The 72,089-nt window shown below is 41.7% G+C and overlaps 3 protein-coding genes across 3 annotated transcripts in view; 2 read left to right on the top strand and 1 right to left on the bottom strand.

Moving 5' to 3' along the window:
- The window catches only part of WDHD1 (WD repeat and HMG-box DNA binding protein 1), a 69,311-nt gene extending 50,928 nt beyond the window's left edge, over positions 1 to 18,383 (bottom strand). The window contains exons 1-4 of the mRNA XM_056133863.1: positions 18,303 to 18,383; positions 6,184 to 6,295; positions 2,438 to 2,589; positions 755 to 866 (exon numbers count right to left, since the gene is read on the bottom strand). Coding sequence (XP_055989838.1) covers positions 755 to 866; positions 2,438 to 2,589; positions 6,184 to 6,295; positions 18,303 to 18,379 — 453 coding nt within the window. The 5' untranslated portion in view covers positions 18,380 to 18,383. The remainder of the gene's footprint in view (positions 1 to 754; positions 867 to 2,437; positions 2,590 to 6,183; positions 6,296 to 18,302) is intronic.
- A 429-nt stretch (positions 18,384 to 18,812) lies between these two features.
- On the top strand, positions 18,813 to 30,198 carry SOCS4 (suppressor of cytokine signaling 4). The gene is made up of 2 exons (XM_056133146.1): positions 18,813 to 19,080; positions 25,790 to 30,198. Exon 2 carries the CDS (start codon positions 25,882 to 25,884, stop codon positions 27,202 to 27,204), a length of 1,323 nt encoding a protein of 440 aa, XP_055989121.1. The 5' UTR covers positions 18,813 to 19,080; positions 25,790 to 25,881; the 3' UTR covers positions 27,205 to 30,198.
- A 3,437-nt stretch (positions 30,199 to 33,635) lies between these two features.
- MAPK1IP1L (mitogen-activated protein kinase 1 interacting protein 1 like) lies at positions 33,636 to 49,368 on the top strand. The gene is made up of 4 exons (XM_056133147.1): positions 33,636 to 33,796; positions 41,872 to 41,893; positions 42,532 to 43,230; positions 44,727 to 49,368. The coding sequence occupies exons 2-4, from the start codon at positions 41,876 to 41,878 to the stop codon at positions 44,736 to 44,738; spliced, it is 729 nt and encodes a 242-aa protein (XP_055989122.1). The 5' UTR covers positions 33,636 to 33,796; positions 41,872 to 41,875; the 3' UTR covers positions 44,739 to 49,368.
- Positions 49,369 to 72,089: the final 22,721 nt, after the last annotated feature.

The following is a 72,089-nucleotide window of genomic DNA, read 5'->3' as shown; positions in this document are numbered from 1 at the left end:
AAAAACTAACCTGGCCTGAGGACTGTAGTCTGGGATTATATAGTGAGATGTCCCCAGGAAGAGCCACTCTTGTGTTCACACATGCACTTGTAGCACTGTCCTCCCATTGTTCAGAAATTTGCTCGAGTGGGCATCAGTAACAATCTCCATTGTGAGACTTGTTGTTACTGTTTTTGGCATAATGAATATATCACGGTTAGCTTGCCAGGCTTTGCTGTGTGAGCAGGATACTCTCGGTAGCTTGTCCGGCTCTCCAAGAAGGATGGAGGAATTGAACCCGGGTCGGCCGTGTGCAAGGCAAACGTCCTACCTGCTGTGCTATCGCTCCAGCCAGTGTTCATAAAAAATGGCTAGAAATATTAGTTTTCAATATGGTTGTTCAAATGGATTGCTAGCTGAGGAAAGGAAAAAGCAATGAGCCTTTGGATGGAATCCCGCCCTTGAGCAGATCTCCTACCAATTTAGAGTGCTGAATCCCCAGATGAAATTTTGTTCTTGAGTTAATCTCCTAGAAGAACTTCCCCTAAAGGAGGGGTTTTACATCATTTATTGTTATGATAATGCTCAACCCCCACCTATGTGTACCCCTACCCTTTATGATTTCTATATAATTAATGCTGTGAGGAGGGGAAAAAGGGTCACTGATTACCAACCAACATGTGACCTGTTCCTCTAGCTGGGGGAACAATTCTCAGCCACTGAAACAACACAACCCTCATCCACACTTTTTGAACTCACTGGGGGAGTATATTACCAGAAAAATGTCTTTAGGATCAAAGGAAAGACTTAAAACAGGAGCATCATGTCCTCGAAATGTTTTCTGTTGACTGCAATCCATCACATCCACAACTTTGACAAGAAAATCACTACAAATAAAAGTAGCAAATTGTAAATGCCTATACAAAAGTCTCTCCTAAAAGCTATTTCTCAAATATTTCTGAATTATACTATAACACATGCTATGACTTTTAAATAGCAGTTTGTGAAATCTGGCAACAAAATTATCTATAAAGATGCTAAAAACACGAATCAAGATTTCACATGGGTCAAAGATAGTACAGGGATAACAGTCTTGCATTGTATGAGGCCAACCCTGGCACCGCATGATCCTGAGCACAGAATTAGGAGTCAGCCTGGAACACCATAGAATGTGGCAAAAAAAATATTTTTTCACATTATGCTAATATCAAATACTGCCTACATGATTAAAGTTAAAGTTTCACTATCTGCTAATATAAGTATAGCCCAAACCATTTTATATGTTGTTATGTTGTATGGCAGGGGTACTGAACGCTGCTGCTGCAGACTTACACTGAAAGCAATGTCATGGGTTGCACTTAGTGATGCCACAGTACCAAACCCTGGACCTCACACATGCAAGGCTCTATCACAGTCACATTTCTGAATCTCCACAGGCATGTTTTTAACTTTTTTTTGCCAGAGCCAGCAGTGCTCAGAGATTACTCCTGGCTCTAAGCTCAGGGGTCACTCATGACAGAGCATAGGGGACAAAATGGGGTGCCAGGGATCAAAACTGGGTCAGCAGCATGCAAGGTAAATGCCTTATCTTTCTTTCCAGCACCTGCCTCCACAAGCATTTTCTAAAGTAATATGCATTTCACCCCAACTAACAACTTAACTTTTTTCCCCTCTGGCAAATAGATATCAAATATCAAATGTAACAGAAAAAGCATTTTTTTTTTCTTTCTCCTGGCAAATAATCCTCAAGGAAAACAGCAAAAAAATAAGAAAATTAAAAACAAACAAACAAAACCTTGTTGTATAGCCTAGGTTCTACTTGAAAAATCTGGGGGGAAGATTTTTTTTCTTATATTATCTTTCCGAACCTTTTTCATCATTATTAAAACAGACTTTTTTTGGGTAAATACAGTAATATATTTCAATTCACAAAGAAAGACAAATGTATACTGAAAATATCTACCAGGGCTATAGAGTTAGAAAAGTAGCTAGGGCCTTTGCCTTCCACACAAATGACCCAGATTCAATCTCCAAAATTCCATATAATTTCCTGCCTCCTGCCAAGAGTGATCTCTGAGCACAGAGCCATGAGTAGTCCTGAATATTGCCAGGTGTGGACTAAAACAAACAAACAAAATAAATAAAACCCTCAGTGGAGGGTTGGAGAGATAGTGCAAAAGCTAAGGTGCTTGCCTTGCATGCTGCCAACTCTAGTTTGAATCTCTGGCACTACATATGATTCCCTGAGTACAGAGCCAGAACAGCACCTGAACACCATTAGGCATGGCCTGATACTTCCCCAACCACCATAAAGGACCTCTATTAGAAAAAAGACATGAATAAAAATTGAGACCTCCCTCCACAAAGAAGGGAGTCCTGAAAATGTAACCCTAAAAGCAATAAATTAGGTCATTCTGTCCTAACATTATTTCCATTTTGGGTACATAAAGAGTCCTACCTAGATCCAGCAGCGATTTTTGTACCATCTCCGTTATAGACAACATGATTTGCGTTTGTGGTGAAGCGAGTCAATAAGCCATCTGGAATTCCTTCAGGAAATGTGTGTACTTGAATAGTATTGTTAGATACTGCAGTAACCAATTTTCCATTCTAAATGAAAAAATAAAGACAAAAAGCATTAGCAAAACTAAGTCCAAATCAATTGGGAGTCATTCCACAGTTTAAAATCCTACAAAAAAGAAAAAATCTTTATAAATGTAGTTCATGTCAAGAGAATATCATATTTAAGGCTATTATCGATGTATAATTTTTCTGAACTGCCTATTAGAAAAAAGTTGTATCTGCTATCTTAAAACTGTTGTTCTGGGTGACAGAGATAGTTGGTTTGTTTTTTTTTTGTTTGTTTGTTTGTTTTTGCTTTTTGGGTCACACCATTGATGCTCAGGGGTTACTCTTGGCTCAGGCACTCAGGAATTACTCCTGGCAGTGCTTGGGGAACCCTATGGGAAGCTGGAAATCAAACCCAGGTCTACTGCATGCAAGGCAAATGCCCTAACCACCGTGCTATCGCTCCAGCCCCTTCAACAGAGATAGCTTGATGAGCTAAAGCTTATACTTCCCAGATGGTAAATAAAGACTCAACCTTGAACTTCACACAATTTCCTAAGCACCACAAGGAACAAGAAACCTTAGTGCACAGAGCTGAGATGAGAGTAGTCCCTGAGAACTGTCAAGTGTCCCCCCAAAACCAAAAACAAACAACAAAAGCATAAGTCCCACTTTACCTGCCAAATTTTGGGCATTTGAATTTTCTTTAACTTCTGGTGAGAAAAAGACTTAAATATTTTTATGTATTCCTAAATGCTATAAAGATGAAGTAACTATAAATAATCTGAAAGAAGAGCATATCTGAAGGCACGAACACAATACCCAGACAATATTGTTGCTCTGTTCCTACGATAAAAACATCAGATGTCATTTTTGGAGTAAAATCTAAATGCAAACTCCATGGCTCCTTTTAAAAAGCACAAAATAAACTGAAGATTTTAAGATCTGGAAAACGATCAGTAGGGGACATTATTTTGCAAAGCTTTTAGCTAAGAACCATAAAAGGTCATGGATTGCCCCTAACACATTAATTTTATTACTCCTACAGGAAGAATTAAGCCCCAAGGGACTAAATTAGTCTACCAATCTCAGACAAGCTTTCATAAATCATATGGTCAATTTATTAACTTAGATTAAAACAGTTAACTTTCAAAGAAACAAACCGGTCAAGTTTTTTTTTCTATGAAAACACTATCTATAGCAGTCTCAGTCATAATCATATACACTGGACTCACAACCTATCTACAGTATCCACTTCCAATTAGAAAAGAACTTAGCGGGCAGAGCGATGGTACAGTGGTAAGATACTTGCCCTGCATGTGGCCAACTGGGCTTGATTCTAGCCACTACAAAAGATAACGTGAACACTGCTAGGACTGATCCCCAAGTAGTCAGGAGTACAGCCAGGTGTGGCCTAAAAAATATACCCCAGTAAAGGAAAAAAATAAAATAAAAAGAACTTGGTGATATCAATGACATGTTACCATACAGCAAAATCTGTGTTAACAAATGTAAGAGACAGAGAGCTAAACACTGCTAACCCAGGTTTAATCCCGGGCACCAGAGTACCACTAAGTACTGGCTCCAACTCCTCTCTTTCCAAATAATAACAGTATAGATGATTTGAATCTGAATAGTAATAAACACATTTTCAAATTCCATTACTAGAAAATTGTTGAGAAGTGCTATGTCCTAATTATAACCAATACTTAACATGACAAGCCTCATAAAGTAAAATTATAATGTTAAAACAATAATTTGAAAAGAAGTTATTTTTCAGTGATGCATATCTGAAGTGACCAGAAGTTAACCCTGAACATAGAGGCAGGAGTAAGCCCTGTGGCACTATTGGGTGAGGCTCAACATCCCTCTCCTCCCATCAAAGGGTCTAAATCCAATTATCAGTATCCTTTTAGCAAAAAAAAGAGAGGTTTGAGATACAAAGACACAAAGAAGGTGATATGAAGATGAAGGCAGAGTAAAGTGATGTTACTACAAACCAAGGAATGTTGAGATTACTGGCAACTACCAAAAGCTAGGACAGACATGAAACAAATTCTCCCTCAGAACCTAAGAAGAAATCAACCCTGCCAACACCTTTATCACAAATGTTCTGCAACTCTCAAATTTAAGACAATTTATTGTTTTAAATTTGTGATAAGTTGCTATAGTAATCCTAGAAAACTATGATCACTGTTTTTATAAACTTTTCATAATCAAGAGTAGTACATGCTTGTTGTAGGAAAAAAGTATGAAATTGTTTATAAACCAACTCTGACACTAATCTGAATTAGCACATACCCCATACATTAAGAAGCTTAGTCCTAATAAGTGCCCCTCACTTTTAGAAACCACTTTTAAATACAATTACTTGAGTGGGGAAAACCCACACATTAAGTTTTAGAAGACTGTGAATGCATGTTGTTGAATTAAAATAAAAAAGTGTTTTTCTTATACAAATATTTTCTCAAGCACTCATAATTACTGAGGACTAGCAAGCAGTATTCTTCACTTCTGCCAATAATTAGAGGGGGAAAAATCAGAGGTGTTAAAGATAATAGAAGGGGTAAAGTGATTACTCTGCATGAGGCTGACCTGGGTTCCATCTCTGACAACCCATGTAGTCCCCAAAGCCCCACAAGGTATGATTCCTGAGCACAGTCAATGATACAAAAACCAAAAAAAGAAAAAAAGGAAAAGAAAAAAAAAAGATTCCCTTCCTTCATGAGATTTTACTTATATTTAACACGTTATTCATTTACAGTCTTTCTTCTGGATAGCATTTTCCAATAAAAATTATCTTGGAAAATATATCTAGGTAGAGACAGTACAGCAGATAGCACGTGGCAAGCCTAAATAGGATCCCTAGCACCCCTATGTCCACTGAGCATCACCACGAATGATCCCTGAGCAGACAGAAGTCCTGAGCACCATTGAATGTGGCCTTAAGCCCAATACATACATACATACATACATACATAAATACATACATATACACACACACACAAAGTATCATCCTTTTTACCTTAATCGACTTTGAAAAATATAATTTCTTTTCTTTTCATTTGCTTTTGGGGTCACACCTGGTAGTACTCAGGGCTTACTCCTAGCTTTGTGCTCAGGGATCACTCCTGGTGGGGCTTGGAGAACCATATGTGATGCCAGGGATTGAACCCAGGTCAAGGTCAGTCACATGAAAGGCAAATGCCCTATCTACTATACTACTGCTGCAGCCCCTAAAAAATAATTTCTATGTAAAGTTTTTTTTCACCCAAGTAATTGTACACTCAACTTAAAATTCATCATAAGTAAGAGGCGTGGTGATTTTTACATATTTCCTACATTCTTCTCAAAACAGGACTTCATTCTCTAAATAACTAACATGTCACTTCCAAATTTGCCTTACATAAAATAATAGAGGGGCCAAGTTAATATAACTGTGGTACAGTCTTGCACATCTAAGACTATGGGTTTGGATCCACAGCACCAAAACAAAACACTTCTGGATTTATTATGTAGTTCTTATGTTTCATGAAACAAAAAGTACATTTGTATTACAAATTTTCCATAAAATTTTTATCCAAGCAAACCACAGCACTGTCATTTCACATCACTTGATGTAACTGTTTTAAATACCTTCAAAGCACATGAATATGCCTTTTCTCCAACATTAATGGACTTAGGATCATCATCATCCAAGTCTTCCCAAATCCTCACATCACCATCACTTCCACATGTTACAATGTAACTGTGAAGGAAACACAAGCAGTGAAAAATCACACATTTTTAGCAATTTTTTTGTTACTTTATCTTTAAAAATAAAGTAAAATCAAGTTTTAGCCAATACTTTCTCAATAACGGTAAGGTAAAAGGTAAAGGCCCTCCCGCTGATCGTCGATTTGCTCGAGCGGGCCCAGTAACGTCTCCATTGGAGACTTTGTTGTTACTGTGTCTGGCATATCGAATACTCTCGGTAGCTTGCCGGGCTCTCCGAGAGGGGCGGAGGAATCGAACTCGGGTCGGCCATGTTGGCTGCGTGTAAGGCGAACGCCCTACCCACTGTGCTATCGCTCCAGCTCTCAATAACAAAAATCTCAAAAGTAAGGACTACTACCCTTCTTTTTCTTTACAATCAAGAGTTATTCCAATGTTCTCTACACTTCTTCCTTGGCATAAAATATTTTAGTTTTGTAATAAAATAAGAAGGAAGTGTAAAATCACTGTAACTGCAAGGTACACCTTGCTCACCATTGTGTCTCTAGCACAAAGTCTGACATGTATGTATGCTGAACCAATTAATGGAAGGATGAAAAGAACTCCATTAACAAAAGTTGATTATTCAAATGGATAACTATATGTCTCAATCCTGTTTAAAACATCTCATCCTGCAAGTGCTTTTTTTTCATTATAGTTTATCTACACACATAATCAAGTAAAACACCAACATATGATAAACAGCATAGAAGCTATAAAAAGAATTATGGCTACTAGAAGAAAAATATTAATGCCCAGAAAGTTAGAAGTAGTGTTTACACTGGGGAATCAAAGGTCAAGTAAAACTAGACACACAAGGTTTTGTTTTTATTAAAACAGGGGTGGGGCAGATCCATATCACTGTCACTGTCCTCCCGCTGTTCATCGATTTGCTTGTGTGGGTCCAGTAACATTGTGAGTCTTGTTACTGTGTTTGGCATATCAAATACGTCACGGGTAACTTGCCAAGCTTTGCCATGCGGGCGAGATACTCTTGGTAGCTTGCCGGGCTCTCCAAGAGGGGCAGAAAAATCGAACTCGGGTTGGCCATGTCAGCTGCATGCAAGACAAATGCCCTATCCACTGTGCTATCTCTCCAGCCCACAGCTCCACATAGGGGGGAAAAAATGAGCCAAATATGAAGTTAAATAAAGGAAAAAGGGAATTTATCTGGTAAACAGTCCAAGAAATGGAGGAATAATATATGGAATGAGGTTATCCTATTTAGAATGATCTTAATATCATAATAAAGGGTTTGGGCTCCCTCCAACAGGCATATACTATAAAAAAAGGACTGTAAGGCCAGTTTGCTAAAGATAACACTGACTCTTGCATTATCCAACTTGGCATTTGTCCTGAATTTTTCACTTTCAAGTATATTAGTTTTAGTAGCATCAAAATTGAATGGGGCACATTTGACACTTCCAGTTTGTTATGATCTTGTTTAGTGTGTTCATTCAATGAGTAGGTTCTCATTTTCAGTACCTAAGTAAATTTGAAATCAACAAGATAATTCACTTCTCCCCTTCATCTCTTTCTTGATATAATAAAACTAAAATCTCCTTTCAAGGACAACAGTTGTCAAACTGGTAAAGTTCAAAAATCAAAAGTCAAAAATAAACCCTTTCACAGAGCTATTTCAATCTCTTGTAGTGATGAGGATTTCACATTGCCCTTCAACTGCCCTGCAGGCACTGAGAGTGTTCCCAGCAACACTGGAACTTGGAAGCCTCTGCAAGCACAACAAAATAAATGTGATCTCTGGCACACCACCACCAATTGTGTGTTAGCTCTTGATGGGTCTGCAACTACCAACAAGTTCCACAAACAAGTATACAAGTACTGTAACCAAGTGTGTGCAACATCCAGTGATAACAAGAAAGGAAGGGGGACTAAATAAAAACAAAATATATTAAAATTTAAGTATACAATTAAAAAAAATTTTTGGTGCTGGGGACCAAACCCAAGGCATCACACATTAAGCATGTACTCTATCACTAAGTCTTATCCCTCTACCCCTGAATCACATTCCCAATTGTAAAGATAAAATTATTAATTTTTGCCTTAATTAGGCAAACTTTGTAGACCATGCAGCTCTGTGATAAAAATAATATTCCAGGCCCTGAGCAATACTACAGCAGGTAGGACACTTTCCTTGCAACCTGGGTTCAATCCTTGGGAACCCATATGGTCTCAATATCCTAAGCATAGAGCCAGGAGTGAGCCCTTAGCACAACCAGATGTGGCCCTCAAACCAAAAATAAATAGAAGGAAAAGGGAAAAAAGTTTCTACTAAATTAAGAAAGCTATAAAAGACAAATGTACTTGAAATTATAATTCATAACTTGTCCATACAAGTTGCTAGAGCAATTAAAATAGACACCATAGTGCCAGATTTTAAAATAATTTTATTTATACCTAGAGCAGCTGGACGAATTTTTTTCCTGATGTTTAATGCACAAAAATACTTTAACATTGCAGGAGGTGCTTTCTCTGCTGCCTAATATCTATGAAAATATTTGAGCCTCAGGGCCAGAGATATTTCAGCTTGAGTTCTTCTTCTCTTCCTCACACCCCATGCGTCCCCCACCCCCCTGCCCTGGTGTGGCCTTACTACTCCTACACCACCAGGTCCTAATACTGAACAGTTCACTTTTTTTTTTAAATTTTTTGGGGGACATACCCAGTGATGCACAGGAGTTACTCCTGGCTCTGCACTCAGGAATTACTCCTGGTGGTGCTCAGGGGACCAAATGGGATGCTGGAAAACAAACCCGGGTTAGCTGCGTGCAACGCAAATGCCCTACCTGCTGTGCTATCGCTCCAGCCCCAATACTGAACAGTTTAACCAGCTAGACTAAGTATGTCAGGGAATGTCACCAAGAACCCCAGAAACAATTTGAAAGGCTCACTCTAAAAAGAAAAAAAAACAAGAAAATCATGAATAAATTAAAATATTTGAGCCATTAAAGAGAAAGTTATAAAACTAAAGTGTCCTATTATGATGGCATTATTATTACTGAAAATAAGTCCTCTAAATTATAGTTACATTTTGTTCAAAATCAGTTAGAAATCTTTAATCAAATCATTCAACTTAAGTCTTTGAAGCTTTTAGTGAAATGCAATTAATGAGAAAGTCTATTTATCCCCACAACAGTAAACAATAATCAAACAATTTGTACATTAAAAGCGGAAACAATGAATGATTTAATTTTGAAATCCTGTAATTGCACTTTAGAATATCTTGATTTGCAAGAGAATCTCTTGATGGAACTGTTCTTTTCAATTGTATAAATTTGTGCTCTGTGCCAAAATGAAATGAAATTGAGTATAGGATTAAATTTACAAAAAATTCAAAGAAATCATAATTGATAAATTTTTATATTTAAAAATGTTGAAGGAGGGGCCGGGGAAATAATATAGCAGGTAGGACCTTGCATGCAGCCAACCCAAGTTAAACCCCCAGGATATGATAGGATTCCCAAAGCAGATCCAGGAGTGATCCATGAGCACAGAGCCAGGACTAAATCCTGAGTACAGCCAGTGTGTGTGTGTGTGTGTGTACAGAGAGAGAGAGGGAGAGAGAGAGAGATGGGAGGGCAGAGAGATAGTATAAGACTGTCTTATACACAGTCAACTCTAATTTGATTCCAGCACCACATATGGTTCCCTGAGCACTGGCAGGACTGATCCCTGAACACAGAGCTAAGCATAAGCCCTGTGCACAACCAGGTGTGGTCCCCCCAAATAACAAAAACAAAAGCTAAATTGTATTTTTATTTTTAAATTCTTTTCATTCTTTTGAAAATTTCCCCCACTCTCAAAGTGTCCTGTTCTATTACAGATGTTAAATTAAAAATTTCACTATAAATTTCTGAGCAGGGCTTATTTAATGCTTTTATTCTCCGTGACATAACTACAAAAAGCCAACAATTACCAACACATGTTTTCCCCTCCTGAATTCTTCATTCTCACAGAGCCATGTTCTTTCCTTATCCACCACCCCCCCCCCCCCAACCCTTCTACCAAGCCTCATGAGATTCATGGTCAGGAACCAGCAAAATCACTGTATCCTCAACTTTCTCTCTGAACATTTCTCTGAGGACAATGCTTCCTCTTCAATTCTCTTAAGTGGTAGCTGATTTCTTTTCTACATCCCTCCGGGATCTGGCAGTGGAACTTTCTAGCACTTCATTGCCATTTCCATTCTTTTGCCACACCCTACTCTCTCTTAAGAAAAAAAGAAAAGGGGCCCAAGGGATGGCTCAATGGTAAAAAGCACCTCCCATACAAGAGTGAGGACATGAAATGGGTTTCCCAGTGTTGCCCACACGTGTCAACTATGGTCCTAACACTTCTGCAGAGACTTCCAGGGCCACAATAGTATGTGATCTCTAGCTGTGTCCAAGCATTTCAAGTAAAGTGTGTAAACCCCAGAAAGTACAACCAAGTCTTCAAGCACTGTATCAGGATGTAACCCCTGTGAACACCACAGCAATCTCAGAAACTACAACCAACATGAGCAAGAGCAGATGACTAAATGAGTGCAATCCCCTGAAAAGCATGCCTGCCCCCCATCCCATCCCCACAAGCAACAAAGCCAAGTGTACAAGCACCACAACCAAAACTGTGCAAACCCTAGTCATAGCAACCACAACTGCAACAACAAGAAGGAAAAGGAAAAAAAATTAATAAAATTTTGAAAATAAAAAAAAAAGACATGAAACTGAAGTCTGGGAAATAGCTCAAGAGAAATTGCCTCAGGATTTGCAACACAGGTTAAACATTAATCTCTCCAATAACACATTCCTATTTAAATCCTTAGTATGTTCAACACCCATATAGATGAAACTGATAAACAACCTTGTCTTTCGCCCATATCAAACTCCCATAGTCAAAGCCATATTTTTTCAATAATTCAACTGCGTCATAATAATCCTAACCAACTTAATCTTTTAACCTTATTCCTTAAATATCTGAACTCCAACAATATCCCATTCTATTAGGAGCTATAATATATTGAAATTACCTTGGTATTTTACTATCTCCCATTCCCTTCAAGTTAATACTTCCTCCTAATCTTGTTTAGAATCCACTCTATGTCATTAAAATCACTCCTTTGTGTTACCCTGAAACCTTTAGCCCTCTCACTTACTACACTTGCTGAGCAAACCCAAACCCTTGTAAAATCCACTGTTGGCTATTAATAAAACCATAATCACACAGCTGATTATAGTTGGAGAAAAACTAGATTCATCTGGTCTTACTTTAAACTTACCATCACTCGCCTAATAAACGTGTTCAGTGCTGTCCAGCTACAACATTTCCTGAATCCTTTCAACTTTCCTTTCTTTTAACCATCATACACATTTCCCATCATAGCACCACGTCTTCCTGACTCTCAACTAATGTCTACTTCCTCGTTCACTCAGAAAAGAAGCAAAATATAGAAATTGTACACATTTCTCCCCAACTCTGAGTATGTTTTTTTGGTAATTCTGAGTTTGATTATGTTCCTATCTTTGACCAATCTCTCTGCTTTATATACTACAATTTAGTCCCCTTTTCACCTACTCAGAGACATTACTAGAAAAATCTCCCTTTTAACTGTAACATTATCGTATTCCTATTTTATCATTGCTGCTTGTGACATATATAACCTCTCTCATCTTAAAAAAAAAATCTTTCTACCCAAGTCCCACAGACACCCCCAGGTAAACACCCAGGTTCACAGCTTCACTACTAGGTTTGGAAGAGATGCAAGCCAAGCTGCTAAAACTCTGGAGTGCCTTCCAGAGGGTGCCAAGCAAAATCCCTGCTGAAGCCCCAACAGCCACATCTACACCCCATAAGCCACAGTCATGCAAAAGTCCAACTTCACTGCTTCACAACTAATCTCTGTAGAGATGCCTACCTGATGAAACTTTCAGGTACACTGGTTTTCAGGCTAAGAACTCTGGGGTCTTCTGAGTGGCTGCAGGCAGACTTCCTGCACCCCCACCTTCACTCCCCATCTGAGGAAGCCCCAGCAGACACATCCACATCCTACAGCTTCCACCATAAAAACAAATGACCCAGTTTTACAGCTTCACAACTTATCTCAGAAGAGATGCAAGCCAAGTCACTAAAACCAAATATATACTCATCAGCCCAGTTCTGCAGGTCCTGGAGTTCCTGGAGTGTTCAGGACCACATGCCACCTCCAAATTCCACAATAGTGACATCCCAGTAGGAAGGAGCACATCATAAATTAGATGGGAAAGTAGCAAAAAGTCAACTAAGCTCAACAAACAAAGCCAGTAATACAGAAGGCTCGACAAGCAACAAACTAGTTTGAAACTAACGACTTTAACGACCCCACTGTGAGATAAAACAATTTTCACAACACTTCTTTTACTGAAGTACTTTTTGATAATTCTATTAGTCATTTTGTTCTAACAAGCAATATAAATTTTGTGCTTACTAAGAAGGCAGACTTCATGTGAGGCAGGGAGACTGGGGACAATGGTGGAGGGAAAGTCACACCGGTGGTGGAACATCAAATGCCCCAAACAACTGCATTATGAACAACTTTGTAAACTATGGTGTTTAAATAGTTTGGTTTTTTTAATTTTTTTTTCTGATCCTGACTCCTAGCCAATTACCCTCAATCGTTGGGTGTCATTCTAACTCCAATACCTCCCTTTGCCTGAATTTACTGTAATGAGGTTTTTATTCCTATGACTTCATAAAAAAGTTCAAGATCACCCACTACCACATCACTAAATCTACTTGTAAGTTCTCAGTCTTGGACTTGCCCCACCAGCAGCACTTGACCTGGTTCACTATTTCCTTCTAGTTAAAATGCAAACTTCAAGTTGGTTCTAGGTACAACACTTGTCTCTTGCTTTTGAATTTTATTTATTTTTTTTTTGGTTGTTTTGTTTTGGGCCCATACCCAGAGATGCATTCAGGAAATACTCCTGGCAGTGTTCAGGGGCCAAACGGGATACCAGGAATCAAACCTGGGTTGGCCACATGCAAAGCAAGTACCCTATCCATTGTACTATCACTGCAGACCCCTTTGAATTTTGTAGGGGGAAGTAGGAACTCCAGTGTTGTCAGGAGCTGGGAGTCAGCAGGGAAATACCAAACAATTTTGGGGAGGAACACAGAGTCAAACATTGAACTGAGGTTCTCATATATACAAGGCATGTGCCTCATCCCTTTAAGTTATCCCCCCATCCTTTGAACCTCTTAACTACATTCATGCCTTTCTTATGTGGTTTCATTCACGCTTATGGCATTAAATGTCATCTATAAAGTCGAAGCGGAGGTCTAGTAGTAGTTCAACCAGTAGTGGAAGCAGTTCCAGCACTGGTAGTAGTGTAGTTGAAAAGATCCTGTAGCAGTTACCATACAAGTGGCAGCCAGGGATAGTAGCTGCAACAGCAATAGTAATGGTGAGAGTTGAAGCCAGAGTGGGGCCCAGGGACATAATAGAGACAGAAAGCACAGAAGGGGTATTGAGTGGAAAAGAAGGGGTAAGTTAGGACTAGAAAGTCACAAATCTTCACAAGGTGGTAGTTAAAGAAATATAAAAAGACCAGAGGACAAGAATTCCCAATCTGACAGAAAGAGGTCTATTTCAGAGAGGAGGCAAAAGATCTTCAAGAAGTGAAAGAGATGGGAAATAAGACAGGAAAGATAAAAGGCATTAAGAGAAGAAGCCATGCTTTCTTTGCCTATTCTATGAAGCAGAAGATTTCTTGATGAGAAATCGCTTTTACTTGTAAGGAGAATGCTGCCTTAAGAACTGCATGTTGTAAAAGTCTTTTGGAGAATACAAACTGTTTACCAGATATTCCTGTACCTTTCGCATAATTCTGTACGAGTTATTTATCCATATATATAATAACCACTTCCATATTTAGATCTCTAATCAGGATCTCAATCCTAAATTCTAGGAAGCATTAGTTAAAGCAATCCTCAAAGCCAACCCTTTACACTTTTTTTTTAAATAAAAAAATTTTTAATAGTGAGACATCATGAGGTATAGTTGCAGACTTACAAATTTCTGTGCTTGGGTTTCAGTTATATAATAATCAAGTACCCATCCCTCCACCAGTGTCCATTTTCCACCACCACGGATCCCAGTATCCCTCCCACCCCACATTCTCCCCATCCCACCCTGCCTTTGTGGCAGGGCATTCCTTTTGTTCTCTCTCTCTCATTGGGTGTTGTGGTTTGCAAAAGAGGCAATGGGTGACAATCATGTTTAGTCTATAGTCTACTTTCCGCATGCTTCTCCCATCCTGGGAGGATCCTCCCAACACCTTTATTTGGTGTTCCCTTCTTTATCTGAGCTCCCTTTTCCCCTAGCATGTGTGGTTGGCCTCCAAGCCACGGAGTAAAATTCCTGGTACTAATCTCGGCCATTCTTGGGTGTTAGTCTCCTATTTTGTTACTTTATGTTCCCCAGATGAATGCAATCTTTCTATGTCTATCCCTTTCTTTCTGAGTCATTTTCCTTAACAAGATACTTTCCATGTAGTACCACTTGTATGTAAATTTCGTGACTTCCTCTTTTCTAACAGCTACATAGTACTCCACTGTGTAAATGAACCAAAGTTGATCATATCAATAGATGCAGAGAAAGCATTTGGCAAGATCCAGCACCCATTTATGATGAAAACCCTAGCCAAAATGGGGATAGATGGGACTTTCCTCAATATAGTTAAAGCCATGTACCACAAGTCTACAGCAAACATCGCCCTCAATGGCGAAAAACTGAGAGCCTTTCCTCTAAGATCAGGGACGAGACAAGGATGTCCACTCTCTCCACTGCTGTTCAATATAGTACTGGAAGTACTTGCAATAGTGATTAGGCAAGAAGAAGATATTAGGGGCATCCAGGTAGGAAAGGAAGAAAGCAAGCTCTCACTATTCCAGATGATATGATACTATACTTAGAGAATCCTAAAACCTCTACCAAGAAACTTCTAGAAACAATAGGCTTGTATAGGAAAGTTGCAGGCTATAAAATCAATATCCAAAAGTCCATGGCTTTCCTATATGCAAATAGTGAAAGAGAAGAAAGTGACATGAAGAAAACAATCCCATTTACAATTGTGCCCCAGAAAATCAAGTACCTAGGAATCACCTTAACTAAGGAAGTAAAGGACCTGTACAAAGAAAACTACAAAACGCTACTTCAGGAAATAAAAGAGGATACAAGGAAATGGAAAAATATCCCCTGTTCATGGATCGGGAGAATTAACATTGTCAAAATGGCAATACTTCCCAAAGCACTGTATAAATTCAACGCAATCCCTATTAGGATACCCATGTCATTCTTCAAAGAAGTGGAGCAAACACTCCTGAAATTTATATGGAACAATAAGCCCCCAGTAATAGCTAAAGCAATTCTTGGGAAAAGAAAATGGAAGGAATCAACCTCCCTAACTTCAAACTCTACTCCAAGGCAGTAATAATTAAAACAGCATGGTACTGGAACAAAGGCAGAGCTGTAGACCAATGGAACAGGGTTGAATATACTGACATCTCCCCCCAAGCATCTAATCTTCGATAAGGGGCAAGAAAAGTGAAGTGGAGCAGGGGAAGCCTCTTTAACAAATTATGCTGGCAAAACTGGACGGCTACATGCAAAAAAATGGGCTCAGATCTCTGCCTAATTCCATGTACAAAAGTAAGATCTAAGTGGATTAAAGACCTCAACATCAGACTGGAATCTATAAGGTACCATTGAGGAAAAAGTTGGCAAAACCCTCCATGACAAAGAAGCTAATGGTATCTTCAAAGATGTCACACCACTGGCCAAGCAAGTGAAAACAGAGATAGACAAATGGGACTATCTTAAACTAAGAAGTTTCTGCACCTCAAAAGAAACAGTGACCAAAATACAAAGACAGTCTACAGAATGGGAAAGGATATTCGCCAACTACACATCTGATAAGGGGTTAATTCCAAGGATATACAAAGTACTGGTTGAACTCCACAAAAAGAAAACATTCAACCCCATCAAAAAATGGGGAGATGAAATGAATAGAAATTTTCACAAAGAAGAAATTCGAATGGCAAAAAGGCACATGAGAAAATGCTCCACATCATTAATCATCAGGGAGATGCAGATCAAAACCACAATGAGATATCACTTCACACCACAGAGACTGGCCCATCTCCATAAGAACAAAAGCAACCGATGCTGGCACAGATGTGGCAAGAAAGGGACACTCCTTCACTGTTGGTGGGAATGTCGACTGGTTCAGCCCTTTTGGAAAACAGTATGGACGATTCTCAAAAAATTAGAAATTGAGCTCCCATTCGACCCAGCAATACCACTCCTGGGAATATATCCCAGAGAGGCAAAACTGTATAGTCGAAGTGACATCTGCACTTGTTTGTTCATTGCAGCACTCTTTACAATAGCCAGAATCTGGAAAAAACCTGAGTGCCCGAGAACAGATGACTGGTTAAAGAAACCTTTACACTTTTTAATTCCAACTCAATCTTTAACCCTTATCTCAAAAAGCACTCCCAAGGTCAGAGAAATAGCAGAGGGATTAAGTGTTTACTTCCCATACAACCAATCCTGGTTTTCTCCCCAGTACCATATGGTCCCTGGAGCACTGCCTGGAGCAACCCCTGAGCACTAAACTAGTACCAGGGCATGAGGCCCCAAAACCCCACAAAATAAACTTCCACAAAGAAAGCTTATCTGCCTCCTTAAATTTAAGATTGACTTTTCCTCAAATATGCTTATGACAGGCTGCCAATCATTTAAGTATTTCTAAATGTATATTTTACTTTTGTGGTAAGTAATTTGTCAATCCAAAGATGATTAAAGAAAAGCTTGTGCTTCTCTGTATTGTTGTATCTCTTGCCTCCAGCAGAATACAAAGCTTGTTAAGTAATGAACCAACAGTGCAGTGACCATGTAAGCCCTACTATCAAACAGTGTTGCACAGAGATGGGGCTTAGAAAATAACAGGACCTGAATTGACTCGGAAACATGTCACTTAGGAATCAAGCAAAAGAAAGAGAGAAAAAAAAGCTGTTAAAAATATCACAACAAAGAAAACAGGATCAAAGAGAATCAAGAGAAGATAAAATAGAAAACAGAAGCAGCCCCTGAATTTGACAACCAATTAGCTAGGAACCTGAAAACAAGGAATATGAGACAGAAATGGGGAGTGAGGGCGCAGGGGGGAAGAGAGCACCTAGGGCAAGAGGTAGAATTGAAGGTTCTTTGATACACTAGAACTATAGTCCCAGTACAATTCAATGAGAGAAGGAAAATATATGTGCCACTTTTTTGGAGGGACATGATAAGTTTTAAAAAAAATTTTATTGAATCACTGTAAGATAGTTACAAGCTTTCATGTTTGGGTTACAATCACACAATGATCAAACACCTATCCCTCCACCAGTGCACATTCCCCACCACCAATATCCCCGGTTTACCCCCACTTTCCCACACTCCCCCTGCCTCCAAAGCAGACAATATTCCCATAATTTCTCTCTACTTTTGGGCATTATGGTTTGCAATACAGACACTGACAGGTTAGGCATGTTAATTTTTTAAGATGAAAATTATATCATGCATCTTTTTTTTTAAAATTGAATCACAGTGAGATACGCAGTTACAAAGTTGTTCATGACTGGGTTTCAGTCACATGTTCCAACCACTCGTCCCTCCACCAGTGTACATTTCCCACTGCCAGTGTCCCCAGTTTCCCTTCTTATACACCCTCCCCATCCCGCCTACCCCTCTGGAAGGCGCTCGCGCTCTCTCTCCCTCTCTCCCTCCCTCTCTCTCTCCCCTCCCTCCCCCCCCCCCCCCCCCCGTCTCCTTTTGGATAAGTGGCACTTCCGATGTGACCTATTTCTCGACGGGGCGAACCGTTGTGGAAAAGCTGCTTCTGTGACACGGAAGAGTAAATGATCCGATACAGACACGCTATGGACACGAAATAGCTCTTTCCGTTTCTCCAAGAACTTACCTCCCGGATTCATCAAAACAGACATCCGTGTGTCCCTCAGTATGGCCGTACCTCATCGGCTTCTGCGTGGCAGGCATCTTGTACTGTGCGTGTTATTGTCAAGAAGGAAGCGGGAGCTGCAGAGGAAGCAGGGAAGTTAGCGTTGGGCTAGGGACGCTTTCCACAGCTTCTCGCCCCCTACCCGAATGACACCTGCAAGAGACAGCAAGACCTGTCAGACCCTGAGCCGGAAATAAGACTAGTTTCTCGCGGGGCGGCGCAGGCACGGGCGGCGAGACGGAAAACTCCTCACAGCGACGACGACCCAACTACAGCGGCTGCGGAAGAAGCGATCACCTGGCGCCGGCGCCTCGCAGCTTCCCGCGCTCGGGGACGCGGGCCACAGTGCGCCTGCGCCGGCCCGCCCACGGCCCGCGCGGCTCCAGACCGGAGGTCGCCGAGTGGTGGCGTCAGAAGCGCGCCGGCAGCTGATGGAAAAAAGCCGGTTTCTGAGGGAGGAAGAAAGGGGGGGAGGAAAAAAAAAAAAGAGAGAAAGAGAGCCTAATACGGAAGTGGTGGCGGCGCCTGGGGAGCAGGTGGAGGCGGTGACGGAGACGTCCCAGACGGAAACCCAGCGCCAAGGGGTGGGGGCATGCGGAAAGACATCGGCTTTCTCGGGTTCACGTGAGGTGCCGGACTGCCGGGGGCCTCCCTTCTCCTCGGCGAAGCACAAGGAAGTGATGGCGGTGGTGATGGCGGCAGTTACTCGGACGGCCCCAGTGAAATTGAGCTCCGGGAGGTGAGTAGGGGGACGGGGGACGGGGGATGGCTGCCGGGCCTTGCCGATGAAAGAAGGGGTCTGCTCTTCCCTTCCAGACTTTTCTCCCTGGCGATCACATCCGGGTCCCTAGAAGGGTCCAGCCCCCTCCCTCGGAGCCCGGAGAGAGAAAGGAGATTTGGGGATGGGAGTGTGTGTGTGTTGGGGGGGGGGGGGGGGGGTCCTCTTCTCTAGAGAAGGAGAGCATCCTTGGCCCTCTTGGTATTTCTGTAGAGACAAAAGAGGCGATTCTTCCTCGCAGTGTGCTGTCCCTGGAGGAAATGGCGTGGTACCTTCACGCCTGCTGTTCGTACTGTACATATGTCCCTAAAGAGGAAAAACACTTGGGCTTGCAGGTACACACACACACACACACACACACACACACACACACACACACTACCCCACCCCCACCCCCCAGAATTGGATCGAAAAGAAGAGCTGCGTGTGGTTGACTGTTCCCTGTGCTCATATTATTAGTCTTGGCCATTTCAATTCATTCTCCATATTGCGAGACCTGCCTCTGATGAGAATCTCCCCCCCGGGATATTTGTGGTTCCCTCCCTTCTCGTCTCCATCGGACTCGGTGTGACACACGGCGCACGTTTTCCCGTGGTAGAGATCGTGTGGTCATTTTTCAGTTTCCTTTACTGTTGTGCAAAGTCGCAAACGCATGGCTGGACCAACCGGTGGTGTTCGGATGTGGGGGGGGAGGGTGGCTTTTTGAAGGCCGGGGCCTCCTAATAGGCTTGCATTAGCCGCAGGAGTCTAGTGCATGAAGAGGGTGAGTGATTTAGAACAAATTTAGGACTTGTGGCAGCCTACAGTTGATTTCCTACAAGAGCAAAAGATCCCTGAGTTGGTTCTCGTTGCTTTTTTATTTTGCAATCACTTGGGTTTGGGTTTATTCTTTTTTTTTTTCTGATGGACTGATTAAAAAAAATTTTTTAATCCAAGTAACTGTCATTGAATGCACGGTAGGGTTCAAGATGAATTCTAGTAATACTCTTTCTAAAATGAACAAATAATGCACTAGAGCTAGTACAGCGAGTAGGGAATTTGACTAGAGATAGCAGGTAAGGAGCTTTCCCACTGCCGATTGGGTTTTGATCTCCAGCACCCAGTTTGGTCCCCGGAGCGCTGTCTGGAGTGATCCGTGAGCGCAGAGCTAAGAGTAAGCCTTGAGCACCACCGGGTGTGGCCCAAAAACAAGTATATAATGAACAAATCATGATGAGACAAGTACAATTCAGAGCCCTGCGTAAGAATCTGCATATTGAGAATAGAGTTATGGCTTTGTTCTGTCTTAACTATAATATCTATAATGCCACGTGACTCTAATCCCTGAGTAATGAAGCTAGTTGATTCATAGGTTTTTCTTTACAAAATTAACATTTATGAAAAGAGCTTGAACATAGTAACAGAACTGCCCTAGATTTTCGTTTTGACTTCAACAACTACTCCTTGTGCGACCTTGACTGTGGTTCTCTACTTTTTCTGATAACAGGTTTTCTTAGATCCAGCCGTATAATACTAATTGTTACTAATGTCTCAGCTACTTTGGGCATGCTTTCAGTGATTTCATCTAAACTGAAGTTGATTTAAATAAGTGAAAATTTTCCAATTTAAGAAGACAAATTCATGCTTTCATTAGTATAGTTTCACAATTTCATTCCTCATTGAGAAAAATACCTGGAAATTTTAATGTCTTCAGTGAACTTTGTTGAGGAAGATACTCAAAGAATATGTAGAGTATGATAGTGCAGTTATTAAATGAATATTAATAAATTATATTTGTTAACAAAATTGATTATTTGCGATAGCTTACTTTCAAAAAAGTAACTGAACAGGTTGGCTATCACTGATATGGCAGTCAAATTTCCAAATGAATTTATTTATCATTAACACAGCACGTCATATAGAATTGAGTAGCTGAATATAACTCAGAAAATAAAGCCAATCTTGCAGATTCAATTGCTGTAAAGGTTACTTAGCTTTGCTCTAGAAGGTTAATTCATAATACTGTCCTAAAGCAATGTCTCAAGGGCCTTAGGGTGAAAAAACATGAATGTGTATTACTGGAGTACTGATGGTAGTATTAACTAAAAATAACAGTATCAGTACTAGAAAGATAGTACAGGGATTAAGTCGCTTGCCTTTGGTGCTTCAGTGCTTCTGCGTATTCCCTGAGCACAACCCAGAGTGATCTCTGAGTACAGAGCTAGGAGTAAGTCTTGATCACTGCCCGGTGTGGCCCAAAAAAAAATAAAACAACCCTCCAAGAAAAGGTATTATCATAACCTTAGAGTATCAATTTTTTTCAGTATTATGGAGGGCTTTTTTAAATGTCTTCAGTAAAATAGGTGCTTGACATAATCCTGTGAAAAATAAAGCTGAGTAACAGATTAGTAATAAAAATATAAGAAAAGCCTAATATGGAGATATATGGAGATTTTTGTATCTTTGAAAGTATTTTGAACTTACCAAACTATTTGCAGGATAAATAATGCTTGCTAATGTACAGACTTCTGAGGTATAAAAAGGGATACATCAAAAATCAACATACTCCATTACCCAGTTCCTCTAGAGGAAACAGTAGTTGATTTTTATGTTGTTAGGTTGACTACAGATCCTTACCATAGCAAGACAAAATCAATCACTGTTTACTCATTTAAAAAAAACCCAGGTCTCAGAAAGTTGTGAATTGTCCAAGGTTACACCTTTACCAAAGACTGAGGTAGAAATAAAAACAGGTGTTTTACCTATGATGTCTTCTACATAGCTTCCGTAAATCATAACTGTTCATGTAAAACATATTAAGGCATAGAGGCAATTTTAAATCCAGAGTTGCCATTAAGGAGCCAGAGCTATAGTGCAACAGGTAGGGCATTTGCCTTGCACGCAGCCAATCTGGGTCCAATTTCTGGTATCCCATATGGTTCCCCAAGCACTGCCAGGAGTAATTCCTGAGGGCAGAGTCAGGAGTAAACCCTTAAGCATTGCCGGGTGTGACCCCCAAAAAGACAAAAAAATATATATATAAATAAATAAAAATTTTAAAATAAAGTCATCATTAAATCACAGAATCTCAAAAAAATAAAACGGAAAAAATATCTAAAGTCATACTAGGTTGTAAGTAGAACTTGTTTCACAAGATTAATTGTAAGCTTCTAAAGTGTTTAATATTTAAATGTAATATTTAATTAAGTGTTTGATATCTATATGTTGTTTAAATATGTAAATATTTCAATGTAATTATTTAAAGCCCTTCTCGGAGAGCCCAGCAAGCTACCGAGAGTATCTCGCCTGCACGGCAGAGCCTGGCAAGCTACCCGTGACGTATTCAATATGCCAAACACAGTAACAACAAGTCTCAAAAAAATGGAGACGTTACTGGGCCCGCTCGAGCAAATCAATGAACGATGGGAGGACAGTGTTTGTTATTTAAAGCAGTGAAATAATACTCGTTTTAACTGCATTTTGTTGAAATCCATTAATAATAAAAATTATCTTGCAAAACTACAATTTGTGACTGGTGGAGGAGTCTCCCAAGTCATGCTCAGAGGTCTCCTAGGCCACTTCCCTCCATACTCAGATAACTGCGCCTGTGCTGGTTTGGGCCCTGCAGTGCTCTGCCACAGCCACACTGGTGCTCCAGGGAACACATGCTGCGACACCAGCCAGGGCCTCTGAATGGTTTATCCTTTTAGTTTTCTCCCAGGGCACAAGCTGCAAGGTTTTTTATGATTAGAAGTATAGTTGTTTATATAACATTTTAAGAGTTTATAATTTGTTTACTCTCAGGAATAGTTACATCAGAAATGCTAAGAGAGAATGGAGAGAGAGATTGTACTACATGTAGGCACCTGTCTTGCGTGTGGCTGACCATACTGGATTCTGGATACCCCATAAGATCCCCTGAGCACTGCCAGGAGTGAACCTTGAGCACCACTGGGTGTGGCTCAGAAATAAAGCAAATAAATAAATCCCACAGAAATGCTGAAGACTCCTCAGCCTCAGACTTGTGAAGTTCATTTTTGTGCAAATTTTCTAACTTTTTATATGACCCTTCTTTTCTTTTTCATTTTGCCACTTTACATTTTCCTACCTCATTTGAAACTAACTGCTTCTACATGAAGAGTTTAGAGGCAGGAATTTGCATCTTACTCAGTAAGGGAAAAGGAAATTTTAAAATAATAATAAATACCACTCGGGTCAGCCATGTTGGCTGCCTGCAAGGCAAACGCCCTACCACTGTGCTATCGCTCCAGCCGGACTGGAGCGATATCCGGGCTGGAGCGATAGCACAGCGGTAGGGCGTTTGCCTTGCATGCAGCCAACATGGCCGACCCGAGTTCGATTCCTCCGCCCTTCTCGAAGAGCCCGGCAAGCTACCGAGAGTATCTCGCCCGCGCGGCAGAGCCTGGCAAGCTCTCCGTGATGTATTCGATATGCCAAACACAGTAACAACGAAGTCTCCAATGGAGACGTTACTGGGCCCGCTCGAGCAAATCGACGAACAACGGGAGGGCCTTTACCTTTACCTTTTAATAAATACCACAGTGTATGCTCCAGAGTAGTAGCTGCCTCCAGGAAAAAAAAATTAATATATAGCAGTTCAACCTTTTCTCAATGGTTGTTTCACCTTTTTCTATTTTTAAGAAGCCTCTCTGTTGCTACCAACAAGGATCTTTGACTTGTCCATACCTTTCGAAGTATTGAGGGTGGGGATGTGGCGTAGTGGTAAAACACATGCCTTGCAAAAATTGACCTGGACCGTTGCAAAAAAAAAATTCTCAAAAGTACCTTTTATTTCTATACTACTAAAGCTACCTCCCTTTGTTTTTAATCTTTTCTACTAATTTATACAAAGTTTGTATAAAATTCCAAACATTAATAATAGATTGTTTGAAAGGACTGTCAGATTGAAAATCCAACAGTATTTTTACATTTAGATTTTACATGTACAGGCAAGACACCAAAGCACTTTTCAAAACTTGTCTTTATTCTTTAAATATACAATAAAAATAATTTTATTTTCACTAAAAGTTATTTTATTGAAAGTTAAGTAGGGGGAAAAGGGGGCCTCGGCCACACCCAGTAATGCTCAGTTTGGGGGCAACACTTCTGGCAGTACTAAGGCAACCATATGTGGTGCTGGGAATCAAACCAGGTCAGCTGCTTGCAGAGTAAGTACTCTGCTCTCTATTCTGTCTCTGTACCCTCAACATAATTTCAGGTTTGTTTTCAGGGGCTGGAAAGATAGCACATCGATCAGGGTGCTTGCCTTGCTGATGCAGGTTCAATTGCTAGCACCCCATACGATGCCCCAAGCAGAACCAGCAGTAAACCCTGGGTATTGCTGGGTATGGCCCAAAAAACAAACCAAATAAAGATGTTCCTTGAATGCTGCTTGGCAAAGCTGACTTTTAGGCTCTGAGGTTCCTTAGCTGTTGCTTGTCCAGGGAATTTTTTGTCATTTCTTCAAGTTGAATGATAATCTAACTGCAAATAATATTTTTGATGAGACGTTTATTTCATTCTGCGCTTTTTTTATTATTATATCACCTCATTTTCTCTTACCTGTAGAGTCTAATTTGATAAATCTGTTGGGATTTCCTTTATTGGTGAACCTTTCTTTGATCTTGCTATTTGCTGTATTTTGTTTCTGTCTTTAACTTTCATCATTTTGTTTAACAATGTTGGGTTTTTCCTATTTGGATCCAACTTGGCTGGTACCCTCTGTGAGCCTCATTAATCTGGGTTGAGGTACACCTTAACTCTGGGAAAATATTACCTACAATTTCTTGGATTTATAATTCCTTCTTTTTTTCTTACAGACTCCGATGATTGTTACATTATCTCTTGAACTCATTCCATAGATCTCATGTGCAGTTCATTCCTGTTCAGACTTTCATTCATTTCATGCTGGTTTCTAGGGGTTTCTTGCATCCCATCTTGGAACTCTTTTTTTTCCTCAGCTATTGTTACTCTGCTATTTAGGCCGTCCATTAAGTTATTCACCCACCACACCCCAGTTGTCACTTCTGATTGTAGTTTTCTCATCTCTACTTATACTTATTTTATACCTGTTTATTTGAGCTCATTAAACATCCGCATCATGGTATTCCTAAGTCTTTATCTGAGAGATTATAGACTAGTAGGTACTGGTAGAGCCTTCACTTAAGGACTTTATGGGCTTTTACATGGCTTCCCCGTTGTGTCTTTTAGTCTCTGGTGTGAATTTTTATGATTCATTCCCTAAGATCTTTTAGTGATTCACTGCCTAGAAGCAATGGATTATACCTAGTATCTGCCCTAGGATGTAGACTTAACCTGGGGATATTGGTGACTTCAGTATAATGTTGAAGAAGTAGATGTATTCCAGCGTTTTGGGGATGAAGTTAAGGCTCCATTCAGTTCTCTCGGAATCTGTTAACAGGGGCTTCAGGTTGGAGTCCTGGTGTCCCTCCCAGACTGGCTGGCTCCAAAACTGCATTGGGGAATGCTCACATAAGCCACAGGAAGGCCTCACCAATAGCCAGGATTCCCCCACAGGTGGGATGCTGGGCTATCTAGTATTTTTTTCTGTAGTAAATAAGCCTTTTTAAAATATATATTGGCCTTAATATATAAACCATATAAATGAACAAATAATGATTTTTATTTATTTGGTTTTTTTTTTTTTTAGATATATCCAGAAAGTGCCCAGAAGAAACTTCCTGCCAGAAAAACTGAAAAAGCAGTATTTGTAACACTGGAGTTTGTGGATAAGTTGTTAAAATGGCAGAAAACATTGAAAATAATTGTAAAGATGTAGATGTAAGACCTAAAACTACTCGGAGTAGAAGTGCTGACAGAAAGGACGGTTATGTGTGGAGTGGAAAGAAGTTGTCTTGGTCAAAAAAGAGTGAAAGTTGTTCAGATGGTGAAACGGTGAATACTATAGAGAAAACAGAAGTTCCCTTAAGGAGCCAAGAACGAAAGCACAGCTGTTCATCCATTGAGTTGGATTTAGATCACTCCTGTGGGCATCGATTTTTGGGCCGTTCTCTTAAACAGAAACTTCAAGATGCTGTGGGGCAATGTTTTCCAATAAAGAACTGTAGTAATCGGCACTCTTCAGGGCTTCCATCTAAAAGAAAAATTCATATCAGTGAACTCATGTTAGATAAGTGTCCTTTCCCACCTCGATCCGATTTAGCCTTTAGGTGGCACTTTATTAAACGACACACTGCTCCTCTAAATCCCAAATCAGATGATTGGGTAAGCACAGACTTATCTCAGAGTGAACTAAGAGATGTTCAACTAAAACAAAGAAGAAACATGGAGGAAGAGGTAAACTGTTTCTCACATACCAATGTTCAGCCTAGTGTCATAACCACAAACAGTGCTTCATGTGGAGGTGGTCCTATGACTGGTTCTGTGATGAACCTAGTTTCAAATAACAGTATAGAAGATAGTGATATGGATTCCGATGATGAAATTATAACACTTTGCACAAGCTCCAGGAAAAGAAACAAACCCAAATGGGAACTAGATGAAGAAATCCTGCAGTTGGAAACACCTCCTAAGTACCACACTCAAATTGATTATGTTCACTATCTTGTACCAGACCTCCTTCAGATCAATAACAATCCATGTTATTGGGGAGTTATGGATAAATACGCAGCTGAAGCTCTACTAGAAGGAAAACCAGAAGGTACTTTTTTACTTCGAGACTCAGCACAGGAAGACTATTTATTCTCTGTTAGTTTTAGACGCTATAGTCGTTCTCTTCATGCTAGAATTGAACAGTGGAATCACAACTTTAGCTTTGATGCACATGATCCTTGTGTCTTCCATTCTCCTGATATTACTGGGCTCCTAGAACATTATAAGGACCCAAGTGCCTGTATGTTCTTTGAACCACTTTTATCTACTCCTTTAATTCGGACTTTCCCCTTTTCCCTGCAGCACATATGCAGAACAGTTATTTGTAACTGTACAACTTATGATGGCATTGATGCCCTTCCAATTCCTTCCTCTATGAAATTATATCTGAAGGAATATCACTATAAATCAAAAGTTAGAGTTCTCAGGATTGATGCACCAAAACAATGCTAAGAAAGGGGTAGAAACATTGGAATTATACACATATTTTTATTTAACGGTTTATTTTTCTTATGCTTTGAATTTTTCTACAAGGGCAGTCAGTACAAAATAAACTTCTGCCCTAAGTTTTACTTCCAAATCATTTTATTTTTTTTCTGACACACTAATTGTTTAAAGTTATATACACTAAAGATTAATGGACGTTTTTGACCAGACTTGTTTTTTGTTTTTACCATATAGATTATATACCTAATTTTTTTCTTTTCTTGATTATAGTTTGCAATGCTCCAGGGATATTCAAAATTTGGTAGACATTGCAAACACAGTTGAATAATACATATTTTGTACTTTTTTAAAAATAGTCCTGTAATCCTTCCCAAAATGCTGTGTTAACCTATGCCATTAGTATTTCTATCTATATAGTTTCCCCATCCCCATTGTCAGAATTGTTTTAAATTCTTCAGTAAAAGTTAAGTGTGTTGTAATTCATAATACATATTAATGTAATGGACTTACGTATTTAATAGGGTTGTTAAAGTAACAAAATGGCTTAAAATAAAAGTTGATGTGCTTTCATTTTACATATTAACCATAAAGTAGGGTTTCTAAGTCTGATTATTCTGGTCAGTAAAAAATGAAGAGAGGATCTGACTGAGTGGTAGAATGAATGCCTTATGTATGTAAGGCTCTTAGATGGATCTCAGGCACCTCAAAAAAGGAAAAAAATTGAATGAAAGTATGACATTTTGACAGTGAATTTATTCTTTACTGTAGTGAGCTCATTTGTTTTATTCCTTGAATAGCTCTTTCTCTCCACCTGGAAGAATTAGAATTAGTATCTTCGGAATGTAAATATTGTTCCTTTATTACCTGACACTCTAAAAATGATAAAACTATTAGTAACTAGTACTTACTAAAAAAAGTTACTAAAGCAACTGTGAGGTTTTTCTGTATTTACTAATAATGTGCTGTTGCTTCTTCTTAGACCTTTTATAGACACTAAGCTTGTTCTTTGGAGGAGATGCCACAATTTATTTTTAAAAATAGCCACAAGTTTCCATCAGTAAGCAACGAATTTTTTAATTCCTTTTAATTACTCTGGAATAAAGCTTCAAGAGGTAGAGACCCTCCATATTCAGGCAGTTTACTACTGTTTTTAACATTTGAGTTTCAAATAATTATCTTTATTTTCATAATTAATGTTTTTATGATAGCTTCCAAAAAAGAAAAACATTTTGAAAGCTGTGTAAGGTTTATTCCATACCAGTACAGGGCATCAGGGGTAATAATTTACATTTACTCTCCCGTGGACAGGGAAGCATTTTTAGAAACATCATTAGCCCAATATAATAAAGATTAATGGAGTGATATTCTATCCAGCTCCTCTTTTTTTTAAAGAATCAATAAATTCCCCAGATAGTTGTTTCTTCTGGTGAGCTATCTACCCCTTTTTACAAACTTACATTTTTAATATGATAACCACAGATTTCTTGATGGTCGTTTTGCTCTAGTAAAAAGCTGCTTTTATCTGAATTGAAAGAAATTTGACTCAGATTTCCAAGCTTAAACAGATGTTTCTTAAGTATCATTTCTTTAAATTGAAGTATCATTCCCCTTTCCTGAAAGTGCACAGTTAATAAAGATGGCATTTTCAATAACAATTTTAAAATAGCAATTCAGAATCAAAGGAAATATGTTACCAATATAGTTCAGCTTTTTTTTTTTCTCAGTGGTCTCAAGTCTGTTTTGGTTCCAGTTAGGGGTTGCTGTTAAAATGGCACCTCTCATCAGTGATGAGGCTCAGAATATCTTTACACCACCATCAGAATAAATAATCTCTTATAAAGTTGAGATTTTCCTTTTTCAAGTGTAGAAAAGTCTCATACTACCTCAACTTATTGTGGCACTTTTGTAGATCACTGAGAAGCTTAACTGAGTTACCAATATGATACTTCCTAAATAACCATCTTTGGTGAAAGAAAATTAATTGTATGGTAAGACTCTACCCGTAATTAGAGCTTTTTATCAGAACTTGATAACAAGACTTTCTGTTTCTGTGAAACAATTATTTTAACTATTTTTCTTTTAAAAATAACTTTTTATCAGTACAGAAAAACCTAAAGGATGATTAGCTAAGAATACTCTGTTAAAAAGTAATTTTATAAAGGAAGATAAAGTAAAATTATGTTGCCTTTTATAATGATAAAAATTAGTGTTTGTATAAAAATATCTAAGTCATTTTTCATATATTCAGATTGGTTGCTTGTGATATATTTTCTCTGGCTTAGTTTTTCAACTTCAAGGTATTAATAGCTGTTAACATTTTCAAAATACTGCCATACATAGCCTTGAAGTAGATGATCCAAATGATCTGGGAAGAAATTCATTTACTTTGAAATGATTTGTTTTTGTTTTGCTTGATATTTGATACAATGAAAAGATACCTGGAAAGTAGAAACAAAGATTTGAGAAGGTAGATTAATGATTTTTTACAGCATTATGGGATTGGAATTTTAACCCTTTGGTAACTAAGGGCACATTTGGGAAACTACTCAGTAATCAGAAACTTAACTCGTTTTAAAAAATACATTTATTGGAATATGTAAGTAAAATGAGTAAATTCTGAGGAGCAATGTGGAAAAGATAAATCCAATACAGGAATAAAAATTTTACAACTCTTAAGTTTGATATTGTGAAGATTTGAAAAGTATAAATTCCAGAGTTGATCAGGCATTCAGCATGGTGGAACTGTGAAGAGTTTATTGATAAGAAAGGATGGGGCTAAAAGAAACAGGATAAAATATTAAAATTAAGAATGAGGCATTACCTCAGGGAAATGCCTTGACAGTGAAAGAGAACTACTTAATCGCTAATAGCTAGTCTGGACCAGACACTTAACTGTGCTTTGGGAATCGTCCTGCACTAATCAGGAAATAAACTTGACTTTTCTATTTCTTTGAAGCTTTTCAGGACATACCTCCTCCCCAACCCAGTTTAGTTTGGGGGGGGGGGTTAAAGGGGGCATTGGGGGGGGGCAGGGGTTTTTTGGGTTTTTTTTTTTTTAACTACAGCTTCATTCATACTCTAGTTCCTGAAGTATGTTGAATGGATTTTTGCTTTTTTTTTTGGGTTTATGAGCATTTTATATGAAGTCATATGTGGTCTTTGTATAACCATGTCATACACTTAAATAATTCACAGTGGGAATAGTTTAATTTAAAGCAAGACCTAATAGGAAAAATAAAGGAAGCTTTTAGTCAGCTTGTGACTAGATTTATTGATCTGCTAATCAGACCTGGATTCTTTACTGAATTTCAGCTAAGAACGAACTGGGGTCAAAGAGTAACTTTCAGTTAAAGTTTTGACTTCTTATTATAAATAATATAAAGGATATCTTAGTAATTAGAAATCCTTTAAAAAGTAGAGCAAATGTGGCAAATTGGACTCAGATCATTACTTAAATTCCATTTCTTTTTATAAGAAAAACACAAACCATTATCATTTATTCATGAGACAAAGCCATTAAGATAAATCAAGTTATCAGCTTCCTGTCTGAAGTTTGGGTCATTTTATAGATTCACGTAATAGCTTCCTTCCTGTGAAACAAAATCTTTGAGACCAAAATCTCTTATAAATACACTCTTAGCTTTCATTAAAAATCTTGTCAGTTTTAGCTATATTCAGATCAAATAAATCCTGTAATAATTTGGGCAGAGCAAATTTCACGAAAAAGTAGAAGACTTTCCTGTATTAAAAAAATAAGTAAAAATAATGCAAACATAAAATGACCAGGGTGTTGATGTCCATAGGAATAAGACATTTTGAAATCAGGATATTTCTGCATTGGGAAAAAAGTCTTTACAATTTTGGTTTTAACATCAGTTAGTTTCACATTCATTTTTATTTCTAAAGAACGAACTGAAAGCACAACGTGGTTTTGGTTTTTGTTTTTTAATGACATGTTAGAAATGAGCAACACTGCAAGAGTCTTTATACTAACCACCTCTACAGACATTGGGACACAAAATGGAGGTAACTTTTTGAAATACACTGGCTTCTGAGTAGTAATGTAGACTAATGTATATAACCCAAAGGAAAGGGAATTAGGGCACAGGAGTCGAATTTCAAAACCAAAGTCTACTTTTATTACCTTTAATTTTTAATAATTAGCCAGTACTAAATCTTTTTTGTTTTAATTTCCTGACTTAAAAAAAGTAAGTAATAATACTTTTCACTTGACTTCCTGAAAATTAATTCTTCAGTGAAGAGGTGACCCTTGGAGCATACTTGAAAATAATTGCGGTATAGCCCTTACACACTAATGTGATGATAGGTTTTCAGAGTATCCCTTCGTGAACCTGCAGATTGACATTCACTTCCTTTACTCTGTAATAGACTTTCTTGGCTTAATTTGACAATAGAGATAACTGTACAATTTGGATTTATGGTTTGGACTGCAATTAGATGAACAGTGCAATTTCCTATCCTTAATAAGGTCTGTGTAAAATTGATGTTTGCCTAAGTTATTTTAAAAAGTTGATTACATTTGGTGGAAGTAAGGATAATCACTTTTGCCATGATTATAATCAGATCTTAGCTTTCAGACTTGAGAGTGTAAAACTCAAGATTTACTTAAAGTGTGCCGACTTTGCTTGAAATGGATAAACTCTAAAAAGCCAAGTATGAACTTGATATGTACTTGAATATAGGGAATTTATTAACTTCACTAAAGTGTTAATTAGTATTCTTGTCAATTAAGCTTGTATGATCCACAACTTACCCCCCCAAAAGTAGACTGTCCATTTTTGTTTCTATTCCTACAGTTGAATGTTTTCTTTGATGTGAATTCAAATTGTTCTGAATAGTTTCGTTTCTTAATTAAAACTTCTTATATAAAATCCAAAGTCTTTGCATTTTGATCTTAAAACTTTGTATATATCTTTTTGTCACAAAATTAACTTAGCTTGTGTAAAAGAAATGTAAAAATTGGGATTCTTGTACATTTTCTAATTTGTTATACACTCCTCTGAGTTTGGATCCTCCAGAAGCTGATGCCAAGATGTGATCAAATATGCAAGAGATAATATTGGGGGGAACTTCGTGCCTTATATGCCATGTCGAATGTGAATCTGGAAATGCACTAGCAGGTTGATTTCCCTAGCACCTGTCGGAGCCCACAGGGTACAGGATGAACCTGATCTAAAATCCCTGCCATGCTCAGATATTGCCTGTGAGCTGGTGGCATAGTTAAGTGCTGAAAGTCAACAAGACTCAGATTAAGGGCAATTGAGTAAAGCACTCTGGCACAAATAGTTTTTGCCCACCCCCACCCCCGCCCCCGCCCCCCCACCACTACCACCACCAAATTCGGTAAAAGGTAAAGGCCCTCCCGTTGATCGTTGATTTGCTTGAGCGGCCCCAGTAACGTCTCCATTGAAGACTTTGTTGTTACTGTGTCTGGCATATCGAATACTCTCGGTAGCTTGCCGGACTCTCCGAGACCAAATTCGGTAATTTGTTGAAACTTTTTTTAAACCCTATGAGGAGCAAAATCAAAATTTTAAAACAGTAGCCTTTTAGGGCATTTGCCTTGCATGCAGGAGATCTGGGTTGGATCCCTGATGTCCCATACACTCCCCTGAGCACTGCCAGGAGTAATTCCTGAGTGCAGAGCCAGCAGTAACCCCAGAGCATCGCCGCCGGCCCCCCACGCACACTCCCCCCCCCACCCTAAAAAACAAAAAAAGATAAAATCAGTTCATTGGCTCAGGCTTCCCTCTGGCAAAAGGCACTGCCATTCACAGCACCCTTTGGAGAAGTGGGTCACTAGTGACGGTTAGTAAGTTTATAGTGAAATGTGAACCCGCTGACTCACCAGATGTTTACACAAAGAAGCAAAATGTAAGTATATCACTTATTTCTAATATGCGTACTATCTGCATCTTAAATTGCAAGTTTTATATATGCATATTTTTTCGTGAGAACCAGGATTCTAGACCCTACTGAGGGGGGAAAAAAAAGGCAGACTAACGTGGGGATATCTGCAAACTGCTGTTCCTTTATCAGTTTGTGTGCAAACGTCATCGCTTCCCAGATTTCCAGATTGGATAACATCCTAAAGATGCCCCAACTGCAAACGCCGCCGAGCTGCGAAGATCCAGAATCTACCGCTAGGCCATTCATTCAAAGGAACCAGATGGTAACTTCCGCTAGTGAGTCCAGAAAGTCACCGACCCTGCGCAGTTGAAGCTCGAGAAAATCCGGGCGCCTTCCTCCCGCCCTTCAGGAGAGAACAGTCACCCACCCGCCCCTGGGCCAGCACTGGGGGCGCCGCCCCGCCCGGGCCCGACGAGTCGTGGTGCCGCCCCAGGCCTGACGGGGGCGCCCACCTCCGGGTCCCGGAGCTACAAGGCGCGCGGGTGGGTCGGCGCGCGCGGCGTTCCCGCACTTCCTGTTCCGGTGTCGGGAGGAGTCGCGCGCGGCTGGGCTTAGTGTTGCCGCCGTCTCTGCTGTGGTCCGTGAAGTTAGCGCTCCACTCTTCGGTACCTGCTTCCCTCACGCCCATCGCCGCTCCTCGGCCTCGCTGCGGGTTCGGATCTAGTCGGTGAGAGCGCGGGGCTCGTGGAGCGGGGCGAAGGAGCGAGCGGGAGGCGGACGGGGTCGCGGCTGTGGGGGCTGCGGCGAATCATTCCCTCGGCTCACAGCTCGAGGCCGGGGGCCGCTACCCGCCGCCACACTTGACTGCCCCTAGAGACCCGGGTGCCTGGCGGCGGGTGACGTGGGACCCAGTAGGTTTCTCGGCTCTTGACGTCAGGCTGGGCCGCCGAGCGAGCCCGGCCCCTCCCCCATTCTTCCCGGGCGGGCGACCCGCTCGGCGGCCGGTTCGCTCCGGTTGAGCCCCGGATCCCCCATTGTTCCTTTGGGCCCTGTAGGGGCGACAGACCTCTGACCCCAGGCCCTGGGTATGAATTTCTGTTCCCAATAGGGGCGCTGGGCCTGAATCGCTTGTGGAGGGGGCGCGCTGGCTGCAGAGTCCGCGCCACGCGCCCCCCCCCCCTTGGGGTGATGACTTACTAAGGGACTCGGTAGCCAAAGCCTTCGTCGACGGACACCTCCCCTCCCCCACCTCCCCGCCATAGATGCCCCTGCCTGGGGTTTCGAGGTCGGGAGGTTCGGGGGGAGGTGGACCGTTTATTCTCTTGCCTCGAAATCCCCCCTCGCCCCTCGGCGTGCTCACCTGCCAGCAATCGGAAGTGCTCGCGCCGCCCCCGAGGCACCGGTGTTGTGCAGCGGTTCTTGCAGGCGAAGGGCTTGGCTTCTGTGCCCCTTGATGGGCGTGGAAGACCACCGTTTGCTGCTCTCCGTACCTGGTCTCCGAAACTCCTGGGCAAAGCTGATTCACCCCGAAACCTAAGTCGGGGACCATGGGGATATTCTCATTACTCTCTCCCGAGAGGAGCAGGCAGTTCCCTAAACACAACTCTGGGCGCCCAGACGCCTGCAACTTAGGGACCTCTGCAATGTAGGCTGTGGGGAACCACGTGCGGAGGGCAGAGCCCACTCCCAGAGTCAGGCTGCTGCCTCCTGCGCCAGCGGTCCAGTTTTCCCACCAGATACTCTCAGTGTCAAATTTCGGACCGTTTCCCGTTTTCAGGAGTCTTTGAATTAAGAACTGCCTGTAAAAGGAACGTAGAACTGTGACATCGATTGTAAAAATTGACGTTTACCCTTTTGCTGTGTGCTCTGGGGCTTGCGAAAATGAGACGATGGAATTTTTTTTTTTAATCTATTTCAGGGAAAACATTTGTGGCGGATACTGTTTCTCACTTTGCCCAGAGATTGGGAGAGTTCACTCTGTCCAGGGTCAGGGCAAAGAGAGTTTTATTCTGAGAACTGCACTTTTAGTGTCCAAGCTGTCCTCCGTGCCCATGTACAAAGGAAGACGAGATTATCCGGTTGTCCACTCTTTGTATCACAGGCGTGCTGTTCTTGAAGCACATTTGGTCTTAACATTGCTGATCATAGTTGAAATAAGTTTATTCAGATGAACTAACTCTGGCTGGGATGATTGAAGTCTTGGTGGAAAGACTTTCTGCTGATGATACAGTAGTATAGGGACGGGGGGGGGGGGGGGGGGGCCAAATAGTTAAAGGAGAGATTAGTAAAACATGGCACCAGAGAAAAATTGCCTAATTGCCTGAGTGGAAGTTAGAATGGGCTGAGGCCCAGGAATTGAAGGCGTTGATCCAAACATTCTCCTCTTCCCCACCCCTTTGTTGTAAACCTAAGGAAAAGTGCTCACCAAGCTCCCTGGTTAAGAAAATACAAAAGAAGTGATTTTTGGCTTTTCCTGGGCATCTTATTTAAACCCTGAGCCCCAGCATCTTTGCGCTGCCTTTCCCTTCCTCAAATAAAGCTTCTACTGAGATTGGCCCTCTGTTTTGAAAGTCTTGAATGTCTGAAGACTAAAATCTGAGCATTGTGACACTAAGACTTCACATCCTCTCTAAATTTCAGCCAATCTGAACTGCTTACATTTTTTATTTTTTTGGTCACATCCCATTGTGTCCAGGACTTAACTCCTGACTGTGCTGAGGAATCACTTCTGATGATAGTCTGGACCATATTGGGGTGCCCCAGATTGAACCCAAGTCAGAAAGTGCCTTCCCACTGTACTACCATCTCTCCAGCCCCTGAACTGTTTACCATTTTTCACAGATTCTTGCCTCCTCCCCTCGGCCTTTGTACAAGCTGTACTTTCTCTAGGGTCCCCATCCTCCTGTTCCCAGATGTTTACTCGCTGCAAAGACACTACTTCTCAAGATTCTACCTCTAATGCTTCCTTGAAGTCCTTAAGTTGCTCTGGGGTATCCACAAATGACCTTGTGCACAATTAACCCCAACTTCAGCTTTTAGATTTTCTGTTGTGAACATATTTTGTGTAATTCTATTAATTGCCTCAAAGCCCCACACAGTACCCAGCAATTTTGTTCGGATAAATGTCTGGTAAATGTAAAAATCCAGGTGACTTGTGGTTGTTGAAGAAAATGATTTTTTTTTAAATTACATTTCTTCAAAATGCTAAATGTTCAGAAACTTTCAAATACCCAATTTCTTAATGCAAAATAAAATGTCTGATAGACCAGTACTGAAATAAAAATATTCTAATTTAAAATTTATGTTTTTGGAACTGAAGAGACAGTGCAATAGAAAAAGTATTTGCCTTGCTTCCTGCCAATCCAGATTTAATCCTCAACACCCTGCATACTCCCCCTAAGTATAATTAGGTGTGACCTCCCCCAAAAATCAAATAGAACTTATATTTTTGGTGCTATCCATCCCCCTCACTAACAACAGAAAAATCCTGATTTCTTATCTGTAGGGCTTCTAGATTGTTAAATGTTTTACTTTTCCGTGTAGTTACTTGCCTTTATCAAAAATTTACATTCAGATTTAATAACCGTACTGTCCCATACTCCTCCACATTTGGATGAGACTCTGAAATCTGTAGCCAATAGTCACTGGGAATTGATAAATTTACCTTTCTTTAGCCTCTTTCAATTAACTTTTTTCCTGATGAAGGCCATAGAGATTACAGAAATATTTCACTCTTCTAGTGTGTTTTAAAATAAATTTTATATTGGGGAGCCAGAGCGGTAGTACAGTGGCTAGGGTGTGTGCCTTGCACGTAGCCCACATAGGTTTGATCCCTGACAGCCCATATTGTCCCCAGAGTCAGCCAGGAGTAAGCCCACCCAAAAATAATAATAATTAATTTTGTATTGTTTTAAAATTACTGTGTTCTGGGACCATAACTCAACCAGCTGAGAATTGCATATGAGAGGTCCCAGGCACCACTGTTACCTGGGGTAGAGGGATTTAACGAACAGTGTAAGGTGACAGTTAGGCCTCTTCTTAATAATTAACAATAACTCGTGTTCCAGAATAACTTTTTAGAAAATCTGGATATTTCACATTCTGCATCTCGTCATACTTAAACATAGATGCTTGATTCTGTTTTGTACCTTTTTGTTGAAAGTGTCCCTGTCATGTCTCAGTTGACATGAGAACTGTTTTAGGTCTAAAGAACAGGACACGTGAATGCAATGCTGTAGAACCTATTTCTGATCGCTTTGGTCAGATCTTCATTAATCATATTCTTCAAATACCTGAGGCTGGAGAGAAAGTACAGCAGGTAGGTAGCTTGCCTTACACATGGCCAGCCTGGGTTCGATCCCAGCACCCCATGTAGTTCCTTGAGCCCCATTGGGAGAGCCCCACCTGAGTTCAGAGCCAGGGGTAAGCTCTGAGCACTGCTAGGTGTCCCCTCTAAAAATGATTGGTACCTTCTCTATCTTTCAGGATTTTATTTTTCATTTATAAGAACCAGCTTGCTTGGCATTTTTTTTTAAATTATATTTTAGGGTTAACACTTAATTTTGGTCTATAAACTGCATATTATATATGTGTCTGTTTTTGTTTGTGTGTTTTGTTGGTTTGGGGGCCATACCCGGCAGTACTCAGGGATTAGTCCTGGCTTCATTGATCTCTCCTAGTGGGGCTTGGTGGATTTTATGCGGTGCTGGGGATTGAGCCCGGGTCAGCCACATGAAAAGCAAGTGCCAGCTCTATAGGTATGTTTTTCAGAAATAGTGAGGGAAGAGAGTAATTCTGAAGACCTGAAGAGCATATGAAATGGAATGGGTTACTTTGTTAGTCTCAGCTCTAGAATTAATGTGAACTTTGATACACAATCATTTTCAGTTTTTAAAAGACTCACCCTTGTTTGAAAAGCATTTTAGTACTATGTGACCTTTAAACTTGCGCAGTGATAAAGTTTCTTTAGATTTATAAATCTTTTTTGGGGTTTTTTGTTGTTTTTATGCTTTAGGGCCATTCCCAGGGCTTACTCCTGGCATGCTTGGAGAACCACCCATAGTCTTGGGAATAGGTCAGCTGCGTGCAAGGCAAGCACTCTGCCCTCTGCACTATTGCTTTGGTCCTAAAATAACAGGACTGGAGCGATAGTACAGTGGGTAGTGCATTTGCCTTGCTTGCAGCCAATCTAAGTTTGATCTGCAGCACCCCTTGTGATCCCTGAGCACCACTGTTGTGGTCCAAAAACAAAAATTAAATTTTATCATGGAATTACTTGGTAATTATTTTTTGTATGCATTCAAGATATTTTGATATTCCGAATAAAAGCCAAGGATATAGTAATTATACCATGTAATTCCATGATTGTGACTGGAACAATAGCACAGCGGATAAGGGCGTTTGCCTTGCACGCCACTGACCCAGGCTCAATACCTCCGTCCCTCTCAGAGAGCCCTGCAAGCTACCAAGAGTATCCCTCCTGCACAGCAGAGCCTGGCAAGCTCCTCGTGGCATACTCGATATGCCAAAAACAATAACAACAACTCTCACAATGGAGATGTTACCGCTCGAGCAAATCAATGAACAATTGGAGGACAGTGCTATAGTAATTGTATCTTAGGTTTCATTTTCCTTTTTCTCGTGATTAACTAAATCATACATAAGAAGCAAGTTTGGCTCAGCACTAAGTAACGTTCATATAATTAACACAAAAATGTATTGATGGTCAAAGAAGAAAAATTGTGAGAAGTTTATAATTTATTAGCTGCCAAAAGAGCTTCTAGCAAAATTCACTTTTTTAAACTAGCAAAATAGCAAAACTTAAGCAACATAAACATAAATAAAATTCTTCAATCATTCACTAAGTCAGTGATGGTTGGAGGGATCGCTCAGGATAGGAAATGAAATGTGTGGTACAAGTAGACAAAGGACCAAACATGATGGCCTCTCAGTGTCTGTATTACAAACCATAATACCCAGATAACTAGAGAGTAGGAAGGAAATTGTCTGCCATGGAGGCAAGGGGTAGGGTAGGATCGGAGTGACGAGAGGGATACTTGGGACATTGGTGGTGGATAATGTACACTGGTAGAGGGATGGGTATTCCATCATTGTATAACTGAAACTCAGTCATAAAAACTTTGTAACTATCTCACATGGATTCAATTTTTTAAATTATTTTTTAAGAATCAGAAAAAATCTTCAATGTCAAACTGAAAATAAGACTCACACTTAAACATTAGAAATATTTGTAGGAAAGTTGGGAATAAGACACCTACAGTATTTCATTTCTGTTTAAAACTTTACCCGATGGAGACAGAGAGATGGTACAGTGGCTAAGACACTTGTCTTGACTCTGACTGACCCAGGATTGATCCCTGGCACTCCATATGGTCCCTAAGCACAAAGCAAGAAGGAAGCCCTGAACACTTCTGGGTGTGGCCCAAAAAGCCAAAAACAGAAGACTACTGGACAACCTATTTACCTGGAAATCTCAGGCACTCAACTGAGGAGTTTTCAGGAATAAAATAGTTGAGTATTGTTGCTGCTTGCAAAATAATACACTAAAATTTAAAACACTAAAAGTGTTTCTCAAATATGAATCATTACAAGATAAAATAGAAGGAGCGAACCAAGTTTAAAGTTTACCAATTTGAAAAAAAATTTTTAATTGTATAAACTAGGGGCTTGGGGGGGTTGTTTGTTTTAGTTTTGGGGGGATTTTTTGTTTTTGTTTTGAGGGGGCACATTCTGCAGTGCTTAGGGGTTACTCCTGGCTCTGCACTCTGGAATTAACTCCTCCTGCCAGGCTTGGAGGACCATATGGAATCAAACCTCAGTGGCTTACATGCAAGGCAAGCGCTCTACCTGCTATGTTAGCTCTCTAGCCCGTTGGTTTGTTTTTTTTTTTTAATGGAATAAAAATACTGTGAGCATATATGTGGATTTATTTTATAACCGTGTGTATAAAATAAATGTATACACACACACACATGTAAAATTCAGAAGCCATAAAGATTGATTGGGGTGAGGGGGGCTCCCAAGCAGTACTCAAGCAAGGGACCAGGGCACCTTCTGCTGTGATTCTCAGCCATTAAAACTGGCCGTTCAGGGACTGGAGCAATAGTTCAGGGGGAGGGCGTTTGCCTTGCACGCAGCTGACCCAGATTCAATTCCCAGCATCCCATATCGTCCCCTGAGCACCACCAGAAGTAATTTCTGAATGCAAAACCAGAGTAATCCCTGTGTATCACTGGGTATGACCCAAAAAGCAAAAAGAAAAAAAAAGAAAAAGAAAGAAAGAAACCAGCCATTCAGCACAAGTGTCCTATAGTGCTCAGAATTACCTGAGCTACTCTGGCTGCACTGGGGGCCTTCAGGTCTGCACCCACAATGCTCAAGGGACCATGTGTTACCAGGGATCCAGCCAGGCAAGCAGCACGGAGGGCATGTGCCAAGTATTATCAACTAAAAGAAAAAGAGACGATAAAGGATAAAATTTCTATCCTAGTGGAAAAGCAAGAACAATGCAGTAGTGCTCAAGGAACTGTATGCACGGATCAAACCAAATCAACCACATGCAAGACCTTCACCCCTGTACTGCCTCTTGGATGTTTATACTTATTTTGTAATGGGGTGGGTAAGACGCCAACCCGAAATGCTCAGGGAGTACTGGCAGGGTAGTGGGCCATATAGGGTGCTGGTGATCAAACCCCTGTTGGCTGCATGTAAGGCAAGTCAGTGCTTTACTGGCTGTGCTCTTTCCAGCCTGTATACTGTATTTTCTTAAAAATGCACTTGTAAATAGCAAAATAATTAAAAGCAGTAGAATACATCTTGTCATTTTTATTTGGGGGTCACACCAGGCAGTGCTCACGAATTACTCCTGGCTTCACACTCAGGAATTACTCATGGCAGTAATTCCTTGGGACCACTAGGGATGGAATCTGGGTCTGCCCATGCAAGGCTGTACTATCTCTCTAGACCACTCGTGTGTTTTTTAATAGGAAGTCAGAGAACAAGCAAACAGTAATGAGGCTGGGCTGGAGTAGGGAAGTGAATTGGGAAGGAAGGTTCATTCATTACTAAACCTTCTGGAGGGAAGGAAGTGGTCTGTCTATATGTTGGGAGGTTACAGGGATATGTGAAATTTAGACAGGCCAGAGCATTAGTACAGCAGATAGTCGTTTGCTTTAAACACGGCCATCCCTGGTTCAGTACCCGGCATTCCATATGGTTCCCCCAGCACCGATAGGAGTGATTTCTGAGTACCAAGCCAGGAGTAACCCCTGAACATCGCCAGGTGTGACCCCCACCCCCCCAAAAAATTAAATATATGAAATGTTAGAAGTTTTGTTTTGTTTTGTTTTGTTTTTAATTGATCAGACTGATTGTGGTCCAGGGCATGAGCAAATTCACAGAGGTGGGAAATAACAACTGAAATTAAAAATACATTTTAATTTCCACTTAAAAGAAATACAAGTTAATAGGGTCAGAGAAATAGTGCAGGAATTACACAGTCCCTACTCTCCTATTATATATATGTTTTTAAATAAATACCTATTTTTACTCTGTTATAGCGCAAAACAATTAGTAGATTTAATAGCATCCAATAATAGAAGAGTTAAGAAAAAAGGACAGTACAGATTGGTGTGGATTTATATCAATGGGTGATAGACTTGTTTTAAGTAAAATTAAATTTGAATTTTTTCATTTATGTTAAAATAATGTGTACATGGAAATTTATATGTGTATGTATTAGATAGTACTGACTTTAAAAGATTCCTCCTTTTAATTTTTCAGGAAAATGTCTGAAGAGTTTTCGGTAAGTTGATGCGTTTATTTTTTTATAGTACTTTTAGCTTTGAATTTTTGTTTGTAATAGATGGCTTGCCTTTGCTTAAAGTTTTGCCTTAAGTGCTTTCTTAGCCTGATAAAATTTATACTATTGATTACTATTAGCAATAATCTAACATCTGTTGAAAAGTTTGTACCAGATACGATGTTTAGTGTATCATCACCTTTAAGCCTTAAACTAATCCTAGACTATTTTGAAAATGAGGAAACTGTCCACGGCCATACCACCCTGAACACGCCCAATATGTCTGACCTCAGAAGCTAAGCAGGGTTGGACATGGATAGTATTTGGATGGGAAAATGAGGAAACTTGAGTATCAAAGGGAATATGTAACTTTTGGTTTAAGCCAGTCTACATCATGTTGAGCAGTTGTGTCTAGAAAACTCAAACTTCTCTGAAGAATCTTAGTTGTTGATATTCTTTGTAACATCTCATTTTATATTAAATGAATTATTTTCAAAATAAACAGCTTGCCTTTTAAAAATGCAACTAGTTATTTATAATCCTTGACCCTGTGGCTGACTTGTCTTTTCTGAGTTCCTAATAGTGTTTGGCAAGATTGTCCATAGATGAGCTTAGTAAGATGTTCCTGTTTTGTATTGCAGTTGGCAGATGCACTGCCTGACCACTCCCCTGCCAAAACTTCTGCTGCGAGTAATACAAAACCTGGCCAACCTCCTCAAGGTTGGCCCAGTTCCAATCCTTGGAACAACCCAAGTGCTCCACCTTCTATGCCATCTGGACTCCCACCAAGTGCAACACCCTCCACTGTGCCTTTTGGACCAGCACCAACAGGAATGTATCCATCTGTGCCTCCTGCTGGACCTCCTCCAGGACCCCCTGGCCCCTTTCCTCCTTCTGGACCCTCATGTCCCCCTCCTGGTGGTCCTTATCCAGCCCCAGCTGTACCAGGCCCTGCTGGGCCATATCCTACACCAAATATGCCCTTTCCAGAGCTTCCGAGACCATATGGTGCTCCAACAGATCCAGCTGCAGCTGGTCCTTTAGGTCCATGGGGATCCATGTCTTCTGGACCTTGGGCACCAGGAATGGGAGGGCAGTATCCCACCCCTAGCATGCCATATCCATCTCCAGGGCCATATCCTGCACCTCCTCCCCAAGCACCGGGGGCAGCACCACCTGTTCCATGGGGCACTGTTCCACCAGGAGCCTGGGGACCACCAGCACCATATCCTGCCCCTGCAGGATCATACCCCACACCCGGACTCTATCCCACTCCAAATAATCCTTTTCAAGTGCCTTCAGGACCTTCTGGTGCTCCACCAATGCCTGGTGCCCCCCATGTGAGTGTTTTATTTTTTTATCGAATGTGCAGTAACAGATACGCAGCTGAAAGATTGCCTCGCGTTTTTAGTGGAACATTAGAAAGCTTTTTAAACTTTAAAGAAAGTGGTATACATATTGAAATAGAAAATGTAAATTTCAAAGCATACGTAAAACATTTTAAATAGGTGAAAATACAGGAAATCCCTGTAGTATAAAGAGAAAAACTTCCTAAAGAAGCCCCAAAACTTGAGTAAATTACTGTCCTCAGTAACATTCACGCGATCTCCCAGATACAAGTTTGTCAGGCTTGGGGCGGGGGTTCAGGAACAAGCGCCATAATACAGTGGTAGGGTGCTTGCCTTGTACGCAGTCAACCTGGTACCCTGTATATTCCACTGAGCCCACCTGGAATGATCCCAAGCACAGAACCAGGAGTAAACCCTGAGCACCACCAGGTGTAGCCCCAAAACAATATTCTAGCCTGGCAAGCTACCAAGAGTATCTTGCTCATATGGCAAAGCCTGGCAAGCTCCCCGTGACGTATTCAATATGTCAAACACAGTAACAGCAAGTCTCACAATGGAGACATTACTGGGCCCACTTGAGCAAATCGATGAACAACGGGAGGACAGTGCTACAGTGCTACTATTTATATAGCACCATATCAAACAGTTCAGTAAAAGCAGTCTGTCTGACTCACCTAATGTACCAATAGGTTTTCGAGGAATCCAGGGAAGTTAATATGTAATATTGCCCATTTTTCACTGTGCTCTCCATATTGTTTTTCTGGGAGGTTATTTAGAGTTTTAGCAACATTGAGCTCAGGAAAATACCACTATTATGCATTGCAGTTGCAGGTGTAATTTATATTTTATTGTTAGTCAATCTGGAGGAGGGTTGACATTTTAGTTGAGAATTCTGAATTGCCTTGGGCATAACACTGAGTAGAAAAGTAGCCACTTCCTCCAGAAATAAGGCTAGTGAGTATTCCAATGAGTCTTAATTCTCCTTACCTCCTTGGGGAGGAAAATACTGTATTTACTCTTAACAAAATAATCAGATTTGCAAGAGAGTAGTCATCTCCACTGTGAAGGGAAAAAAAAAAGATAAAGTACTCCAAAACTAACTTACTTGTTTAACATCTTCCTCTATATTTTCTGTTTAAAAATTAGTTTTACAAATTGTATGTCTAAGTGAGTGGTATGTATTGCTCTTTGCATTTATCTAGCAGGATGTTAATTTTAAGCCTCGACAAGGAGGCTTAAAATTAAACTGTATGTTGGGGCTGGAGAGATAGCACAGCGGGTAGGGCGTTTGCTTTGCACGCGGCCAACCCGGGTTCGATTCCCAGCATCTCATATGTCCCTTGAGCACTGCTAGGAGTAACTCCTGAGTTCAGAGCCAGGAGTAACCCCTGTGCATCGCCAGGTGTGACCCAAAAAGCAAAATAATAATAATAATAAACTCTATGTACAAAAATCTAGTTACTGACCTTTTCTTTCTTCTATTACAGTCTTACCATTAAACGATGGAAGGAAGAGATGATGTTTTGCTTTATGAAGTACATATATGCACATTAGTGCATATATTAAAATTGATGGTTTCACTAAGAGGGCATTCATGAAGAACAACCCTTGCAGCTCTCAGTGAAGATTATCTGCCTCTTGTACTTGGATGCATAGTACATCAGATGACTACAATCAGATAAAAATGTAAATCATTCAAATGTGATTTTATTTGGTTTTATGGAAAGTCAAAGTGATTGCATTTATTGAATAGTTCTTTGATACAATTTGTTCAATACAAGTTTTCCAGTTTGTTTAAATTATGGAACTGCACACTTAAATATCTAAAATGATGTGGACTGTTAAGAACTTACAACTTCATTGGGAATTTTTTTTTCTATTCTCCAAAATAAAGGAAAATAATCACATTGTCATAATTTAAGCAAATTATGCCTCAACCTTTTCTGAACTCCTCTAGATATGGAATAAATAAACCTGACCCTGGGGGAGTTATATTTTGCATATATATGTTTTTAATTTGTGATATTTGTCAGAATTGAGTTGTTAGCCAGGCAGTGTTCCACTTTTATTGAGCTTTCAGATCTCAATTTTGAGTTCTACCAATTTGTTTTCTTTTTAGCCAAAGGGGTGATTCAATTCTAAAATTTGATGTTTATGGAAGCTAACTTTTTAATGCAGGCTCATATGTGTGTAAATTATTTTCTTAGAGAATTGGTACTTAGAGAATGATTTAGAATATATTACATTGATACTGCTTTTGGAAGAGCTCAAGGGAGGAAGTCATGCTCCTTTGTCTTTCTACATTTGAACTTCAAACTAGAGGAAACCCTGGAAATTGCTTCATGATGACAGGTAGTTTGCATTCCCACAAAACTTATCTGCCCAGAGCATTCCATGCAGCCCATCTCCCTCTTCCTGGGTACTTTGGAAGAAGCACATCTCTTACTTCTCCCTGCTAGGGACACTGGCACATCTCGGGGTCTACATGAACACATATAGCAATTATGTTTGGAGAACTTGTACCACACAGCCATGACTGTTGTCTTTGTACAAGTTTGATCAAAAATATGTATTTGAGTCTAGTTATGTCCTCCTTGGTTTATAAAGTGCTTATGGCCAACAGTTCTGTTCTGTATTTGTTCACAGGTAAATAAGTAGAATTGATGCCATCCTTAAAGATTTCTCTTAACGCTGAAAATAATAAGATGTAATTTAAAGCTGAGTTTAAAGCAATGATTGTGATACTAAAATTAGTATTGTTTATAACCGCGGGATTAGCACAAGAAGCTTTTTGGACTCTTGGATTAATTTGATTTTTTGTTTGTGTTCTTTAGTTTTGGGGGCCATGCCTGGCATTGCTTGGAGGTTGTTCCCTTCTGTGCATGGGTACCTTGCCAGTTTGGGGGCATCTAACCCTGGCCTGCTGCATGCAAAGTAAACTTTATTTGAATTACTCCCCACCCATATTATTAGATTTGAAATAGAACTCACCATGTTCTTTGTCAGTTGATTATTTTGAAACTTTGTGTTCACTGGGTTACTAAAAATCTATTGTGAACTTCTTTCCCAGTAGAGATTTATGCTAGGCTAGTGCTCTTGTTTTTGCCTAGAAATAAAATATTTAGTAATTAATCCTCTTAATAGTTTAAAGTCAGGGATCCCGAATGCTGCCGGTTCAATGATTTAAAGCTACCTCCTTTCAGGAAAGAGTAAGATGATTGCCTTGGGGTACAACATTCACTTTTTTCATAATCTCTTAACTGAATGGCAGGTTCAAGTTTCAGAATTAAAACTAACTTGTTGATATTCTCTGACCAGACATGCTGTTAGCTCTTACAAAGCATAGTGGCACAACTGATGTTTTGTTTTTGCCTTGTTAAGGACAAACAGCAGTTGTCAACTCTCAGAATCTTTTGTCAAAAACAGCCTCCTTTGTACAAGGCAAAGTATTTTTTTTAAGGCAAAGTATTCTTAAAGAGTGACATAGGGTATATTGTCCATTGATAGCATGATGTCAGCTAACTCATAGTGCTAAGGTGATAGATTGGGATAGCAGCAAAAATCCCTATTTTTATTGTTACATTGGAATAAGTAACGGCCCTGGCTTTAGATGCTGTGTTTAACACTAGAAAGGATGTTTCATTAAAAGAAAAAGAATTAGAAGGGAGTCTTAACTGTGGAGTCTATTGATAATGGAGAAAATATTGCTAAAGAGCTATGAACACAAAATTTGAAATCACTACTTTTGATAAGCAATTTTTGGTAATAACCTGCCTTGCTCAACCATTTTAACTTTTTGTGTTTTTCTCCTTAAGGACTTTTCAGCTGTTATTTGTGGGTTTGTTTTTTTTTTCTATAATGTTGGACTAGAAGATCTTAAGATCAGTATATTAGGAAGTATTTTGGCAATAGGAACTTTGGAATGTGCATTTGAACTTTCCAAGCAAAAAATTTGTTAGATGGAGATCATTGAAATGTGCTGAAGTTAAAATAAAATTTTTTTTTATATGAACCTGAAAGACTGCCAAAAATTTTTAAATGCAGGGGCTAAGTAGATACTACAGGAGTTAAGGGGCTTGTTTTGCATGCAGCCAGCCTCAGTTCAGTCCCCAGCACCATACATGGACCCCTGAGCACAGACCCAGGAGTAATGAGTACCGTTACGTGTGCCTCCCACCCAACGAGAAAAAAAAATTTAAATATAGCCAGCATATATCAGACCCTCAATCACAGTTCCCAAAAATCCGGGCTCCTTTATGGGGCTGGAAAGATAGCACAGCGGGTAGGGCATTCGCCTTGCACGCGGCCGACCCGGGTTCGATTCCCAGCATCCCATATGGTCCCCTAAGCACCACCAAGAGTAATTCCTGAGTGCAGAGCCAGGAGTAACCAAAAAGCCAAAAAAAAAAAAAAAATTTGGGCTCCTTTAAAAATAATGACACTTAGGGTCAGAGCGATAGCACAGCGGGTAGGGCTTTTGCCTTGCACTCGGCCGACCTGGGTTCAATCCCCGGCATCCCATATGGTCCCCCAAGCACCACCAGGAGGAATTCCTGAGTGCGGCCAGGAATAACCCCTGAGCATCGCTGAGTGTGGCCCAAAAAGCAAAAAATTAAGTAAAAATAATGACACTTGTTTTTAATGACAATATAATAGTGACACTTGGGTTGGCCACGTGAAGCTCTGACTCCAAAACTATTTTGTATAAAATAGGACATTGATCAAGTATATACAACACATTTATTTTCAATAACCTAAGAGCCTTTTTGGGCAAATTTTCTCTTTATTATTTTCAGTGAAAAATAATTGGGCAAATTAAAAAAGATGGATTTTTACCTTAACTAGTAACACTACTAGGATGGAATGTTGGATTGTTTTCTAGGAAAGAAGTCAGTTTGCCTATTATCTTTTACCTCAGAAATGCTTAGTGCTACCTGTTGTACTCAAGTGTAGATCTTTTCAAACTCTAGGTGTGAACATAGAACTCCATTTCAATTAAAATACTGTGGCTAGTTTGCCTGTCAGTTGCCTACACTTATATGTAGTTAGTGCCAATGTCTTCCTCTGTGATCCTGAATAACTCAGTGCTAACTTTTTATTAAATGTCAGGATAAGAAGCCCTAGAAATTAAACCTAAGCACAAGCCTTCAAGTATTGAAACTTGAAAACCATAAAAGCTAAATTTCAGATGAGTCACACTGATAAAACTGCACTATGCATAAAATGTGATTGGTTGTTTTCAGGGAAGACAATAATAAAGCAATAGTTAATAGAATTGAGGACACTGTTCCTTTTGTTTTCAGAATTCTGCCCAGTAAAATAGCTGCCAATAAAATCAGTATTGAGAATGTGCCATGGAAGCTTCTGACTAAAGAAAACTTAGCAATGCACTTAACCAACTCATGTGTCCGAATCCAGGTTACTTTGTTAGATGACAGAGAGACAAGGATAAAGGAGAATGTCCTAGAGGCCCACATTCTGGCGATGGCATTTACAAATTTGTTAGAACACCATTGTTTACCTAGGTAAACATCTTAGTAATGCAGCTGGTGGGAATTTTACTTAGGTAAACATTTTAGTAATGCAACTGGAGGGAATTGGAGGCACCTTTTGTGTATTTTAAGGAGCAAAGTCTGGTGTTAACTAAATGTTTTTTAACTTTTCAATCCTGCGAAATAGTGGCATGTTTTTAATCTTCATTTCTCCCTCCTGAGAAAGGCACTTTCACTGCCTGTCACTGATTCGCAGATACTGATTTGTTGCCATTTAGTAAACTGATTTTATATGTGTGCTATAGAAAAACTTTAAATTTTTTTTGATATCACTTTTTTCATTGACTAAATAATGACAAATTTAGTGTATGTAATTGTCTATGCATTTTAAGTTAAACTGCCTAAAATGTGATTTGAGACATATACATTTGTTTGTATTATGAACTACAAGCAATCTGAGATGTTTGGTTTTATCACCTGCTGCTGTATTTGAAAACAAAGACAAATATTGCTTTAAGAAGTAATTATAAGTAGAAATGGTTTATGGATATGATACTTGATATTTTTTTAAGATAAACTTGTTTGCTTTTGTGTATTATACCTGAAAACTTTTTAAACTTGTTTTTTCATGGTTGCATCCTTGGTTTTTTTTTTTTTAATTTTATACTTTAAGCCTGCTTTTTCTTGAGCCAGTTTAGAACTTGATTAACTACAAATCATTGTGCTGAAGAAAAGGAGGACTGAGAAGCTTTAGACACGATCACTTCTGTGTGGGGTGTGATTCTTGCATGGAAACATTATATATAATGCATCTTTCAGAAGGCCGCTGAGCACTAGATGCCCACACTCTGCTCCCTTGAAGGCTGAGCTATGCTTTGTAACCAGTTTGTCCAAACAAAGTTAGATCCCCTTTTCTATCCACCCTAGCAGTGACGCTGTCTTTTTCTTTCCTGAGTTAGGTTAAGCCTTAACTGCTATTCAGTAGGGAGAAGGGTCACTATTTTGTTTACCATTTCCTTGCCACAGGGAATTTGCTAGCCTTTTCTTAGAAACCTCCTTGAGTTTTGAAGTTTTGGAATTTAACTTGAATTTCTGCCTTTTTTTTTTTCTTATAATATTGATCGAAATTCAACTGTAGTTTTCACGTCTTCATATTCCCTAAAAGTTCCCACCTACATTTATAGTGTATTTGGTTACCATTCTGAAACAAAGAACATTTTTTTCCCGTTAATGAAATGGCATTTCTTTAATAAACTTCATTCTAATGATACCTGATCCAAGCAGGGTTTGTTTTTTTGTTTTTTATTTTTTGTTTTTGTTTTTTTTACCACCATATTAAAACTTTGTACCAATCCTGTTGCTAAAGTTTTGTGATACTAAATTGAATCCTGATCAGTTGCTTTGGTGGATGGAGTGGGGACACCCAGCTTAGTGCTGGAAGGTTACTGCTGGTGCTCAGGGCATGTGATACTGTGGTAGGGACCAAGGCCTTCTGTACTAAGAGCATGCAGAGCCTTTTGAGCGAACATCAGAGAAGAGTTTGGGTCATTTAGAGTTAGTTGCAGTAAAACTTGTTTGTTACTCTTGTTGGAGCACTTTTGTTGAAGTAACTAGCTACTTTGATTATGTAGTAACTGTAATAACTAGTTTATTACCTCAACAGGTTTTTGTTCAATATTTTACACTGACTTGGGGGTTTAGGACTGAGGAGGTGACCCACTGGGTAAAGAGCTTTGTTGTCTTTTCCCTTTATGTTCACAGAGCAATTCTACCCTGAGGGTTCAGAAGCAGCATAACATTGGAGCAGGAGAGAATAGAAGGGGATTAGGTGTTTGCCTTGCAAATGCCCAGCCTGGGTCAATCCCCAACACCCCATAGGAAGCCCATCAAAAGTGAACCCTGAGTGCAAAGCCAGGAGTAAACACTTAGCACTGCTGATTGTGTGCCCCCTTCCCTAGAAAAAGGATGAGGGACTTTTTTGAGGTTCAGTTAATGTTCCCAAGTTAGATCTGATCTTTGCTTATAGATCTCACAAAGTCCTCACTTGGTAGAGAGAGAAAGTAACTCTTTCTGCCTTAGAAAGCTTCTAATCCCAGAATGAGAACCCCAACTCATTGCCTCATTTACCTACCTTCCGCCCCAAAATTCAGTCTCTAAATACAGAGTAGGGGTTAAGATTTCAGGGTGTGAGTGGAGCCGAGAATACAGTTGGCAGGCCAGCTTAAATTCAAACACCAGCATCCCATATGGTTCCCCTAAAAGGCAAAGTCAAGAGTAACCCCTGAGCACAGCCAGGTGAGGCTCAAAAACAAAAAAAAAAAGCTTACTGGAATTTGGCAGAGGACAATTTTTTTCATAGTCCTTAACAAACAAGTTTTTCTTTCTTTGTTGGGGAAGCGTAAAGTTAAAAAATGATGAGCTTCTTTGAAACTTTTTTGAGGGGTCACACCTGGCGATGCACAGGGGTTACTCCTGGCTGTGCGCTCAGGAATTACCCCTGGCGGTGCTCAGGGGACCGTATGGGATGCTGGGAATTGAACCCGTGTCGGCTGCGTGCAAGGCTAACACCCTACCCGCTGTGCTATTGCTCCAGCTCCTTTGAAACTTTAAAATGGAATGTAGAAGGGTCTAAGGCGAAGCTGGAGGGTGGGAGCTTGGGATTGGTTCCCAGAGCTCTGGGGGGTGAGGACTCAGAATACAAAACTTGTAGAAGACCTGTTACCTCATTAAGGTTTGCAAAAGTTCTAATCACAAACTCACAAGGAATTCCAAGTCAAAAAATGTTAGTGTTCTTAAGAAATTTGACATTATGGGACCACACATCAGGTAGGCCAATCAGGATTCGATCCCAGTATCCTCATATGCTCCCCTGAACCCTTCTTGGAGTGATCCCTTGGTGCAGAGCTGGTTATTAAATAAAAACAAAATGAAATTTTACATTTTGTTAGTCTGTTTGCTTAGTGTCTGTTTGGCCTTACAGTGTTTTAAGTGATCATTTAGATAGAGACCAGTGAGTTTCAGATGTAAAAGTTAGAAACCTTGATATAGTAGCACACCCTAAAGATAGATTTAAATGGAAGTCTGTCTTAGAGATAAAAAAAAAAAAGTAAATCCCATGATCTATGAAGAAGCCAGCTCTTCAGTATTTAAGATTTGTAACTAGATACTTTGTTCAAGCATCCCTTTTTTTTTTATTATTAGTGGATCACCGTGAGGTACAATTACAGAGATACAAACTTTTGTGCTTGCATTCCAGTCACACATTGATGGAATGCCCATCTCTCCACCAGTGCCCATTCTCCACCACCAATAATCCTAGTATCCCTCCCACCAACCCCGCCCATTCCCCCCCCCCGCCCCCCAGCCTCTGTGACAGGGCATTCCCTTTTGTGTTCTCTCTTCTTTTGGGTGTTGTGGTCTGCAATAGAGGTATTGAGTGGCCATCATGTTTGGTCTGTAGTCCACTTTCAGCACGTATCTTCCATCCCGAGCAGGTCCTCAGAACACCCTTTACCTGGTGTTCCCTTCTCCATCTAAGCTGTCCTCTCCCCCAGAATGTGAGGCCAGTTTCCAAACCATGGATCAGGTATCCTCCTTTTAATCTAGTTCTAGACATCCTGTTAGACAGACCTTTGCTTTTTCTTTTCAAGATAACCTGATGGGGGCCAGAGTGATAGTACACCAGGTAGGGCATTTGCCTTTTACATGAGGCTGACCAGGTTGGATATGGTCCCCTCAGCACTGCCAGGAGTGATTCCTGAGTACAGAGCCACGAGTAACCCCTGAGCATTGCTGAGTGTATTCCAAACACCTTCCCTCTCTCCCCCTTTTGTTTGGGGCTGGAGATAAGTACAGCAGTTAAGGTGATTGCTTTGTGTCTCACTGACTCTAGTTCAAATCCCTGGCCCTTCCTGTGGTCACAAGGGTCCACTCCTGACCATTGCCTAGTAGGGGGTTTGGGACCACACCCAATATATGCTCAGGGGTTACTCCTGGCAGTCCTTGGGGCCGATATAGGATGCCAGGGATCAAACCCCAGTCCCTTGCGTACAAGGCAAGCATTCTACCCACTGTCCTCTCTCAAGCCACAATTTGATGTGTTTTTGTCTTCAAGACATTGGAGAGGTAAATAGACCCCTGTCCTCAACTCGAATGACTAGAGGAACAGAAGCTGCCAGCGGCTGGTAAGCCTGGGCTAGAACTTGTGGTCACAGAGTGTGCTCAGAATGTCCATGGGACAGTCTTGGCCACGCTTTGTAACTACAGAACATACTTAGAATATGCTTGTGTCTTTGAGATAGCCTTGACCTTGCTTTTCAAATAACACGCTTGAGAATTTGCTTCTATACTGTCACACCACTGTCTGCATGCACAACACCCCCATCAGATAACCGATAAAGCTGGTCCACAGATCTTAGGGGTGGGGGGTGTCAACCTTTCCTATGGACCACATGCTTTTCTGGACCTGCTAGCATACTAAACCCAAGTTCTTCCAACTCAGGACACATCGCTTAATTTTTTCGCTAGCCTGCATCAGTGTGAATTCTGTAACAACACCATGCCAAAGCTATGGAAAAACTTTACCCTAAACTAACATACAACAAGAGCCCAAATTAAATTAACCACATATCCTACACTAGTGTCATTCCTGGAAACAAATGATAACTTAGAATCATTATACATGCTTTGTTTACCTCTTTCACATGCCTTTCAGTGGTTTCCCTAGTACTTTGGTTTCCAAATTCATAACCTGGAAAGGAATCGGTCTAATCTTAAACCTTGTATAGCATACCTTTCCCACACTTGATGTTACTGCATGAATTCCATTGGATATTTACTTTTTGTTTTGCTTTGTTTTGTTTTTGTTTGGGGTCCTACTCCTGGCTCTGCACATTCTTGGTGGGGCTCAAGAAATCCATCCAGGTCCTGCTCAAAACAAGTGCATTATGCACAGTACTATTACTCCAGTCTCTGGATATTTACTTACAAAAGCTAGTGTTTCTGTTTGAAATACAAATCTGTATAGCTTGGTGAATCAGCACAGATCTTAATGTTTTCTAAGCAATGGCAGGTAGTGTCCAAAGGGATTGGAGTTAAGAATAGGTTCAAGGGGATCAGAGCGAACAAGACCTACCTGGGTTTGATCCCTGGCATCCCACATGGTTCCCTGCAATCACCAGGTGTGTCCCTTCCAAAAAAAACAGGTTCCAGGGCCAGAGGATAGGACAGCAGCCTTGCCTTGCACATGGCTGATTAGAGTTCCATTACTAGCACCCCATATAGTCCTCCAATCCACCAGTAATGATCCCTGACTCCAGAGCCAGGAGTAAGCCCTCCTGAGCACAGCCTGGTGTGCCCCTGTAGGGGAAAAAATAGAATAGGTTCAAGAGGTCAGGTGAGAGATATTAGTACGGTGTACAGCAGACAGGACGTTTACCTTGCACATGTTCAACCCCAGTTTAATCCCTAGCACCACATATGTATGGTCCGACACATAGCACCCCAGCACCTCAAGGAGTGACCACTAAGCACAGAGCCAGGAGTAAGCTCTGAGCACTGCCTGGTGGGATCCCACCCCCAAAATAAAAATAGATAAACTACATGACTTTAGATCAGAACTCCTGCTCATACTTTTATTGAAAGGAACTAACAGGGGTTATCAGAAACTAGAAAAAGCCTCTTGCGGAATCCAAGATTTCTGATCAAATTCTAGAAGTTAGCTTCTTCATAGTTCAGCAAGTGGCACAATTGCTGGCTATTTAGGAGACAGAAGTTTTAGCTTTGACCTCAGCTGTACAGCGTGATTTGGTGCAATTAATCCCCCTTCCTGTGCTTACTTAATCTGTAAAGCAAAAACGTTCAAAGTACCAGGAGGGGGATAAAATAGAAAATTCTTCCTTCTTTTTCAGGGCCAGATAGCATTCCATCCTTAGGCTGTTGCATTGAACCTCCAACATTCTTGGCTGAGAATCACTGGTGGGGGCCCCCAGCCTCCTGAGCACTGCTTGGGAGACTCCACCCCCCAAAAAAAGAAAATTGGTATAGCATTCACAATATTATTTAGGGGGCTACACTGCATTTTACAAAGGCAAAGAAAAATATCAAAGCCACATAGTCTTCAACAAATTTCAACAATGAAGAGAGCACTTTTGTGTTGTTCGACTTTTTGGCTATTTGGGCCACACTAGGAGATGCTCTTGGTTCTGTGCTCAGGGATCACTCCTGGTGGAGCTCAGAGGACCCTGTGGGGTGCCAGGGATTAAACCAGAATCAACTGTGTGCAAGGCAGGTACCTAAGCCCCAGCACTAGCTCCCCAGCCCTGTTCTCTGTTTTTTGGTATCTGAGGCACATCTTTTCGGGGAACATTTTGCACCACATCTGGAGGCGCTTGAGAGCTGTTCCCAGTTCTGTGCCTAGGGTCACTTTTGGTGGTGCTCAGGGAACCATGCAGTGTGGGATACTGAATCTAAGGCCTCCCGCATTGTAAAACCTACACTCAACCCTTTGAGCTATCTCTCTGACACCCTCAGGCAATTTTTTTGGGGGGTGTCAATAACTAGTCACAAAAGTTTTAATTTTCTTTTAGTCAAATTTTATTGATTTACTAAAGTGTTGGGAGACTGGCTTCATACCTCAAAGAGTCACTGTCCCCACCACAAAGGTTCTAGTGCCATCACACTATTGAAACAACTTCCTCCCTGCCTTCCTTCACTAACCACCATAATTTTTAGGATGTAAAAGTTATTTCTGTGTGTTTTGCTTTGTTTACTCTGGTTATTCCCCTAATGAGTAAAACCTGTGTGGCTTGTCAGTCTTTCACTTATTATTTCACTTTGTATAATCACTTCAAATTCCAATCAATGTAGCAAAAGGCATGGTTGCATTTTTCGTTTGTTTGTTTAATTTGTTCTGGAACACACCTGGTTCTGAGGGACCATGTGATACCAGGGATCAAGCTTGGGCCTCCCACAAATGGCCCATGGGCTCACCCTGTTGGGCCATCTCCCTAACAGTGTCATGGCTTTATCCAGTTATCTGTCAGTATGCATGGAAATTGGTTCTATATCATTTTCTATGTAAAGGTTGCATTACTTTATTAATTGTGTACCAGAGTTCCTTCTCTCCACACTAACAGAGTATTGTTTGTACGTGTGTGTGTGTGTGTGTGTGTGTGTGTGTGTGTGTGTGTGTGTAGTCAAGAATATAATTCATACATGAGAAGCCTGCACTCTACAACGGAGCTACAGCCTTGGCTCTGAGGCACATTTTTAATGCCTGCAGCTGTCCTGTAAGGATTAAGTGCTTCAGGAGTTATTACAGCAGACATCAGAGGAGAATGTTCCCTGCTGTGACCAGGCCCTCACACTTCCAGGGCAAAGGGCTTGCACATTGCAGGGAACCATTTTTGCCTCAAGCTGGCTCCATGTTTTCCTCCCTGCTTTCCACCCTCAGTTTGGATCCTGCATATTAGTTCCCCAGCACCTGCTCAACCATTGCCATCACAGGACATGGCCTTCCACTGCAGCAAAGATTAATTCATTTTGCATATTAACTACAACTTAGCAGCATACCGTTTCTCAGCTTACTGCTGTGCAGCATTGGTCAGGAACTGGAGTGGGAAACAGCTCGCTGAAAACATCTGCTTGAATGGGAGATGAAGACTCAGAACTACCCAAGGCTGGCAATTCATTTACTGCTAGCACCTTTCATAACAAGCATCCTAGAAAGGTACCTGACCTAGTCATCCAAAAATGAGTGCTTGCAAACATCTTGCATCGTTTATGTAATGAAAAGTATATTAGAATTGCCAGGGAAAGGTCTGGGACAGGAATGTTTTGGGGCACATAGAGGACTTGATGAAGTCTGGTAATATTCTTCCCCATCCCCTGCCCAATCTGTCTCAATCTTTCTCCCCACCCCCACGTTTGTATTTTTTTTTCTTTTGCTCTGAGGCCACACCTAGCATACTCAAGCCTTAACACCTGGTTCTGCACTCAGCAGTTACTCCTAGCAGTGCTCAGGGAATTATGGGATGCCAGAAATCGAACCCAGGTTGACTGTGTGCAAACAAGTGCCCTACCCACTACACTATGGCTCCAGACTCTCAGGAGGACACTCGACCCAGATGCTAGGGCTCTCTGAAATCCCACTGGGCATATTTCCCACTTGGGTGTCAAGGAAATCTTTCCTTTTACCCTCTCGTTATTTCAAAGCTCCAGTCTAAGGGCCACTGATGGGGAGAGAGTGTCAGTGTTGGTCTGCTAAGAGGAGCAGGGTATCATACCTGCGTTTGTTCTAAGAGTCAATCCAAGAAACCTTTGGTTCAGTGAGCTCACAATCTGATTTGCTTCAATGTCCCTGTTTTGTTGCTTGTCATAGTATACATGCTAATTAGTATTAGAAAGAGCAGAATATTCATATCTTCTAAGTAACATAAGAGAACATCAGATCAATGGCATAACCCAAGACTGCTATAGTAAACATATAAGCCCACTGTTTGAGCAATCACCAGGGCAGCATTTCCCTAGATGTGTTCTGGTGGCTATATGGACTTTTTAGTAAATCAGAGTTTCATGGGTCAGTTAGTTGAAGAAATACTATGCTATATTGATACTACAGTAATGTATTTTCCTTGTATCTGATTGAAAGGGAAGTTGTGTCTGAGCAGGACCACTTGAAGTTGCTGCTCATCTCCCTACAAATGGGAATGCAAAGTGATGCAACTCCTTGGAAAATACTGGAGCAGATTCTCTTTCTAATTTTTCTTTTCCTTTTTTTTTGTGTGTGTGTGTGGTGGTGGGGAGCACACCTGACAGTGCTCAGGGATCACTCCTAGCAATGCCAGGGATCAAACCAAAATTAGCCACATGCAAGGTAAGTGCCTTAACCCTGTATTGTACTGTCTTTGAGGTGAGGTCCTTTTTTTCTTTTCTTTTGGCTTTTTTGGTCACACCTGGCGATGCACAGGGGTTACTCCTGGCTCATGCACTCAGAAATTACTCCTGGTGGTGCTCAGGGGACCATATGGGATGCTAGGAATCAAACTTGGGTCGACCATGTGCAAAGCAAATGCCCTACCCGCTGTGCTATTGCTCCAGCCCCGAGGTCCTGCTTCTTAAAAAAAATGTAAGCAACAATCTACTTATGACTCATCTATTCTATTTTGGAAAGAAGTATAAGTTGCTACTGTAGATTCATTAGTAGATGAATGGGCAAACAGTCTAAAATGTCTGCATGCCATTGATATGTTGACTAATAGATAAACATCAAAATAATGTTGAGTAAAAGAAACCACAAGAGTGTATGCAGTATGATTCCATTTATAGAAAATGCAAGTTAATTTGTGATGGCGGAGAGTAGATAACGGTAGCTTAAAGGAGGGGAAAAAGTTCAAGAAAGGAATCCTTAGCACTCCAAGTTTCTCCCTCAGAATTGAAGGACTGATTGAAATAAAGATTTTTAAAAGGACATAAGAAAACATTTAGGGTTATGAATACATCCAATAATTTGATTGTGGGGATAGTTTCATAAGGATACCTGTCAAAACTTAGGACACTGCGTGCCTTAAATGTGTACAGTGAGTGCTGTGTATCAATAAAATGGTTTAAACTGTTTTTACTGCTCAGTAAAGACCAGCAGAAGCCAACGTGGGTTCTACTTCAGTAGTTCTGAGGTTTTTGTTTGATTTGTTGATTCCAGCTGTGCTCAGGATCCAAGCTTTGGGGTCACTCCTACTGGGACTTGGGGGACCATCTGTCATACCCAGATGGGATGTGTGCTATACTCTCCACAGCCTCTCTGAGAAAGGTCTCTAATGGGAAGAATGAAGATTTAGGAACTTTTCCCCGATTATATTCTCGTGTCCCTATCTCTAATATGGAGAAGTGGAACTAGGTATTGTTGTTGGGGCCCCTTAGTCCTCAGCACTCCATCCTGGCCCATTTTTATGGTTTCCCAAAGGGCCTGAGGCGCTGATGGACACCGGTGAAGGGTCTAGGAATCTGATCTTCCTCTACTCTGCTGTTCATGGAGAATGGGCACTAAATCACAATGAGGCTTCATTAAATAACTTGGGGTGAGGGGGAGTCATAGCGTTATATTATTGGCTACCTTGCTGATTATAGTAGTAATTAATAGTGATTAAACCATGGCCTTCCACTGGGGCTGTTCCTCTGTGGTGACTGGCAGGTCTGTGTTCTGTTGAGGACTGATAAAGGGAAGGATAAAAGGAAGATAAAGGCTGAGCAGCTTATGGGACCTTTCAACCCAGAATGCTAGCACCAGAGTCGGAATGCTGCCTCACAGGGCTCCTGGGACTGTTGCAGCTTTGCTTCCTTTCCTGGAAGAATCTCTCCTTGAGAATGCCTATTTCAAAGATGTTTGTCTCAAGAAACTAAGACCCTTGGATGTGTAAGCTTAACCCCAATAGATTAAGATAGTTAGGCATTTGCCCAAATAATATTGCTCTTCTGATGGTTACTGGTCCTAAGCAATAAATATTGTACATGGAGGACAGCCGAGGCTCTTATTCTATAAGACCGTGAGCCCCCAAAACCCCTACTTTTTCTCTCCTGTGTCTCTTTTCTTATTCCTCTTGGTGTCCTGTTCAGGCCTGTTCACCCAGAGCTGGTCCATGCCTGCAGCAAATGACTGTGACCTGCCTGCTCATCAGGTTCCTTTGCAAACACAGTTCATCTAGTAGTGTGCAACTGCCTTGCTGTTAGGGTTCTGAGGTTTGGTCCCTGTGGCTGGTTGCACAGCAAGATATACTTCAGTGAACAGCTCCCCATAAAAGTGTTAGATCCGGAGGCCATTAGAACACAGGCACCCATAGATGAAGAATTCCAGACCTGTTTCCTGAGTTCATGACAAGAGAGGGTTTTCTTATGTGACTGTGGACAATGGAGGGTGTGGGAAGTCTGTGCTGAACCTCTCTCAACCCCATGACCTCCTGCCTTTCCCTATGCTATGGCTCTGTATCGTTCATGTTGACACAGCACAAAGCACATCCAAGTGGCTGCTAAGATCCAGGAGTTCTGGTGATACACTGAATGAAATACAGATAAATTGTCTATATACATATATATAAAGGTAAAGGCCCTCCCGTTGATCGTCGATTTGCTCGAGCGGGCCCAGTAACGTCTCCATTGGAGACTTTGTTGTTACTGTGTCTGGCATATCGAATACTCTCGGTAGCTTGCCGGGCTCTCCGAGAGGGGCGGAGGAATCGAACTCGGGTCGGCCATGTTGGCCGCTTGTAAGGCGAACGCCCTACCCGCTGTGCTATTGCTCCAGCCCATACATATATATACAAGCCAAAATTCATCCTCCTAGAAATTACCATTTGACTAGTTCTATATTATTATTGTTATTGCTGTTGTCATTATTAGTATTATTATTGTTATTTTGGGTTTGGAGCCACACCAGCAATGCTTAGGACTTACTCCAGGCTCTGCGCTCAAGGATCACTATTGGTGGGGCTGAGGGGACTATATGTGTTGCTGGGGATTGAACCTGGGTTGGCTGCATGCAACAAGTGTTCTACCCACTGCATTACCTCTATAGTCCTTAGCTTTATTATTTTAAAAAAATTTACTTGGGGCTTACTCTTGACTATGTCCTCATGGATCACTTCTGGCAATGCTCAGGGGACCATATGGGGTGTGGGAATTGAACTTGGTTGGTCATATGCAAGGTAAGTGTCCTGAAAACTATGCTATCACTTGGCCCCTGCTTTCTCCTCTATAGGAATGAGGAAATTAAGGCTGCTTTCAGTGATTGGTCCGGGAATCCAATAGGTGAGGCAGGACTGGGATTTAACCTTGAACTCAGAAGGTGAATGCTTTACTTCACATCCCTCTATGTTTGCTCAAGTGTGATGTCACTGATATAAAATGTTTTATAGAGACTCCACCCAACAGGGTTAGGACCCAGGACTACTCCCAGCACCTGCCATAAAAGTTTTTATTGTGGTTGTTGTTGTTGTTTGGGTCACACACAGCTGTGTTCAGGGCATATTCCAGGCTCTGTGCTCAGGGATCATTCATGGTGGGGCTTGGGGAAGCGTATATGGGTGATTCCAGGGACTGAACTTGAGACTGGGGCGTGTGCAAGGCAAGAACCCTACTGGCTAGTTAGGTTTATATTAGGGTTCCCAGAGAAACAGAATACACACATTGATTTTTGGTGTCCTCCCCAGGTTGACCTCTGCTGGGGTTCACCAGGAATAGACCCTCCAGTCTCCAAGAGGTTATGCAATGCCGAAGACAAAGCCCAGAATCCCTGAAGACCAGGCATATGCCCTCCCCTTGGTCCCACACTGATTTACTCTAAGGGACTGGCTCTCAGGATGGTGGGTTAGTCAGCCTGAAGCCTGCAGAGAAGGCCATCAGGCTAGACATACCAAGGAAAGCTTTACAGGCACTTAGGCATCTCTCTCTCTCTCTCTCTCTCTCTCTCTCTCTCTCTCTCTCTCTCTCTCTCTCTCTTCCTCCCCCTCCCTCTCCCTCTCTCTTCTTGTACCATATTTACTCTTGGGAAATTTCAGTCTTTTTGTCTCTTCAGTGAAAAGTCCACCCATCATTGGAAGATAAAATAGTGTACCAATCTAAATGCCAGTTATATTTAAAACATGCCTTAAATTTAACGTTATGATAATATAACATCAACATGTGAAATTAACTCTCACAAGTTTGATTTGCATGTGAGTGTGATGGGGTGGGGGCAGCATGTCATACCTGGTTTTGCTCAGGGATACTCCTGGCTTTGTGCTAAGGGATCACTTCTAGTGATACTCAGAGATGAGGTGCTAGGAGTCAAACCAGACTTAACAGAGCAAGGCTTAAGCTCTGGACTATCTCTCTGGCCCTGATTTTCTTATTTGAAGAGAAAAAGGCATGTGTGTGTGTCTGTCTGTCTGTCTGCCTGTCCACAGATCTGTTTAGACTATCTGCTCAAGATTCGCCCCAAGATAAGCCTGCTTCTAAATGAAAAACCAGTCCTGGGAGTTTTCACTGCAACCATGCAAGTGTAACATTGGCCAGAAGAGGGCAGTGTCTCCTATTTGGGTAACTGCTCAGGAATCAGTTAAAACAGAAGAGATTTTGATACTATTTTTGGTTATGTTACTGCCCCTAGTTAATTTAGTACAACTGTTGGAGGAATAAAATTCTTGTTAAATTTAAGTTTCTCACTTTTTTAAGAAGACATCAGTGTCCTTATTTGGACTTGTCGAATGTGTTATTACTGGTGCCATCAGGCTAAACCCAATCAGAAGTTTTTCCAGAACATGACAAAGCAGGCTGATGCAGGGGGAAAATGGGATGACCATTAGAGGGTGCTCCAGACAGCTGGGAATTTTCTAGTGAGACTCAGAGGATGTTCATGGTGTTTGGGTTTGAGAATAACACAGCCGGTCTCCTTGGCAATACAACTCTGTCTAGCAAAGCAGTTACTCTAATCTCCGGGTTCTTAATTGGAAATGGAAATTTACATAAGTATAGTTATTCCTCAGTTCACATTAGTCATTAAAAATTCCCCTCCTCTACTTCCATCTTAATGACAGTTTACATTTGCACAGCTTAAGATTTGCAGAGGGCTTTCCCAGCGGCAAGTAACCCAAAAGGTGTTCATTATTTCTAATTTAGAGTTAAGGAAGCAGTAAGGGTAAGTGATTTGCTTTGACTTTCCTGTAATCTAAACCTGGGAGGGGACCTGAAATCCGGGACCTGGTCTTAGTTCTGTGCTCTGTCCCTTATCAAAAATGCATGTTTAGGGGCCAAAGCAATAGTAGAGTGAGTAGGGAGCTTGCCTCCCACCCAGATGAACTGGGTTTGATCCCTGGCTACACTTTGTGGTCCCTGAACACAGCCAGGAGTGATCCCTGAACTCAGAGGCAGGAATAAGCTCTGAGCATTGCCATTTTTGGCCCTAAACAAACAAAGAACACAAAAATGCATGCTTATCTTCGGTATGCTACTGTTTTCAATGCCCATTAAAATGGAATATATTCAAACCCATTCACCTAGCAGTTCTACTTGGAAGATCATAAGCAGTAGAAATGCATGCATGGATTGTGGAGACAACTCAAAGGACTGAACTCATGCCTGAAGCCCTGGGTGTGATACCTGATACCACATGGTCCTCTGAACACCAGCTGGATGACACTGTGCCAGCACTGAGTTGGAAGTAGCCTCTAAACACTGGCAGGTGTGGTCCTGAAACAGAAAGCAAACAAATCTTGGTTTTCTTACTAGCTGACATTTTCATGAGCAAACTTGAGTACTGCCCCAATGTAGCTGGTTCCTAAGGAAAGCAGGCTTATTATTGCTTCCACAGCAACACAACAGAACATGAGCGGGCCAGAGAGCAGGTCCACATTGGCCTTCACATCCAGGAGCACCAGAGTTCATGTGAGGAGGACTGCCACAGAGGAATTTCATCACTGCTTCCAACATTGCAAACGTAGGTTCTTTCTGCATGTCCAGAAAGTAACGTTGGAAACAGCTAAGCTGGATAAACAAACACAGCAAACACTCATCTAAACAATGTCTAAACTCTGGGGGCCTACGATACAGTACAGTGGATAAGGCACTTCTTTTGCATGTGGCAGACTTGAGTATGATCCCCAATATCTCCCAACGCTTCCTTGAGCCCCTCTAGAAGTGATCCCTGAGCACAGAGCGAGGAATAAGCCCTAAACACTGCCAGTGTGGCACCCCCAAACAAACCTAAACTCCCTCTCCCCTCCCTTCTTGGTGTGGGCATCCCTAAGAATGTTCAGGGAACTCCATGGGCTCCCACACAACAATCCCACACAACAGAGGGGGCACTCTAGCCCCCTCTGACTTAAGTTCCCAACCCCAGGCATTAAATAAACTGACATTAGCACCGCTTTTCAGGACAAACAAGCGCAATGAAACACCAACCCCTATATCCTGAGGCTGCAGGGGGCATCTCTAGGCAAGAGACGGGAAGCTGGGGGAAGTGAATCAAAGCTGTTCAAAACCCCTGGGCAGACCTTCCGGGCAGTCACAAGTGGAAGCAGATTTCCTGCCTCCCAGAGCATAGTCTGCTTCTCATTAGCCCTTATTGCTTCTTGCAGGCCCAGGGTGCTTACAAGTCTCAGAGGACGAAATCCAACAAAACATTAGAGCAGGCCTAGTTAGCTCCAAGCCAGGGCCAAGGACATTTGGTGCAGGGCTAAATATACACGGCACGCACACATGCACGTGCTCAGCACCGCTCCCTTGCTCCCCCTGCTGCTTCGCCCAGCTCCTGCAGCATCTCCAGGCTCCAGAACCTTCTGTCATTGATTTGCCCAGTTCAGTCCTACTGGAGAAAATGGGAAATTCCTGAAAATCAGGTTTTGCATTTGTTTGGGGTTACACCTGTCTCTCACGGCAAAGCCTGGCAAGCTACAGCAAAGCCTAACAAGCTACCGTGATGTATTCAATATGCCAAACACAGTAATAAGTCTCACAATGTTACTGGGCCCGCTTGAGCAAATCGATTTTCAACGGAAGGACAGTGACAGTGACACCTGTCTCTGCACTTAGGAATCACTCCTCACCATGCTTGGGATGCCAGGGACCGAAGCCCGGTAGGCCACACGCAAAGCAAGTGTCCTACATGCTGTATGTCTTTCCAGTCCCTCCGCAATATTTTTTAAAATTTGTATTCATTTGGGGCTGGAGCGATAGTACAGCGGGTAGGGCATTTGCCTTGCACGCGGCTGACCTGGGTCCGATTCCCAGCATCCCATATAGTCCCCTGAGCACCACCAGGAGTAATTCCTGAGTGCAAAGCTAGAAGTAATTGTTGTGCATCGTCAGATGTGACCCAAAAAGCCAAAAAAAAAATTTTTTTTATTCATTTATTGGCTTTTGGGGTCACACCTGGCAATGTCAGGGATTAGTCCTGGCTCTGCACTCAGGAATTATTGCTTGGGGGACAATAAGCATTGCTTGGGGGACCATATGGATGCTGGGGATTGAACCCGGGTCAGCTGCATACAAGATAAACACCTTAGCCTCCATACTTTCGCTCCAGCCCCACAATATTGTTTATTTTTTTTTTTTTTATGTAGGAGTATTGCTATTTATTCAGCCATTGATTAGGCTGATTGAATTGGGCATGAACTCCACCTTACTTTTTTTTTTCCTTTTTTTAATTTCGTTTATTGAATCACCGTGAGAGCACTTACAAAGCTTTTGGGTTTAAGTCTCGATCATACAATGAAACACCCGTACCTTCACCAGTGCCCATTCTCCACCACCAAAAACCCCAGTATACCCCCATCCCACACCCTCCTCCTACCTGTGGGGCAGATGATTTCCACATTACTCTCTCTCTACTTTGATCACATTCAATATTTCAACACCAGACCCAGCATTATTATTTGGGATTTTACCCCAACACTCAGATCTGCTGAAAAGGCAACAGTGGACAATTTGTTTTCTATTGCTGGTTATGAATAACATGTTAACACAGTAGTGGCCATGCAATTTTGGAATTCTGAAATTTTAACACTTAAATCTTGAGGGATTTCTGCCAAAAACTGCTTGGTTCCGAGATTTGTTCCTGAGTCTCTTTGATCACGGCCGTTAAGCAGCTTGATCAGGAACCAGAGAGGATGTTCATGGCCGGTGACTTGGGATCTCATTGGGGCGTGGAGGAACGGGCCAGCTCCACCCCTATCCCACGAGGCCCCATATGTCTCATCACTTTGGGTCCAATCTTGACTGTCCAATGACCTCTGGAGGATGGCGGCCACCGAGCCACCAAGGGGGAGCAGGTGGAGGGACAGCACCCTTTCCCCCCTGGGGTGGCCTGGTGCTGGTAACCTACTGCGGGGACTGGACACATTTCTGCCAAAAGCCACTGTGTTTCATTTGTTTCTGAGTCTCTGGGATCATGGCCATTAAGCAGCTTGATCAGGAGCCAGAGAGGCTGTTCGTGGGCGGCAACTCGGGGTCTTGGTGGGGTGGGGAGAAAAGCGCCGGTTCCACCCCCATCCTGCCCATCCTGTGAGGACCTGTATCTCATCACTGCAAGCCCAAACATGACCGTCCAGTGGCCTCTGGAGGAGGGCAGTCATCAAGCCACCAAGGGGGAGCAGGCAGAGGGACAACACCCTTTTCCCCTTGGGGTGGTCCAGCACCGATAACCCATTGCTGGGACCGGACGCATCTCTTCCAAAGGCCACTGGGTTCCTAGATTTGTCTCTGAGTCTCTGGGATCATGGCCATTAAGCAGTTTGATCAGGAACCAGAAAGGCCTTGCCTCCAATTATATAGCTGAACCCGAGGTGGTTTATGGGTGTGTCTCCGACATACCTAACTTTTGGCCGTTTACTTTCTTGGTAAACTTTGCCCCAAGTTTTTGGGGTCTGGCCAAAGGCACAGCAGCAATTTTGGGGTATCTGGAAGTCTGAAGGCGCCATCAGGCTGCTGATGCACTCGCCTCACAGGTACAGATTGACCTGTTGGCAGCACCATACCCCACGCGCAATATTGTTTTTATAGAGAAATACAAAATGTGACAGAAAGGCCCAGCAAAAAAAGAAGTATTAAATTACAAGATTTCATTACATCCATAGGTGATAAAACAGCTGTGATAAGGCAGCCCTCTGTCAATGAACACAGGGAGTGGTGTACACTGTAAAGTTAAATGATAAAGATAATTTGGAGAAAACTACAGAGAACAAGATTCCATTCATATATTTAAAAAATTCTATATGAATATACATCCAATCATACTCTCCTTAGAATTGGCGAATGCACAGAGAAAGATGTAGAAGGATGTGCACTAAATTATGATCAGATAATAATTTAGAGAGATAAGGGAAACTTTCTGGTTTTATTATTTATGTATTTATGTCACATGGTTCCTTTCTTTGTCTTTTTTTTTGGTTTTAGGGTTTTGGTTTTGGGACCACACCCAGCTGTGCTCAGGGCTTATTCCTGGCTCTGAGCTTGAGAATAACTCCTGGTGGGGTTTAGGGGACCATATGTAGGTCCATATCCAGGGGATTAAATCTGGATTGACCATGTGCAAGGCAAATAGCTTACATTCTATACTATCTGTCCGACCCTTCTTTATAACCTACAAAGCAATTTTAGGGGCCAAGGAAATTGTTCCAATGGCAAGACCACATCTCTGGTATATGCAAGACTCAGTTTCACCCTTGGCACCAGAAGGCCCACCAGGCACTGCCAGGTGTGGCTCTCTGTCCCCACACCCTGCTGAGCCATCCAGCCCACATCATCAGAACTTTGCCAAGGGTGGTCCCCTTCCCATGGCTGGGTGTGAGCTCAATAAAAAGAGAAAACTAACAAAATTAAAAAACAATAAAAAGCACTTTTACAAGCTTTTTATTGTTTTTAATTTTGGCGGTTATGGAGATGGAATAGGAAGGAGAGGCATGGTAGGGTGTGGCGGGCACAGCCTGAGGCTCCTGGGAGTCAGGACCAAGGGTCGGAAGTAGACAACTCTCAGGATCTGGGCAAGGGCTCTGAGCTGTAGACTTCGAGTGACATGGGACTGCTCCCTCTGGTCACCTGCAGCCTCAGACAAGCCAAGGGGGAGGCCCAGGGAGTGTGGTTGGGGCCAGGCACGCTGGACCACAGGAAGAAATATCTTTGCTGTGTGTTTGCTGTCAGAACTCAGGGTGTCCCAGATATGAGGAAGGGGCCCACAGCACACGACCCACTTTCAGGAGGGCCCATCCAACCCTGGACTTCACTCTCCTTTCCGGTGGCAGGCAAGTTAGGTGGGAGGCACACATGACTGCCTGAGTATTTGGACCATGGTTAGAACCCTCAGAGCCACAGAGTGTGGTCCCTCGGTGTGACTTGTGGTCCCAAGTGTATGAATTTCTGTGACAGGAACAACAACACAAGGGGAACTTAAAACAAATCTAAATAAATAAATAAGTGCAAAATAAGTGCTCTGCCATCAGCTACATCCAGGAGAAGAGACTGGGATGCAAATGAAAACAAAACTTCATCAAGGGCCACAGAGATGGCACAAAGGACCCAGCACATACTTTGCCTCCAGGAGGCGTAGGCTCAGTCCCTGGCATCCTCTCCCAAGCATCTCCCAGAGCAAGTTCCAAGAAGTAAGCCAGAGTAACCCCTGAGCACTGCTAGGTGTAGCCCCCCCCCACCCCACAAACGAGCAAAGTCTTCATCAAGGTAAAGTGTTCGGATGTAGCTTTGTGGTAGAGCACATGCATAGCACCCCAAAACTACCGAAATCCAAACCCTTTCATCGGAGTGACAGAGAAGACTCCTTTCCCATGCCAGACGAGCTGGGTGGGAGGCACGCATGACTGCCTGAGCATTTGGACCATGGTTAGAACCCTCAGAGCCACAGAGCGTGGTCACTAGGTGTGACTTGTGGTCCCAAGTGTATGAATTTCTGTGACAGAAACAACAACACAAAGGGAACTTAAAAAAAAAATCTAAATAAATAAATAAATAAAACCCACCTCAGTTCGGTGTGGAAATGTCTACTGACACCTGAGTCACTCCCAAGAGAAGGAAAATAAAATTCCCAGTATAGTCGCCCCCTCACAAAACGCTAATCCTGTCTGGGGGAACGCCAAGCTCCAAGCTCACAGAAGAGCAGACAGACAAGCAACTGCTTATTAACTGCTAGTGGGATCAAGAGCCAACACGAAGTATGGAGTCAAGAGCCCCAGGTCAAAGACCCTTTTCAGAGGCTCACGATGGAGCCACACTGTCGCTTTTCATGAGGGAACCTGGAAAGTCAGCCCAACCTGACCGGGAGCTCTCGGAACAGAACCTAGGGTGTGGCCTCCTGGCTCCGAGGCCTGCCTGGCTTTCTCCAGCACCACTAAAAGAGCGATTCAGAAAGCCTGCAGTGTGGCAAGGTCCCACCTTCTCTGCCCAGCTCTACCCACTTGCCAGGTCTTGATGGCTGGATGGTTTCGCATTTGCCCACGAGACCACGGCTGCTGTCCTTGGCGCTCATGCTCACGAGGCTGCCTAGGGGAGAGAAGCGTTGCTGTCACGGGGAAGAACAGATGGTGGCAGTTGCCCCACTAGAGCGAGGAGGCAAGGAATGGAAGGGTAGGCGTGACTCACACCCCAGGCCTCCAGCAGGGCCTGATATGGAGATGTTGCCAAATCCTTTTCTGAAACTGTCATTGGTGAATTGTGTCATCCCTGGGGACTCAATCAAAAGCTTAGAGCTGGAGAAAAATAGTACAGAAAAGGCCCTTGCTTTGCACATAGTTGACCCAGGTTCTATCTCTGGCACCCCATAGGGTCCCCTGACCGCCATCAGGAATGATCCCTGAGCACAGCGCCAGGTATAAGCCCTGAGCACAGCAAGGTGTGGCCCAAAACAAACCAACTAAAAAAAAAATCCAAAGCCAAAGGCTCAGAAAGGGATTCCAGAGGATGATTGCCCTAGCCTTGCAGGTGGAAGACTGCAAATACTATTGGGGTGCTGCCTCTACAGTCTCTGAACATGATCCTGGCAGGTCTTCTATCTGGAAACCTTGCCCACCCCCTGTGCCACAACAGTTTATGATCTTCAGAGTCCTAGTGGCCAATGTGGGAGCACAGAAGCAACAGACATGATCCCCATGGCCCTGGTGAACCTGTTTGGGGACCCCAGTACCTCACAACACATGTGAGTCACCCAGGATCTTCCCCCAACACATGTGAGGCCCCAGTATCCTCTCCAACACATGTGAGCTCCCAATTCCCCAACACATGTGAACACTCTAGTGCCCCCGAACATATGTGAGCACCCCAATATTCTCTCACCACACATGAGCATTCCAGTGCCCCCAGTACACGTGAGCACTTCTGAACCCCCCCCCCCAGCACATGTGAGGATCCCAGCAGCTCCAATATATGGGAGCACCCCAGGGCCCTACCGGCATATGTGAGCACCCTAATGCCCTCCAGAACACATGAGCACCCCAGCACCCTCCAAGCACACGTGAGCACCCCAGGGTCCCCTGGCGAGCATAGCAACCAGAATGTGGGTAAGCACCTTAAATACAGTGTGAACACCCCCCACCACAGTGATACCACAAGAAAGCATGTGTGTGACACCCCCCAGTGAGTGCAACCCCAGTTATGGCAAAGGGAAGGGAAAGAGGGAAATCCCAGGAAGACCAAGGTCGGCTGGCCTGCCAGGGAATCAGTTCATGCCCAGCCCACACACAGGGTTAGAATCTTGTGGACACAAGGATCAGAAAGGCCAGAGGGAGAACTAACAACCAAGTCTGAGAAATCCAAGAACAGACAAACTCAGCCTCGGGTGAGGCACTGAGACAGTATGAGCTGCGGATAGCACATGCAGAGTGAAGCGCAGACAGGAGATGGACATTCAGAACCAGGGGAGCTGCTGGCTGCCCACAGTCTAGGTAAAAACTGGAGCCTCTGCTGCTGGGCAGAAAAGGATGAGACTGAGAAGATACTGAGGTGAGTCCTGGTGTGGAAAGAAATACGGATCATTTGCCTAACGTTGTTGAATTTCAGTGTATGTGAATTTACCCGAAAATTTCCCTGATGACTCTGAGCATGGCCAGAGTATCTGGGTAATCCTGGGCATGCACGATCCGAGCGGCACCACATCCTCACACCCTCACATCCAGTCAGCCAGTATTGACCTCCTGAGTACCAGTTGGGAGACCCACCCCTAAATTGTCAACAGATTGGATTTTGCTTAGGTTTACTTTCATCAGTGCTATTCAAGAGCAATTCTGAAACTGTAATACATGTATACTGAGTTTGAGGCTACTGGAATCTAGAAGTCTCACTGTGTTGGAGAAGGAAGACATAAATGTAGAAAGGGTGTTTGATTCACCCTCTATAACTGGCCACTTTCAATATAGTTGTATATTTTTTGTCTATGGGCTGGAGCGATAGCACAGTGGGTAGGGCGTTTGACTTGCATGCGGCCAACCCGGATTCGATTCCTTCATCCCTCTCGGAGAGCCCAGCAAGCTACCGAGAGTATCCTGCCCACACAGCAGAGCCTGGCAAGCTCCCTGTGGTGTATATGATATGCCAAAAACAGTAACAACAAGTCTCACAATGGACACATTCCTGGTGCCTGCTGGAGTAAATCGATGAACAATGGGATGACAGTGCTACAGTGCTATTTTTGCCTATAAAACAAAACTATATTGAAAGCCCCAATTACGATGCATCAAATACCTTTCTACACACACACACACACACACACACACACACACACGCATGTATATATATGGCACTTCTTTCTCTTTTTTTTTTCCTTTTTCAGGTCATACCCAGCAGTGCTCAAGGGTTACCCCTGATTCTGCACTCAAGAATTACTCCTGGCTGTGCTCAGGAAACAATATGGGATGCTGCAGATCAAACCTGGGTCAGCTGTCATGGGCAAAGCAAATGCCCTACCCACTGTATTATTACTCCAGTCCCTATGTCACTTATTTCTACATTTCATATATATATATGTTTTTCATAGTATGTGTATAGTAAGTAAAGTAAAAGGCCCTCCCGTTGATCATCGATTTGCTCGAGCGGGCCCAGTAACGTCTCCATTGCAGACTTTGTTGTTACTGTGTCTGGCATATCGAATACTCTCAGTAGCTTGCCGGGCTCTCCGAGAGGGGCGGAGGAATCGAACTCTGGTTGGCCATGTTGGCTGCGTGCAAGGCAAACGCCCTACCCGCTGTGCTTTACCTAAAATTGTCTCATAAGAGGATCTAAAAGAGATTCCCACACCAGTAGAAATGAGGCTATTTAGATATCAGATTTTTGTAAATATCATTTCCCACTAATGAAATCAGGTTCTCTTAAAAACTGGTTTATTTCTAGAACTGGGGCAGAGAAAGTAGAAGACTCTGACGTGGCCAGGAGAGGTGGTATGGCTTTTGGGCCACACAACCCACTGTGTTGGGGTTTCTCACCATTCCAGTAGAGCTGGGAGACCGTGTAGTGCCACAGATTGAACTGGGGTCAAGGAAAGCAATGCAAGGAAAGCACCTTAACTCCTGTACAATCTATCTCTCTGATCCCCTGGAACATCTTTTTTTGTGAAGTAAAGACATGTTCAAAGAATCATGTAAATATGCTAAAAAAAATATTCAGTTCAAGGGAGTTCCTACTGATCAAACCTGGACAATATTTTAACATCATAATAAATTATAAATGCAATGGGTTATAACTTTTTTTTTATGTAGGAGTACTGCTATTTATTCAGCCACTGATTAGCTGATTGAATTGGGCATGAACTCCACCTTACTTTTTTTTTCTTTTTTTATAATTTTATTTACTGAATCACCATGAGAGCAGTTACAAAGCTTTCAGGTTTAAGTCTCGATC

The sequence above is a fragment of the Sorex fumeus genome, unplaced genomic scaffold, assembly GCF_029834395.1.
Source record: "Sorex fumeus unplaced genomic scaffold, SorFum_2.1 ptg000098l, whole genome shotgun sequence".
Classification (NCBI taxonomy): domain Eukaryota; kingdom Metazoa; phylum Chordata; class Mammalia; order Eulipotyphla; family Soricidae; genus Sorex; species Sorex fumeus.
Note: the sequence above shows the minus strand (reverse complement) of the source record. Positions and strands in the feature narration are given on the sequence as shown.

Excerpts from the sequence above, each read along its gene's own strand:
- SOCS4 (XM_056133146.1), top strand. The coding sequence starts at position 25,882 with ATGGCAGAAAACATTGAAAATAATTGTAAAGATGTAGATGTAAGACCT.